Source organism: Dasypus novemcinctus, chromosome 16 (assembly GCF_030445035.2).
Source record: "Dasypus novemcinctus isolate mDasNov1 chromosome 16, mDasNov1.1.hap2, whole genome shotgun sequence".
NCBI lineage: Eukaryota > Metazoa > Chordata > Mammalia > Cingulata > Dasypodidae > Dasypus > Dasypus novemcinctus.
Window position 1 is genome coordinate 6,575,255 of NC_080688.1, and position 72,089 is coordinate 6,647,343.

Genomic DNA, 72,089 nt, shown 5'->3' on the forward strand with positions numbered 1-72,089 from the left:
CAAGCCCCTTTTTCTTTCTTTCTTTCTTCTCTTTGTTTTTTTTTTCTCTCTTGTCCCTCATTTTCTTCCTATTTTATTTTATCTTAATTATACAATAGGTGCTACAGGGAACGCCTCACATTTGCTGGGTTTTCTCATCCTCGGTTGCCTCATTTCTGTATGAATTGATTTTGGCTTCCAACACTATCCCCTTTCCCCTACATCTTGATATCCTCTATCATCTACTGTCTCTCCTATATTCCACCTCCCTTTCTTTGATCCCCAAAGTGTCTAACTCTTAATTTCTAATACCTTTGTTTTGTTTTCTATCTTTTATCCACTGTTGAAACTATTGCCTTTCTTTTCTCTTTCCCTCTCTCACGAAAACACTAGCTTTTTAATTCATACAATATTCCTCCCATATTCAGTCAACTACCTCATTATAGGTACTCTACCTACTGCTATAACTCTACACAACTTACATGAATCTAATAACCATCCTCCAAGATCTCATATTGCTGCTCTGTTAACATTTATTACCAATACTACTTTACACATTTTCCTTGCTTACACAATTGCCTTTCCCTGGCCCTAATACTTTCCTTCAAAGTGAACTCAGCCAGCAATAAGAAATTAGAATAAGAAGAACAAAGTGACAAAGAGAAGATATAACACTTATGCAAAAACAACAGTTAATTAATCCCCAAGACTAGACAAAGAAGCCAAGAAACTGATTAAACCCATCAAGATAAAATGATGACCAGACAGCAACAACAATCTATAAACCAAACCAGTAATCAGGAAAGCATGGCTGAATGCAATGAACAAACTAAAAACCAGGAAGGGGAGCAGAACTTCACACAAGTAATTAAAGATCTCAGAACACATATCACAGACAAATTTAATGAAGTAAAGGAAGAGGTTAAAAATATGAAGACAACATTTGGAGGGGAAATTGCAGACACATGCAAAAAGATAACAGATATGATGGGAATGAACATCACAGTTCAAGAAATCAAAAATACACTCGCAGCAAATAACAGCAGATTAGAAGAGGCAGAGCAGAGAATTAGTGATGTGGAAGACAGTACATAGGAAATCAAACAGATAGTAGAATTGATCGATAAAAAGATAGAAAAGTCTAGCTAGGACTTAGGGACCTGAATGACAATGCAAAATGCACAAACATAGGTATTATAGGCATCCCAGAAGGAGAAGAGAAGGAAAGGGTTCAGAAGGAGTGTTGCAGGAAATAATGGCTGAAAACTTCCCAAATCTACTGAAAGAGACAGATGTACATATCCAAGAAGCACAGTGCACCCCAATCTTCATAAACCCCAACAGGCCCACCCCAAGACATATAATTGTCAAATTATCCAATGCTCAAGACAAAGAGAAAATTCTAAAAGCAGCAAGAGAAACAAAAACCATCACATACAAGGGAAGCTCCGTAAGATTAAGTGCTGATTTCTCATCTGAAACCATGGAGGCAAGAAGGCAATGGTACGATATAGTCAAGGTACTAAAAGGAAAAAAATTTCCAACCAAGAATACTCTATCCAGCTGAACTAGCATTCAAAAATGATGGAGAGTTCAAAATATTCACAGATAAACAGAAATTGAAAGAGTATGCCAACAAGAACCCTGCCCTTCAAGAAATTCTAAAGGGAGTTCTGCAGGAAGAAAGGAAAAAAACAGTACAGGCAGAGTTGGAGGAGAGTGTAAGAGCAACAAAAAAGACAAAAAGAGAAAAACAAACAAACAAAATATGAATAACACAAGTCCAATCAAAATATGGCTAACATAAATAATTCCTTGAAAGTAATAACACTGAATGTCAATGGATTAAACTCACCTATCAAAAGATTCAGATTGGGAAATTGGATAAGGAAATATGACCCAACTATATGCTGTCTACAAGAGACACATCTTAGACCCAGAGACTCATGGAGGCCAAAAGTGAATGGTTGGAAAACAATCTTACAAGCAAACAATAATCAAAAAAAGGCAGGAGTAGCTACGTTAATATCACACAAAATAGACTTTAAATGCAAAACAATGGTGAGAGACAAAGAAGGATACTACATATTAGTGAAAGGGACAATCTGTCAAGAAGAATGAACAATCATAAATATTTATGCTCCTAACAAGGGCAACTCTAAATACATGAGGCAAACACTGGAAAAACTAAGTGAAAGAATAGGTGCATCTACAATTATAGTGGGTGATTTTAATACGCAACTATCAACTCTGGACAGAACAGCTCAAAAGAGAATCACTAAAGAAACAAAATATTTGAACAGTATATAAGAGGAGCTGGATCTAATAGATATATACGGATCATTACACCCAAACATAACAGGATATACATTTTTCTCAAGTGCACATGGATCATTCTCCAAGATAGACCATATGCTAGGCCACAGAGAAAGGCTTAATGAATTCAGAAAGATCAAAATCATACAAAATAATATGTCTGACCACAGTGGATGGAAGCTGGAAATCTCCAAGGGCCAGAGGCCCAGATTTCACACCAAGATACGGAAATTAAACAGCACACTCTTAGAAAAACAGTGGGTCAAAAAGGAAATCTCAAAAGAAATCAATGACTACCTTGAAACAAATGATAATGATAACAAAACATACCAAAATTTTGGGGATGCAGCAAAAGCCATACTGGGAGGGAAATTTATAGCCATAAATTCATAAATCAAAAAAGAAGAAAGAGCAAAAATGGAAGTACTAACTGCACATTTGGAGGAATTAGGAAAAAAAAAAAACAATGAAGTAATCCAACAGGAAGAAGAAGGAAGGAAATAACAAAGAGAAGAGCAGAACTAAATGAAATAGAAAATAAGAAAGCACTTGAAAAGATAAACACCAAGAGCTGGTTTTTCAAGAAGATCAATAAAAATGACAAACCTTTAGTGAGACTAACAAAGAAAAAAAGAGAGAAGATGCAAATACACAAAATAAGAAATGAGAAAGGAGATATCACCACTGACCCCACAGAAATAAAGACTATCATAAGAGGATACTTTGAAAAACTATAGTCCAACAAAAATGACAATTCAGAGGAAATGGACAAATTCCTAGAAACACATAAGCAGCCTATATTGACAAAAGAAGAAATTGATGATCTCAACAAACCAATCACAAGTAAAGAGATAGAATCAGTCATTAAAAACCTACCAACTAAGAAGAGCCCAGGACCAGATGGCTTCACAGGAGAATTCTACAAAACATTACGGAAAGAACTAACACCAATCCTGCTGAAACTCTTCCAAAAAATCGAAACAGAAGGAACATTGCCGAACTCCTTCTATGATGCCAACATTATCCTAGTACCAAAGCCAAACAAAGACACCACAAGAAAGGAAAATTACAGACCAATTTCTCTAATGACCCTAGACGCAAAAATACTTAACAAAATACTTGCTAAATCATATCCAACAACACATTAAATGAATTATACACCACAACCAAGTGGGATTTATTCCAGGTATGCAAGGATGGTTCAACATAAGAAAATCAATCAATGTAATACACCGTATAAACAGATTGAAGGAAAAAATCACATGATTATATCTATAGATGCAGAAAAAGCATTTGACAAAATACATCACACTTTCTTGATAAAAACACTCCAAAAGATCAGAATATAAGGAAATTTTTTGAGCATGATAAAGAGTATATATGACAAACCTACAGCCAACATTGTTTACAATGGAGAAATCCTAAAATCCTTCCCTCTAAATTCAGGAACAAGACAAGGATGACCACAGTCTCCTCTTCTATTTAACATTGTGTTAGAAGTACTTGCTTGAGCACTGAGGCAATAACCAGATATAAAAGGCATTCAAATTGGAAAGGAAGAAGTCAAAATTTCATTATTTGCAGATGACGTGATCCTATACATAGAAAACCCTGAGAGGTGTATAACAAAGCTTCTAGAACTCATAAATGAGTTTAGTAAAGTCACAGGTAATAAGATCAATGCACAAAAATCAGTAGCATTTCTGTACACAAATAATGAGCAAGATCAGGAGGAAATCAAGAAACAAATACCATTCACAATAGTAAATTAAAAAATCAAATATTTAGGAATAAGTTTAACTAAAGATGTAAAAAACTTATACACTGAGAACTATAAAAGACTGCTCAAGGAAATCAAAGAAGAACTAAATAAATGGAAGAATATTCCCTGTTCATTTATAGGAAGACTAAATATTATTAAGATGTCTATCCTACCAAATCTGATCTACACATTCAATGCAATCCCAATAAAAATCAACACAGCCTTCTTTAAGGAACTAGAAAAACTAACTATGACATTTATTTGGAAAGGAAAGAGGCCCCGAATAGCCAAAGACATACTGAAAAAGAAAAACGGAATTGGAGGAATCACACTACCTGACTTTAAAACATACTACAAAGCTACAGTACTGAAAACAGCATGGTATTGGCATAAGGAGAGACACACAGACCAATGGAATCGAATGGAAAGTTCTGATATAGAACCTTATATATAGAGCCATATAATATTCGATAAAGCCACCAAACCCTCTCAACTGGGAGAGAATGGCCTATTCAACAAATGGTGCCTGGAGAACTGGATAGCCATATGTAGAAGAATGAAAGAGGATTACCATCTCCCACCTTATACAAAGATCAACTCAAGATGGATCAAAGACCTAAATATAAGAGCCAAGACCATAAAGACCTTGGAAAGCAGTGTAGGGAAACATCTACAAGACCTTGTAATAGGAAATGGCTTCATGAATATCACACCAAAAGCACGAGCAGCAAAAGAACTGATAGATAAATGGGACTTCCTCAAAATTAAAGCCTTCTGCACCTCAAAGCAGTTTGTCAAGAAAGTAAAAAGGGAACCTACACAATGGGAGAAAACATTTGGCAACCATATATCCGATAAGAGACTTATAACTTACGTATATAAAGAACTCCTATATCTTGAAAATGAAAAGATAGACAACCCATTTAAAAAATGGGAAAAAGATTTAAACAGAACACTTCTCCAAAGATGAAATACAAATGGCTAAAAAGCACATGAAAAAATGCTCCAAATCTCTAGCTATCAGGGAAATGCAAATCAAAACTACAATGAGATACCATCTTACTCCCATAAGATTGGCAGCTATGAAAAAAACAGAAGAATACAAATGCTGGAGAGGATGTGAAGAAATGGGAACACTCATCCACTGCTGGTGGGAATGCAGAAGGATCCAACCATTCTGGAGGACAGTTTGGTGGTTTCTCAAAAAACTAACCATAGATTTTCCATATGACCCAGCAATACCACAGCTGGGTATATACCCAGCAGAACTGAAAACAAGGACACAAACTGATATATGTACACCAGTGTTCATAGCAGCATTGTTCACTATCGCCAAAAGTTGGAATCAACCCAAATGCCCATCAATAGATGAGTGGATCAATAAAATGTGGTATATATATACAATGGAATACTACTCGGCTTTAAGAACAAATACACTACAAACACATGTGATAACATGGATGAATCTTGAGAACCTTATGTTGAGTGAAGCAACCCAGGCATTGAAGGACAAATACTGCATGACCTCAATGATATGAAATAAGCAAGCTGCCTCAGAGAGCTAGAGACTGGAAGATAGGCTTACAGGAAATCAGGGGGTGAAGAAGTATGTAAACTGACATCTACATGGGTGAAATCTATGATAAGCTGGCAGTAAGTATGTGCACAAGGAAGAGATAAAATGCGGGCATAGGGTTACCTTTGGGTGGGGCTTTGCGGGTTTGAGGGGGGCTAGGGATGGGCAGATGGGTAATATTGCCCAAGAAATTGAGGAGAGGAGGGGCAACATATGAACATAGGAGATTGTCAGGTGTTGGTTGAAAGTAAAATGCTGAGAAAACCTTTTCAAAATATAATTAGGAAAGTTACCTGTTTAAGATATTCAAAGGGGATAATCTGGTGCAGGACAGACTCCTAGGGAATATCTGAATGCTCATTTTGCCAGAGTGGGTTATACCATTGGGTAGAGACCCATATAATGAGAGTGAAGGTAGACCCACATCCTGGGGAGGACTAATGCCATCAAATAGAGGGAACTGTATCTCTCAAGAGAAAGGGTTTCCCAGGGCATTAGGGCAGTTGTGCAAGTCAAGCCCTCAACACTGTTGCAAGTATCTCTGAACATGCCTCCACAAGTAATGAAGATTGACTCTCACTGTGGGGCCAAAGGGAAGGGGGAAATAGATATTGAATAGATGGAACCAAAGTAAATGTGAGGGCCAAAGGAGTGTTTCACAAGAGTACACAAAGATGGCTATAAAACATGTAATATTACACCAAAAACATATAGGGGATGACAGACAAATAATGTAAACCATAATGTAAAACATAGGATAACTAAAAAATTTAGAAAACTGTATAGCCTAAAGTATAAACCACAATGTAAACACAAATGTCACCTTGTTTGAAAGCTATTGTCTCAATATCTGTACATTAGTTTCAGTAAATATGATATGAATAAGTTAAAAGATTATCGCTTTGGAAGGGAAAAGGTTTTATAATGGATATGTGGGAGTACTGTATATTGTATATATGAATTATGTGATCTAAGGCTATTGTGAAGAGAAGCTCAATAATTAGGAAAAAAGAAAAGAAAAAGATAGGATGTAGAATTTTTCCAAATCAATATGTATTCTATACCTAACCTTTAAACTCATCGCTATATTCCATTTTACTAGTAAGGGACCCTGACATTACATTGAGCTTCACTTTTCAGGAAGTTTTGGATCACAGAGCGGTTCAACAATGGCAGCAGAGGAATACTGGTATGGAATGTTATGGACAGGTGATATATGGATGACAGGGAGTTTTACAGGGCATGTGTCCAGGGTGCATGGAAATGTTTGAATATACTCATAGTGGAAACAATTAAAAACAACAGCTGGGGGGGTACTGGATTCCTGACCAGGGTGGGCTCTGTTGTGGTCCCTAGGGGAGCAGTGGCAGTCCCCCAGGTGCAACGGTAAGGACCAGGAAGGAATGAGGGTCCAAAAGTGAGCCCCTGATACTAATGACTATGCTTGTGAGCCTATACACCTGAAATAAGAACAAGGCCTAGAGCAGCACTGTGCCTAAGAGTTCCCTCCTGACAGCCTCTGTGTTACTCAAATGTGGCCAGTCTCAAAGCCAAGCTCAGCATGTAAATGCAATGCCTTCCCCCCAGCGTGGGACATGACACCCAGAGATGAGCTTCCCTGGCACCGAGGGATCACTACCAAGTACCAGCTGATGACATAACTAGAAAACGACCTTGAATTAAAGTTTCAATGTGGACCAGCAGAATATCCCTGTCTACATATAATAACAGGAGTTAAAAATGCTGTTTGACCTAAAGTAAGGGGGAAATGGAAAGGACAAATGAGTTCACATGGCTATGAGTCTCTAAAAAAGAGTCTGGAGGTTGTCAGAAGGATTGCTCTTATGCACACCTGAGCAGAGTCTCAGAGACAGATAAAGCAGATACAACCCCAGATATTGGTCCTTTTGAGGGCTAAAGAGACCCACGCGTTCTATGGTCATGGCAGATGGAGTTCACTGCCATGTCAGTTGGCCCATCTTTGGAGCTGGTGTTTCTGTGTGATGGAACTGGACTCAGATGGGATCTCTTTTCACAAGACTTTCATGCTACTTTACTGGAATTGTAGTTGGTGCTGGGGTTTAAGATATATCTAGGGGATCTGAATCTCTGGACTGACATTATGATAGCCTCATTGAGGTCTTGAGCCTCAACAGACTTCAGCTCCTACATTCTGATTTATTGGACTTACCCCACTCAGCTAACATGGAGTTGAAGAATGTCAGCCATCACACCATGGAGCCTAGAGTGCCTACAACTGAAAGCAGGAGGATTGCATCCAGTATCCATGTGGAATCTAAGCTCCCTCTTGACATAGATGTGGAATGGACACAACCAAGCCAAGGTCCACAGGAAGGAGGAATACAGTAAGGATTAGAGTGGACTTAACGATATCCTATTCATGAACTATTGTGGTTAATAATCGAGAAAATGTGGCATTGGTGTGGAAAAAGTGGCCATGGTGGCTGCTGGGTGTGGGGAATGGGAAGAAGAGATGAGATGTGGAGGCATTTTCGGGACTTGGAGTTGTCCTGGGTGGTGCTACAGGGACAATTGCTGGACATTGTATGTCCTCCCGTGGCCCACTGGTTGGTACGTGGGAGAGTGTGGGCTATGGTGTGGACCACAGGCCATGGGGTGCAGCGATGCCCAGAGATGTACTCACCAGATGCAGTGGATGTGTCATGATGATGCAGGAGAGTGTTACTGTGGGGGGAGTGGTGGGGTGGGGGCGGTGGGGGTGAATGGGGACCTCATATTTTTTGAATGTAATATTTTTTAAAAACTGAATAAATTGAGTAGAATTTGGAAAAAAAAAGTTGATTAGCAATAGATACATGAAGGACACATGAACCCATGTAATACGGTTTGGGTAATGGATGCTGGTGGTGGTAGCACAGTCTTGTTAATGTAATTAAACCATTGTATTGCAAATTTGAAAGTGGTTACAACAGAAAATTCTGAGTTGTTTTTATGTTATTACAATAAAACTTTAAAAATTCCATCCTGGGCTCTTACAAAAAATGGTTGACAATATTGGGATTATTTAGGAACCATGCTACCTGACTGTTGAAGCTTCCAAGAAAATATTAGTCAATCTAGATGGGCACATCTGCTAATGCTGAGATACCGACTTCAGCTATAGTTCTTAAATGATGTTGATGACAGAATTATTTTTTCTGCAAATATTTCAGGATTATCAAAAGGACAAAAAGCATTTTTCCAAAGCAAGAATATATTTTCTTTAAAGACTACATGTGTGGTGGTTTGGAGTTGGAGGTATCAAAAAAAAAAACATGTTCTTAAGCTTAATCCATTCCTGTGGTTGTGAGTCCATTTTAAGTAGGACATTTTGAAGAGGTTACTTTAGTTAAGAATTCCTATGACTGCAGTCCTTTATAAGATGAATAAAATTCAGGTGAAGAGAGAAAGCCACAGAGGGAGCAGTCAGATGCTGAACATCAAAGGGACATGGAAAAGAAAGGAGAGACCAGAAGACTGCCACTTGTCATTACATATGACAAGTTAAGGAACAAAAATAGCTGCCAAGCAGTCACTGAATCCAGTCTTTGGGGAGAAAGCATTGTACTGATGGTGACTTGATTTGGATTTTCATTTAGCCATAAAACAGTGAGAAAATACATTCCCATTACTTAAGCTTACCCATTGCATGGTATTTGCTTGAGTAGGCAAAGAAATTAAAACAGGGTATTCCTGGAGACAGCAACAAGTTTGTTTGTACCCAGGGCCTGGAATCCCTAGTATTTCCTAGTCACATCCATGGCTCTGATTTTCTGAGAGGAGGAACATTTCCCCATGACCTTCCTCAAAGCTGCCATCACTTCTTTATTCCTCAAGCTGTAGACGAAGCGGGTTGAGCAAGGGGGTGATGATGGTGTAGAGGGCAGATACGACCTTGTCTTTCTCTGTTGTGTAATATGGAGGGGGTAGAATATTGATGTAGAAGGATGTCCCATAGAAAATGCTCACCACGATAATATGGGAGGAACAGGTAGTAAAAGCTTTGTGCGGGCCCTCAGCAGAGTTCATTTGATGAACAGTGATCAGGATCCATGGGTAGGAGACAGATAAGGGGATGAGCAGCATCAGCACACAGCAGGCGTATATTAGGGTCCCGTAGAGGGAGGTGTCAATACATGATAGCTTCAGCACAGCTGGGATCTCACAGAAAGAAGTGATTGATTTCTTGGGACCTACAGAAAGGGAAACTCAGTGGTGGTGATCAGCATAAATGCATCCAAAAAGCAATTAACCCAGGAGCCCACAACCATAGACAAGCAAATCCTGCCATTCATGAGGAGAGGGTTGCACACAGCTACAAATCAGTCATAAGCCATGAAGCCCAGCAAGAAGCATTCCCCTCCAAAGAGGGCCACATAAAAGAATATCTGAACGGCACAGCCTCGGAAGGAGATGGTTTTTTCCTCAGACAGAAACTCTTGCAATATCTTGGGGATCGTGATGCAGATATACACTGTATCCATGATGGAGAGCTGGCTGAGTAAGAAGTACATGGGGAGAGACATGAATCCATGTGTATGAGCAGGATCATGACCATATTGGCTGTTACAGCCACCACAAAGATGGAAAAGACCACCGTAAAGATAAGCTCAGGGAACACAGGCTGGAAGATGAGTCCAAAGAGGATGAAGTCAGTTGAGTTCTTAAAAATTGCCTGCATGTCCATGGCACATGATAGCTCCTACAATTTTGAAGGCAGAAGGTTATTTATTTAACAATCCAGTATTTAAGAATGGTCCATCATGAATACTGTGCCAGAGCAGTGTGGACTAAAAGAAAGAACAGGTATTTTGGATCATAGTCTTTTGAATCTTATTTCCAATATTAATTGTATGATTCATATTAGAGAGAACAATCTCAAAACATATCATCATCTGTGAAAAGTTCATATAAAATCTATATTGCTATGGGCTGAAAGAGAAAAAAAGAAAGGAAAAAAAAAGAAAAACATAAAGTACCAGGTTCAAAGTCTGTTTTATTTTTATTGTGAATCCTATTCTGTATGTATTTGCTAATCTTACTGTTGAAAACTTTCTGAGATTTGTAGCTGTGCTATATCCCCCACATTTCCTTGCAATCTGCATCTATATGGAAATTTAATTTAAATTGTTCTTCATCATTAAAAGTTTCACACAATTAGGATCATTCAAAGTCATCAAATTGTGCTTAAATAAATTGAAAAAAATAAATGGGAAGTCAATAAATATAGGTAATGTTAACTTGTTGGTCTATTCTTGTTTTTAAGAGTTGGACTGAGCCTAGAGTGATTACAACTGAAAATGGGAGGATTGCATCCAGCATCCATGTGGAATTTGAGCCTCCTCTTGACATAGAGGTGCAATGGACACAACCAATCCAATGTCCACATAGAAGAGGCGGTATTGGATTGAGAAAAGTGGACATGGTGGACGATGGGTATGGGGAAAGGCAGGAAGAGATGAGAGGTGGAGGTGTCTTTGGGACATGGAGCTGCCCTGGATGGTGCTTCAGAGGCAATCACTGGACATTGTAAATCCTCACAGGGCCCACTGGATGGAATGGGGGAGAGTATGGGCCATGATGTGGACCATTGACTATGAGGTGCAGAGGTGCCCAAAGATGTACTTACCAAATCCAATGGATGTGTCATGATGATGGGAACGAGTGTTGTTGGGGGGGGAGAGGGGGGGTGGGGGAGCGGGGTTGAATGGGACCTCACATACATATTTTTGATGTAATATTATTACAAAGTCAATAAAAAAAAAAAGAGTTGGACTGGTTAAAATATCAGGATTTACAAGGTGTGACTTCTTTTATTTCAAGATCACAGGCTGCTGTGGTTCATTTCTGTGATTCAAATGAAGCTTATGTTTTAAACATGGATTACATTGTTAAATTGATTGTCTTAAAAGAATAAGTTGGATGTCATAAATCTTGAATGACAAAGGCAAGGAACATTGTTAAAAGAGCAGGGCTTAGAATTCATCATTGTGCAATATGTTTTAATTAATACTCTGGAGCCTGTCAAAATTGTATGATTTAGTACTGCATTATATAATTCAACAATTGTTTAAATTTCTTAGTATTGTTCCATCAAAGGTTAGGGCAATTTCTCTAATGGAGTGACATCCTGAGCATATCACTATATATTACCCTATGAGTCCATTCTAGGTGATATTACTTTTCCTCACATTTCTTTTCCTACCATGCTGCTTATTCTTCATTTTTATAAGTAAGGGTGACTCTAGATGAAAATAAATTCTTGACTATAGAGGAAAAAAGACATAATATTATTAAAGAATCCTGAGAAAATTGAAATGAATTTTCATTCATTTTATCTTTTAGGACTACAGATGCCCATCTCTTTGATATGTTTGGGAATACTGAGAGATAAATTGTCGATTATTGTTTCCTTTTTATAATTACTTAACATAGTGTGGCTCTCACAATTTCATCAAGAGGATTAATGAAGAATCCTATTTCTGTAAAATATATTAGCCACAAAAAATGTAAATATTCCTGGATCCTTTGGTTGCACAGGAGACAAATATATGGTCTCTGAAGCCACCAGAAAGAATTCTCCTTCATGTTGAAACCATAATTATAAGTAATAAAAGGACTTCTTTTTCCCTTCTGAGTGTTCTTCAAAACTGAATTTGAACAATAGAATCTCCTCAAAGTATAAAAAAAAAACAACAAAATACAAAATACATCACCCCCCAAAAGCATCAGTTTTCTCCTGGTTTATGCTGAAATACAAATGTTTTATATCTTTTCAGTTTAGAAATAAAAGAAACAAATGCCTAGATATTTCATAAACCATACCTAAATGTTAAGGATTAACATCTGATAAACTTGATTAAATTCAGCAACTTTTGATTTCTTTAATATATAAACGATTTCATCCTAACAGCCACAGCTCTGAATCATAGGCCAAGAGACTGTCCTTAAAGTTAAAACTATGCTTAAATGGGTTTCTGCAATAATTGCTTATAAAGTAAAATATTTCTGCCAGCAAGCAATGTTTTATTTTGATTAAAGATATTTACTTTTTTTTCACTTAAATACACAATTGGAATTAAAATACAAACTGATAGTGTCAAATCAGCTCCTAATGATCTCTTTGAAAGTACACTTCAAAGAACAGTAATGGACAATAAATTGAAAATTCAATCAAGCTAAAATCACTTAAGAAAAGATAATATTTTGTGTCAAAATGGGCCAGAGAATTTTGATTCATAAAACCATTCATATTGGCACACACAGAGCATTCAAAAGAGGAAGCGATGTCTCATTACTTCATGTTTTTAGTTTGAGGGATGCAAACTTTTCCACTTCTTAAGTTCTATTTTAGAGTAATTTAAGTCAACTAATTCATATTTTTAATGACTCAGAGATGCAGAGAGTAAAAAAAAAAACAAAACAGCAAATTGTTTTCAGGTCATAGTGTGTGTGCTCACGTATGCTCATGTAAGTGTGTGAAGGGAAAAGACCATGGTAGAGGAGGAGCAGCATATGAAAGAGAGTTGAACAAAGAGGCATGATTTAATTTCTCAGTGACTCAAATATATACAATCTAACATGACACATACTTGAGGAGTGTAATGTTTTAACATGTGATAGTTTATATTACAAGTAAACAGTTCTATTAATGTCTACATTATGGACAAAATTATATGTTATAAGCTACTCCTTTTTTGTGCAGGCTCCCAGCCAGAAATATTAGCAACCATGTTGGCATTATTACTTCACATATGTATAGTTTTTTTTTTCCCACAAATACAACAGTCTTATTTTCCTTTTCCTATTGGTAACTTTTATTTCATCATGACCATTCTCCACTGATCAAAGCTGTTACTAGAGTACTCCTAGAAAAAAGAAAAAGAAAAAAAATCCTTTAGCTGTATAGTGTGAACCCAAAGGTTTTCTGCTGTTCAAAGCAGAGGATACCCTGACCCCCAGGACTGGATATATCATCACACAGTAATGCCACACAGTCACATGGCTAAGTTATGTGGAGTGGAGGAAAAAATCCATCCAAGATGTGACAGGCACTATGATTATAAGCTTAGGGTCTCTGGTGTCTTTACATCTGTATTTGGTTATTGGAAGGGATGGTGAAATTGGGGAGACACAATGATCTTGCCTATAGGCATTGACATGGAAAAGTAAGGAAACCTAGGGGGATATGTGTGTAGCAATGGTAGCTCATAGAAGCTTTGTTTTCAGGACCTGAGAACTTTCTGAGAGAATCCACAGAAATCTAGGCACAGTGTGTAACCCACATAGCAACTTGTAAGAAGAGTCCTTCTATTGAGGTCAGTTTACATTCTACCAGAAGAAAATGATCTGCCCAAGATCAAGATCATTCTGATCAGTGCTTTGTGATACTCTTTTCCAAGGCATCCGGCATTACTAGATTATGAGAACAAAGCTGCAAGTGTACTTGAGGTACCCTGTAGCAATAATGCTGTTAATCAGAAATGATTTCTTCCATCTGACACTTCCTTTGAATGATTACAATGCCTTCAAAAGGAAATTTTTTTCCATTAAATTTTTAGAGATAAAATGCTTCCATTGTAAACACAACCTATGTTCAAGGCACTGTTCCAAGTATTAACACCTCCCACTATCATTAAAGAGTATACAAAGGGATTGAGAAATACAAAACATACATAAAATAATGGTCATTAAAGAAGGTTATCTTAAGTCTAAAATGCAGATTTTTGGGAGGACAAAAATACCTAACATTGGGGAGATTTGAAGTCTTTTAGCAGAACATGTACAGTAATAACACATTCAACTATCCTTTGTGGAACCTCCTCATTAGACCAGGAGATGACATGCACAGAGGTGTTAAGCAGTCTTTTTCAAAGGCCCTACAGAAGTTCTTTATCTTTTATTGGCTGAATTACTTCTCCAGACATCTGTTTATTGAAGGTATAAGAAAAGAGACTGTACCATTAATAAAAAATACCATACAGCTCAAAGATTAATAGATTATTTTTTGCTGCATGAGGAAAATATGGTCAAGGGATGCATATTGTGGAATATCTGCTTTGTGAAAGTTTGTAATGAGAAGAAAATTATAGATGTGGAAGACTGGGACCTGAGCCTCAGCAGAGTTGCAACACACACTCTCTGGTTGGTTGGACTTACACAGATCACCTAACAGGGAGGTGATGATGGTCAGCCATCACACCAGGGAATTGAGTGCCTACAACTGCAATCAGGAGAATTGCATCAAATAGCCATGTAGGATCTAAGCCCCATCTTGATTTAGAGGTGGACTGGACATCATCACCCCACGTCCTCAAGATGGAGGAATAAAATATGCGTTAGAGTGGATCTACTGGTATTCTACTATAGAACTATTGTGACTCTAGCAATGGAAGAAATTATATCACTGGCCATGGGAGTTGCTGAAGGCAGAGAGAGCAAAGAAGAAGTGTGATGTGGGGGCATTTTGGTGACTTGGAGTTGTCCTAAATTATATTGCAGGGACAGATGCTGGGCATTATACATCCTGCCATAACACACTGAATGAACTGGGGGAGAGTATAAACTACAATGTAAACTCTTATCCATGTGGTTCAGCAGTGCTCCAAAATGTGTTCAACAAATTCTATGAACATGCCACAATGATGAAAGAGGTTGTTGATATGGGAGGAGTGCAGGGGTGGGTTGTGGGGTATATGGGAACCTCTTATATTTTTTAATGTAACCTTTTTAGTGACCTATGTATCTTAGACAAATAATAATAATAAATATATATTTTTTTAAAAGAGAGGTAAGAGAAAGAAGAGGCTGTAGTGTCCCAAAAACCAAACCGAGCAAATAAACATTGCCTTGCACCAGGTAGATTTTAAATAGAGTAAACAATCATTTCCAAGGAAACTCTGTGCTTTGGACTGATTAATTTATATCAGAGTCTTTATCTCAAATATCACACATTATGGCTAGAGACTGAAATATACTGAAAGCATATAACATTTAAAGAACTCTTAAATGTTAACTACTTGCGTTATATGACTGATACAGGAAGAAACAAGAAAAGACGGTGTCAGTTTGTTTAGCACAAAGAGCATGAGAGTAGAGATGAAAATTGGTCTGATTTTAAAATTTGAAATAAAAATGAGGACAGGATTAAGGATGGTTTTAACTAATATCAGGGAAACCTCTCAGGTAGAAATAGCAGGGCAAATAGGTGAAAACAGCGAGGGAAGTTCTAGTCCAACTGAAACTGAAAGGTCCCTTGGAGAAATTATGTGTGCAGTGTAGAGTGGACTGGATCTCCGAGTCTGAAAAGTGAAGACTAAGATATTTTTGACTCGAAATATCTGGAAACATTATGTAATAGTGAAATGATTGGGTAGGAAACTTATATGATGAAGTCATTATTGAAGAAAAAATAGGTAAAAATATAGTCAGCAGTTTAATCACAGTAGTTTTACAAATAAAATGACTACCACTATTAATAATTTGTATTTATGTGATAATAAACTGTAACAACATAACTCCTGTTCTTTCTTTTCTTTGTATATATCCACCAAACCTGCAATCTTTTGTCTATGATAAATTAGGAAAATATTTGGACTTTTTTTTTCCTTCCCCCCATGGCAAATTGGAATTCTGCTTATCTCTTTTATTTCACACTGTCGCAAATCTTCATTGTCATATATTTCCTTAGTCATCCCTTTAACATATTCTATCCAGCCATAAGATTCCTTATTTCATTAGTAAAATGGGAATGCAACTCCTTCCTCACAACCATCCCTGTCAATTTGGGATTATTTAAAGTGGAAAATTAACATACACCAACACAGAAGAAATTTTCCTTACTTCACAAAATAAAATTAGTGTTATAATGATGTAAATATATGGAAAACCATCTACATCATGAAATAGCAATGTTGGAAACACAAAGATTCAAATTCTGATAATGAATTTTTTTTTTTTAATCACAGAAACTTTTATTGGAAACAAACGAGCTGCAGCAAAGTGACACTCGGCGCACGCGGCCGGGAGGGCGAGGTGGGGGAGTCTAGGTGGGCGTCGGGGCCCCGCCAGGGCCCAGCAGATGCCCCACCCCGAGTGGGCCGCAGGCAGAAACCCTTGGGCTGGAGTGTGAAGGCCCCGGCCTTGCCAGGACAAAATACAAAAATAAACTCTGCGGTCCAGCTGCCCCTGCCTCCGGCAGTTCCTCTGGGCAGGCTCTCTCACCAGGCCCCTGCGGTCCAGGCCAGCCGCAGTGTGGGCAGCAGGGGCCTGGGGCGGTGAGGTGGACAGGCACAGGCTGGAGCCAAAGGGCTCGCGGACGAGGCCTCAGGTGTCACAGCTGTGGGAGCAACTGGGTCTGGCCAGCAGGGGGGGCCCAGGCCCCTCAGGCGGGCAGGTCCAGGCACCGGGTGGAGCCGCGTAAAGCTGGGGCCTCTTCTCTGGCTTGTCACATACGGATGACCTGGACCCTGTCCTCCTCGATGGCACTGGTCTCCTCGGCTCTGCCCTCACGGCCTGCGCCTCCCCTCTCGTCCTCTTCCTCCTCCTCCTCTCCCAGCTCCATGTCCAGCCTGTTACCGCCTCCGAGCGCGTGTATGTGGAGCCACTGATGGAGCGGCAGCTGAAGAAGACGATCCGCTGGAGCCGCTTGTTGTAGAAGTAGTTGAAGGACCAGAGGCTGCCGTCCTCCCAAAAGGGGTCCGCGTCCAAGTCTGGGTTGTAGCTGTAGATGTCGCATTCGGCCAGGCAGATCTCCTCATCCACCGTGTTCCACAGCTGTGGCTTCAGGGCGGGGAAGTCGTCCCGCTCGGCCGAGAGGAGACTGCAGTTGACGCTTTCACCACCAGCTGAGGCTGCGCTCCGGCTGCGGGCCGTGCTGCTGGCGGAGTCGGGCGTAAGAACTCATTGAGGGGTGCGATCGGGTAGGAGAGGGTCTTGCGGCTGCACTTGTCGCTGAGCGGGCTCTCGTCATCGCCGCCCTGGCTCTGGCTCCGTCTGCTGGGGCTGAGGCCTGAGGTCTGGGGTGGAGAGAGTGCTTCCAGCACACGTGCCTGGCCCTCCTGGCAGCGCCGCTCGAACATGTGCTTGTCGTCTCCCGCCGAGTGGCTCTCAGTCCTGCCAATGATGTGGGCATCTCCCTTCTCCACTGTCAGCTGCGAGTCGATGGCCTCCAAGCTAGGATTCCCCAACAGCTTCCCGGTCCTTGGGGTATCCAGGCACCACAGGCACTAGCGTTGCGTGCTCGGGTTGGGCGCGGTAGGGTGGCGCCGGCGCCGGTGAGAAGGCGGTGCGTGCTGCGGCTGCGCAGTGCGGGGTTCCCAGGACCGCAGGGCGGCGCCGCGGCCTCCCCTCGGGCCCCCTGTATCGGGGGAAGAAGCTCCGCGACGACGTCCCGTTACTCCCTGCCGGCCCATCCGGTCTGCCACCGCGACACAGCCTCGCCCCTTGCACAGCGCGCGACTATCGCGACGACCAGCCCGCCGACCGCCACGGATCGCCCCGGCCGCCGAGCGAGCGAGCGACCTCCGCCTCCCTCGGCCGGACCACGGCAAGCGTCCACAAGGCGCGGCCCCACTCCCTGGTAATCAATGTATCTCAAAAATACTGACAACATTATCAGCATTGATTTAACAGAGCTCAGGTGGGCTCTTACATTATTAGGTAAAGTTGCTAAATTCCAAGATCCCAGCTGCCAGAAAGATAACTACTATTTTGACCCAGAGACTCTTTCTGAGCAGTCCTATCAAATACATTGTCTTGTGACAAATATTAATCAAAGAATTGAGTCGACACCACTAGTGTTATAGAAGAGCAAATGAAGACCAAAGAAAAGGAGCAACTACACTAGACCCACTTTACTAGAGTGTTGTTGAGGAGACAAGACCTGCTACTCTAAATAGTACATTCATTATGTCACCATATACTCTACATATATGACATAAAAGTAAACAAATTTTCTTTCAGTCACTCAGCCCAGAAAGCTTTCATGCTTTCATGTACAATTGCTAGGAATATTTTCAGGGGATTTCTTTAAGGAATAGTATCTGTCTTTATAAAAAAAAAAGGTTTGGATTTTAGGCTCTGATAGTGAATGGTCTGTGGGTAAGAAAAGTAGAAAGTACTTAAAAATCAGAAATATAAATGAAAATATTCAATAATATTCATGAGCTTCAAAGCATGCAGAAAACCTTTACCTAAACATGGACACATAAAAAGACATCAACACTTGCCTTAAAAATATTCGGAGGAAAATCCATGTTTCTCTTTCAGTATTCATACACATATTCTGTATGCATTATTGTGTTACAATTATTCAATATGTAAACTGTGTATTTTTCCAAATAATAGCACTTACATTTCCTTTTCTTGTTCTATACATCCATTTATACCCTGCTAATCTTTTGCAAGATTGCCCTTAAGTTTTCTCTGTTTCTACCTAAATTATACCGTTTTCAATAGTCAGTTTGCCAGAAAGTGAATGTGTTTGTTTATCCATCCTAATCTTGAAAATACCAATTCCTCAGTCGTTAGCAGATAAAATTATAAGCATTTTGAATTTTAAATAGTGTGATGTCTAAAGAAAAATTCCTTTTTTGCGGAGAAGGTCAATCTGGTTTACACAAACTAATATCCTACCTCAGAGCAGCAGAGTCCAAGCGTTATTCAGTGAAATTATAGACTTCTTTAATACTTGGTTATGGAGGTGTGGCTTGGTCAAAAGATTGGTATTTCCACCTCTCAGGAGGAAAACCCTGCCCGAAACCGGCGGGGGCAAGTCCAGGGGCCTGTGGGAAGAAGCAGGGGTAGAGGCAGGAGTCGAGAGAAGAATGGAGGCAAGACAGGGTTCTGATCAAGCCTCATTTATTGAGGGTCGGTCAGGGGTATTTATAACTAGGAAGGAAGAAGGTAGTACGTACTGGACAGCGCATGTGTTGGTAAATGATTAAGTAGCTAGATTTTCGGTTTTCACGCCACACGCATGTGCAGATGGTTGTTTGGCAATGTCCACGGAAAAAACTTTCGCGGGCTTTAGGGAGTGCCCAATCGGAGCCCGGGGGAGTGGTGTAAAGAGAAATAGAAACTTAACTTACTTCAGTGAGGATGGGGGAATAGAAACCTAACTGGGTTAGTATCTAAGATGGCATTGGTAGCAAGATGGCCGATACAATACTAGTGCCAGAGGCAGCTTCCCACAAAACCCCAGTTAGCAATTAATCCAAGTTTTCTTGGTTTACTTTATACCTTTGAGTAAGATCAACCAAAATGCTTCCCCTCTTGTCAGAAGGAACATATTTTTCCCAAGTGAAAGGCTGTAATTATTTCTTGATATTTCATCATATAACTATATTTCTACTTCTGATAGCACTGAAGAGTAATAAAAAATGTGATTTGGGAGTGAGGGATAGACACTGAAAAATATCAAAAATTTCTAAGGGAGACTATGGCAATGAATTAGGAGTCTGTCCTAAACTGATGAAAATTTCTCTTCCATATTGTTGGCCTATAAAGTTTGGAGAAAAATGTATTAAAGGATGTGTTTGACTCTCAAAGAGGTTAAGTATTTTTTATAATTATTCATCAAGTGGTATGAGAGAAGAAATTCAAATTCAGTATGGATAAAAAGAGATATGAGAATGAAAGAAGAGAAAAAAGAAATAAAGCAAAAAGAAGGGAATGAAGTAAGGAGAGAGGAGAAAAAGAAGGGATAAAAGATAAAAAAAAAAACACATGACGGCATAAAACAGGAAAAAGTCATTTTCTGAAAAATTTTTTGCATAGGTGTATTAGCCAGGGTTTTCAAGGGAAACAGAAATTACCAAAGATATCTGTAAATAGTATAAAAATTTTATAAAATTGTCTCATACAACCATTGGGATGTGTAAGTCCAAATTATGTAGCTTTGATGAAGCTCTTTGAAGAGTTCCCCATGAGATCCTGGGGAATGAGAATCTTCTCTGAAAGATGAAATCCCTTCCCCCTTTAAGGACTTTAACTGATGGGATGAAACATCACTCATGGTTGATGACAAGCTCCTCAGTTGATTGTAGTTATAACCATCCATCTATGTAATCAGCTCACTGATGATTAAAGTCCATGAAATGCCCCTGTATTAAAATTGTCCAGTGCTTTCTTGACCAAACAACTAGACACAATTACCTGGCTGAATTTACACATTAGCCTAACAACCACAATAGGTAGTTTAAAATATTTAAATATGAGGGAAATTAAAATGTCCTACTCTTTATTTTATATCTCTAAGGAGGTAAATAAAGAAAGTGACAGTTATGAATAGGGAGGTGAGCAAGTTATGTAACAACAAACTCAACAACAATGGTATCATCACCAAGTGTTTCTTCTCCATAGTCATTTTAATGTGTACATTATTGAAGAAATTTTTAAACATATAAAACTATCAGATATAGGCCATATGCCTAGTATATTACAGATGAAGGGAGACCACATTTCTAAACATTAAGAATACTATTGTACAATCAATTCTTCCTATATAATGTTTATAGGAGGCTTCAATAAATACAATAATTCTTCAAGCAGATACTGAATCAATCTAAATAGATGTTTCCATTCAGGTTAAATTGGCTTTCTACAGAGTCACACTGGGGTTATAACCATATGTTGATCCTTTCAGTCCTGAACTGAACTGGTAGAGCCTGCAATGGATAGTTGGTGTCAGCAGCCACTTCTGTTTAACCCAATGTTCCATAGGACTAACATTGTCTTTCATTTATTTCCATGGCATGAGATTACTTGCAATGTGCCCCTGTAGCAAAAAGGTCAGCCTTCTATACTTATTATCATCAAGATTATTAAGGAAAATAGTTCAAGAGTAAAGATTGTATGACTCGGACTGTTCCTGACATATATATTACTGTTTTTGCTTAGAATGTTGAACGTAGCCATCTTGCCCAAAATGGAAGAGTCCAAATTATTTATAACACATATTGTATGATTCCTTAGTCTGTGTTCCCGTGGATCTCATTCATCTTCTCTCTCATGCTCCTTCCTTATCCTACAGGTCTTCCATCCCTTTTCCAATTGTATTTAACATATTGAGGTAAAAACAAACATGATCCCTACAATCTAAAATGGTGATTCCCAAAGATTGGGAGGTAAGAATACCAGTCTTTGTATTGATTTTAAATAATTTGCTTTGACTTTAAATATTTCTGTCTGTGAAGTGCAATTCCATGAGCTTTCTTGAATTCTGAGTAAATAAATCTTTATTGAAAAAGTCTGTTATTTTTAATATTAAGGCATAAGCTGATTTTTTTAAAAGTACTTTCAAAAATTTCCAAAACAAATATCTCTTTTCTCATGCTCCTGGGGGAAAGAGATACATATCAATGAATTCCATCTGGATATGCAGACTTACTGTAATAATGCATAAGAAATGACAGAAAGCTTGATGAAAGCAATATCACAGCTGGAAGAATATTCAGTCTAGAAGATTCTTTTGAAGTCATATGAACAAATCTTCTACTTTTGGGAATTACTAACAAGGCAGAAACATTTTAGGAAAGTGCAAAGAGATTTATTCAACTTGGGATAATTATATTTGGGTTGCAGAAATATTGGGGTCATTTCTTGAGTGCCTTTGGGCATTAAAAGCATGTTTTTCTATGTGTTAAATAATGTTTCACCCAGTCATCTCTGAGGTTTACTCACTTTCCAATGTTTTATAGTGCTGAGTTTAAATGATGTTTCTTTTATTTTTAAAATTCTTGTTTTATAATGATTATTTAATATGTAGGCAGGCATCTTATTACTCTTACTAATGTGGACTTAATATATTTATTCTTTTAAAAAATTAAGTGAAGGGACTCATGTTTAAACATTTCTCTTGAGAATATAGAAGGTGCCTTGGGATACCACAAAGACTAGGAATCACTGGATTAGGAATCTATATTGTAAGGCTAATGGTGTTGATATAAACCGTGAAGTAACGGTCATAGAAACAGGAAATTTAACCACCAGAGCACATGTCAAGTGCTCAAACTTCAGACAGAGAACGTTGTCATGAGTTGGAAACAGGTGTGTGCCCTAATTTGAAAATAAATTTTTCCCCACTGTTCTTTCTTTTTATGGAGTATTTGAAGTGTCAGAGTTGGGGGAAGTCTTTGTTATTTCAGATTAAAAATGATTTATGTCAGTATATTAGAAACAAGCTGTCTTGTTGAACATAATAATAAGGAAGTGGATACATATTCCTTTACATTTTTCATTATGCCAAACCTTCACTGGGCCAGAAACTGGATAGATATGTAGCTCTGATGAAGGCAAGCAAATATGCAATGAATAAGTTTCTATTTCAACTCTGTAATTTAGCTCCATCTACTTTAGCTATCATACCATTGCCAATGTATTTTAGAAGCCCATTTAAAGGATACTAAAATTTATCTGATCCTGGATACTCTGTTAACATAAAATAATGAACATTACTATTTATCTCAGGGAAGAATAAAATCAGTGCAGATCCATGAGTGGGTCCTGGAGAATAATCAAAATAAGAGAAAAGGATGGAGTGGACAAAATATAAGAACAGAGGTGAGAAAGAGAAAAGAGAACAGAATATTTAGAAGTAGAAGGTAGGTGTAATTAAACAGTGAAGAAAGAAGAATAGAAATAAGGGAAATATAAAGAAGAAGAAAAGAAGTAGAGAAAATATAGGGCTAATTTGGGGAGTCATAGAGCTCACTAATACATACTTGCCATGTATTTGCTAACACTACTCTAGAAGATAGAGAATATACTGATGTTAAAGAAAATAGTATTTCAGAATTTTATTTTTATTTTATTCTATTTTATGAGGATAAATCTGTGTTAGAAACTTAACTTATAAACAAATATGGATGAAACAATGCGTCTGGGGGCATGTGATTACATATGATTCCCCACTGATGTGGGGAGAAAAGTCAAATTATACTGAGTTGGTTGAGGAGTTTCCTTCCAAGATAAAGAATTCCTCATGTTAGGGTGTTTTGGACTATTTTATTTAATTTCTGAAGTTAGGGTTAAATCAGTTTCAAGTGATCTCATGATATTGCAGTCCCTATTTAAATATTTGAATGGTCATGATTACAATTATCCATATGAACAAATTATTCAAGTATGTCATTCAACACATGAACATACATATAGAATAAATATATGGTAAACACTATGAATTTACAAAACACTCAGGCATATCACCATACAGGGCTCATGTACATCACCCCAACACCAAAACCTTTCATTGTTGTGAAACACTTTTTACAAACTGTGAAAGAGCATCTTCTTTATTTTACAACTAACTATAGCCCAAATTTTACAGTTGGTGTATTTCCTTCCAACCAACCCAATTATTAACACCCTGTATTAATATTATGTATTTTATGGTACAGGAGAGAACATTCTCATATTTTTTTTCTTTTAAGAAGAGTCCATCTTCCACCATATGTTTCTCTCTGTTATATGGGCCCATGTTTTGTACACTCCAAAGTGTACACTCAGTGGCTCTCATTTTCATTTCAGAGTTGTGCTGTCATCATCTCATTCAACTATTGAACATTTGTCCTTATCTCCATATACCCTATTGTTGCCTGTTAGAATTGTTATGTCTTCTTTGTCATGGTTGCAAAATATTACAGTATTACTGTTGAATCAATATCCATAAGTTATAATAGTTTTAATTATCCCATGTATCACCATATTTTTAACACATTGTAAAAGAACATTCTTATATTTATACTGTTAAACACAATTGCCATCCATCTCCAAAATCATTGTTATAGTCCCTAGATTATCCTTTAACTTTCTTTCAACTGACATTTAAATTCACAGAGTACCCCTTTAAGCCACAATCACAGTTATAAATCAGAAGTGTTAGTTATAATCACCAAAACATGTTACCACCAATTCTATTCATTTACACACATTTACAATAAACCTAATTAAAAACAACATACATTACATATCCTCTCCCATTCTCAAACCAAAGTCTTTATCTGAGTGACCTGTACTTCAGAGTTTACACCTGTGAGTTACCTCATTGTGTTTTGGTCATATTAGTGCAATCATACAATATTTTCATTTTGTGTCAAGCTAATTTCACTCAACATAATGCCCCCAGGGTTCATCCATGTTATAATATGTGTCTCAATTTCATTTTTTTCTTACAGCAGAATAGTACTGCACTGTATGTATATATCACATATTGTTTATCCACTCATCTGTTGGAGGGCATTTGGGTTGTTTCCATTTTTTAGCAATTTGTGAAAAATGCTGCTATGAACATTGGTGTGAAAATGTCAGTTCACATCCCTGCTTTCAGTTTTTCTGAATATATTCCTAGTAACAGGATTGCTGAATCATGCAGCAGCACTATATTCAGCTTTTTCAAATACCACCAAACTGTCTTCTGTAGAGGCTACATGCATCTACATGCCCACCACCATGAAGGTACTGTCCTATTTCTCCACATCTTCTCAAGCAGTTGTAGTTTTCTGTATATTAATAAAACCCATTTTTTAAGGTGAAATGTTATCTCATTATAGTTTTGATCTGCATTTCCCCAATAGCTAGCACCATAGAACATTTTTTTCATGTGTTTTTTTAGGCATTTGTATTTCCTCTTTGAAAAAATGTATATTCAAGTTTTGGCCCACTTTTAATTGGGTTGAATTATATGATTTTTATGTAACATTGATATCAAACCATTATAGGGTAGTTGGCCTACAAATATTTTCCTCCCATTGAGTAGGCTGCCTTTTTAACTGTCTTAAAGTATTTTAAAGGAAACAAAGTGTTGAAATTTGTGTAGATTCCACTTTTCTATATTTTTTTATCAGTAATGCTTTGTTGTAAATTTAAGAAAATACTGCCTCCCACAATATCTTGGAGATTTTCCTTACATTTTCTTGTAGGTGTTTCATCATTGTAGTTCTATATTTAGATCCTTTATGTTAATATTTGTATAAGTTGTGATGTATGGGTCCTCTTCTTTTGATTATGAATATCCAGTTCTCCCAACATCATTTGTTGAATAGACTGTTCTGCCTCAGCTGGGTGGGCTTGATAGCCTTGTTAAAAATCACCTAAGTGTAGATGTGACGGCCAATTTCGGACATCTCAATTTGATTCCATGTTCAAAATGTCTATCTTTATTCTGGAATCATTCTGTTTTTACCAGGGTGTCTTTGACACTAGCCGTTTCATCTTTTTAATATAAATATTGAGGGCCATAAAATTCCCTCTCACCAATGCCTTTGGTATATCCCATATATTTTGATATGTTGTTGCAGCAGCTTGAAATTATTTTATGAATAACAATAAGAAAAATATTATGTTTCAAACTATTCCATTCTTGTGATTGTGAGACCCATTTGACTGGTTTTTGTGAGGGAGGTGTTAATGAAGGGAAGTCTGTGCACCCTTGCTGGTTCTGATGGACACTCAGGAAGACAGGAAAAGAAAGTCAGCATATTTGATTCTGCAACTGAGAGAAAGGGCTGCAGGAAAACAGAAGCCCACAAAAGGCTCAGAGAGAGAGAGAGAGAGAGTAGAGAGAAAGAGAAAGAGAGAAATGAGCCATCTGCCTGATAGATTACAGTGGAAAACTGGAAGAAAGCAGAGCAGCCAAGTCCTCTGAATGGTTGCCATCAGCTGAGATATGGGACACAGCACAGCCCAGAGGAGAAGAAAAAGACAAAGCAGATATTTTCTGCCACCTAACTTCAACTCATGGCAGCTGACTTGAGTGAGAAAGCACTTCTTATGATACCTTGAGTTGGACTTAACATTGCTTTGGAAATGTAAGCTTTTACCCCAAACAAATGCTCTTTATAAAAGCCAGCACATTTCTAGTACTTTGTTTTGGCAGTCCTTTGTGAAATAAAGCAGTTGTGTTCTCATATTCATTCAAAATGAGATATTTACTGATTTCTCTTGCAATTTCTTCTTCGAACAACTGATTATTTATATTTTTAAATCCCATACATTTATTGATTTTCCATTTATCTTTCTGTATTATTCATACAAAGGGATGCTGATGCAAAATACCAGAAATCTGTTGACTTTTGTAAAGGGTATTTATTTAGAGTAGATGCTTTCAGTTACAAGGCCTGTTTTGTTTGTTTGGGGTTTTTTTTGCTTGCTTCTAGGAGGCACCAGGAACCAAACCTCTGTTTGGTTCTCATGTGGGAAGAATTCTCTCAATCACCTGCACCACCTCTGCTGTCCTCTAATAATTTTTTTAAAAAGATTTATTTATTTATTTAATCCCTACCCCCCACCCCCCCGTTGTCTGTTCTGTGTCTATTTGCTGCATCTTGTTTCTTTGTCCGCTTCTGTTGTGTCATCGGCAGGAGAAGTGTGGGCGGCGCCATTCCTGGGCAGGCTGCACTTTCTTTCATGCTGGGCGGCTCTCCTTATGGGGCGCACTCCTTGCGCGTGGGGCTCCCCTACGCGGGGGACACCCCTGCGTGGGGCGGCACTCCTTGCGCGCATCAGCACTGCACATGAGCCAGCTCCACAGGGGTCAAGGAGGCCCGGGGTTTGAACCTCGGACCTCCCATGTGGTAGACGGATGCCCTAACCACTGGGCCAAGTCCGTTTCCCTATAATAAATTTTTTGATCTTCTCCAGTTCTCTCTTTTCATTCCCATAAGCACCGTTACTTTTCTTTTTAGGCTTTCATATTGTTTTTATACTCAGCCAGTTTCTTTTTAGTAACTTTTTTATCTTGAATTATATTTTCCTTTCATTCCTTGAATTGATTTAGGAGATTTGTGTGATTTTCTTTGATTAGCTTCTTAAATCCTATATCTCATTAGTATTTTTAGTTTCTTACTTTTTCTGGTGCATAACTTCCTGTTTGTTATATGACTTTTTTCAGAGCTCTTCTTTGATTTTGGTTCAATTTATTTTAAGTCTTTAAAATTTCCCAGGTTAAGCTATCAAAATAGGGACAGGAAATCAGTAATGGGGCACAGACCTTGTTGAGTGGATTTGGGTGAGAGATTACAAATAACATTGTTTTCTTCTTTGCATTTTCCAAGCCAGACAGGGGATGACAAGCTTCAATGAATAATTCAATGGAGGTGTCTCTTTGAGTCATTATTTTCCCATGATTCTGGTCTGGCCAGAATATAGATCCAAAGCAGGCTCTGCTGGTCAAATTCACAGAAGAGAAACCATCCTCTTTCTTCTTCTGTACTCTTCCTCTTCCCAAAGAGAAAGATTTATGTTCTCCTCTCAGCTGGCTGCAGAGAACAATGGGTTTTATTCAAGCTGTTTGTCTTGAGTGTGGGGATGGGTGTCATTCCTGGGATCAGGGACCAGTAATTTACAGTTTTCATTTTGGTTTCTTTGTCACTCTGTCCATCACCCTCCCACTGATGATTAGCACTTTCTTGGTCTGCAGCTCCACAAAGAAATTCCCATAGACAGGTCTTTGTCCTTACTCCATTTTTTGATGGAGTTGAGCCCTGCCTATCTACTATAATGCCATCTTCTCAGAAGTCCTCTGGAATTGTTTCATGATCATTATTTTTACCACAAAGAAAGTATGTTAGCCAGACAAATACCAGTAATTGAAACATTCTCTATGATTTCTCATGGAGTGTTATGCTGTCATCCAAAACATTGATGTCCTTTGAAACCTCATCTTCACACACACAAAATATTTTGCTCTTACAGGTGTGTCAGCACACATCATCACCATTGAAATTCAGGTGTGTGAAGGAGGTAGAATTCATTTCCCTTTTCTATAGTGGTGAGTTAGCTAAAATAATACTTCATGATATATAGGACCTTCTGAAGCTGAAATTTCTTTTGAACCAGTAATTACATTTTCCTACAGAATAATGATGCTGATGTGAGAATTAGCTTAAAATATCCTAGTGTTATGTATTGAGAATCAGAAGTCAAAATTATTTTGTTCAACATGACACTATAAACTTATCTCTGGTGAGAGTTATCTATGATGAGAAAGCTTCTCTATAATGTCAACCTAATTTTCTTAATAGCACATTGTTTTCTTTTAAAGAATCCATTTACAAAGCATACTCACTCTTTCTAAATCAGGAAAGAGCCAATAATTCTATTCTCAATCTAATTCTTTCTTTTCATGACACAGATTAAATTATAAATTTTGAGGGGAGAGTGTCTTGGCTGAGGAATCCTGGGAGGTCAGGGCAGGGTGGAGGCTTAAGTTGACTGCTCAACTTCTTATTCCAAACTCAATATTGTTGAGGGAAAAAGAACAGGATGCCTATATTTAAGGATGAGAAGCAGTGCTGTTTTTAACCTTAAGTGCTCTTTGAATTACAGGATCAAGAGATAATTTGCCTTTCAATGGCACTGAATGGAGAAAGAGCCCCTTTTCTTTTCTAATGTTTAGAATTATTGGATTTCCAGAAATATATGTTAATTCATAGTTAACTTGTCTACCCATATTTAAACCACCCAAATATTTATATATTAAAAAGTCTTCTTGTGGCTAAGTTCATTTTGTTCTTTATAATGTAAAATATTTCCTTGTTGGGTAATGAAATATATAATAATTATGACCCATGATATTAAATTAGGGGAATGCAAATGTGCATACTTGAAAGTGAGTTTTAGTATAGAGAAAAGGAGGGAAAAGAGAAGAAATGAAAGTAATTTTATCCAATCATTGTAATAGTACTAATTAATATACAACAAATTATTGACATTATTAAATATAATCAAAAGTAAAATATAATAGAAAATAGAAAAATGTGAGGACTGTAAATTAATATCCAAAAGAATAGATCAAACTTTCTCTTCAAAAGATCTTCATTTCTTTCCATAAATAGATTCCAAAACAAAATATACTAAGCCTCAGCCACTTTAAATTTAAAAAAAAATATGTCATTTGAAGCTGTCATGTTGCTCATAATATTTGACATCATTAAGGGATCAGGAGTAATGAGAAATAGAAAAAGTAGGAATTATTTTTGTTAGCAATGCCTAACAGTGACATTTTTTAAAATATTAAATTCATTGTTTGGGGATGGTTTTGTAAAATGCTGTAAAATGTAGAGATAGAATTTTTATTAAAGTTTTCTCCTTAATTTAAACTGTTCTACTCTGTCTAAAAGCTATGTCAAATGAGTTAATTTGGGAAAATTAATTGAATATAGTCAGATGAATTTTCTTTCAGCAGTAATGTTGCCATTACTATTTGATTGAGTTGAATGAGTCTATCTAGGGGAGATCAGAAAGTCACAGTAGAAAAATCAGGTAGACATTGAAATAAAATTTGAAGTAAAATAAAAATAATATTTGACAAATAGATTTCAATAAATTGGTCAGATTGCAGCATATTAAATGAAAGAGTGGTAAGAAGTTACAGAATACCTGACCATGTCCTTCTCTTACCCTGACTAAATGTAGCTCAAAACAGAGGGCCAGAGGCCACTGCATAGTTTCTAGTGGAGTGCTTTCTTTGCCAAAAGATAAGTTGGCTACAGAAACCCCAATTTTGTTCCCACTCCACCCAAATTTGTCCATTTCTCAGAACACTAGTGCATTTCAAAAAATAACAAATTATTCAAATTTCAATAGCTACATTTCCTAATCCAATAAATGAACCACAGTTCCTAGCATGTGGGTGACTTGTTAAATTTCTAGGAAGAAATATTTGAATTCAGAGTTGATGATTAGCTTATTTCCTTAATTTCCTGCCTCTTTTAGCAGAGGTAGGTTCTATAAAAAGCATTTACCTTCTTCTAAAAAAATATGAACCCAGAACCTTCTATAGGACACCTGTGCCATGCTTATTCCTGGGGAAGTACATTAATAGGAGGAAAAACTCATCTCCTGACAAAGTTAAGAGGAAGAGCAGCTTGCAAGGGAAATGGCTGGTTGGCCCACTAACTAGTCAACCAGCATTTTGGGTACAATGACAGAAATGTAAAGAATGCCCTTGAGAGAGATTTGACTATGCAAGAAGTACATGGGGTTGTGGATGTGGATATGTCTACTTGGATTGGAATGATCATGATGGTGTGGCTATGATGAAAACCAGAATGATGAGTAGGATAAGGGCAAAAAGGATCCAGGAGAAGCATGTGTTACTGAACAAGATGAGGAGGACAAATTAAGCATACCACTTCATAGCTCTGTACATAAAAGAAATGGTATAATGGTTGGATCTGTGTACCTCAGCAAAACATGTTAATAAATTTATTCCATTCCTAAGTGTGAACCTACTATAATAGGATTTTCAATGAGGTTACTTCAGTTAAGAAGGTGTACTCACTTCAGTCAGGATTGATCTTAATCCTATTATTGGAGACCTTTATAGGTAGAGTGAAATTCAGTGGAAAAAAACCCCCACAGAAAACAAAAAGCTGGACATCAATGGAACACAAAAGAGAAGGAAGAGACCAGAAGACACTGCCATGTGCTTGCCATGTAACTCAGGAGCCAAGGATTTTCAGAGCCTTTCCCAAAATGCTATTTTTTACTTTTATTTTTATTTTTAAAACAATTTATTGTAGTATAATAGTAATATGTGAAATTACATAAGCAATAATTGTATAATAAAAGTTGTTAAATTATGATACAAGCATTATTATCATCATACAGTTCTCCTATACATTATCCCCCGGTAAATACCTTTCATTGTTGTGAAACATGTTGTAACACATTATGAAAGTGTATCATCAAAGTATTACTGCTAACTATAGTCCGTATTTTACGTTTTTCCCAAAACCACCCTAGTATATTTATTTGTTTATAAACCATACATTTAGACATTGTTTAAAGTGTACAATCAACTGCATTTGGGCTAATCCTGAGTTCTGCATTCATCACTTCAATCAATATAATATCATTTTCGTTACTCAAAAAACAAACACAAAATAAATATTTTCATGCCCAGAGGTTGACACTACAAATTACCAATCCTGTGATGTGCTTTCACTATTTCTATCCATTTCAAATATTTACAAACAATTTTTTACCAACTTTTTACAGATTAAATCTTATGTTTCCTTTCTTTAGCAATATTCTTTTCTCTGGTGACATATTTTAGCTATTAAATCCTAAGGACAAAGTAATTTAATATTTCTCCTTTTTGCCTGGTTTGCTTCCCTCAAAATAATGTTTTCCAGGCTAATTCATATTGTCATATGCTTCATGACTTCATTTCCACTTATAGCTGAATAATATTACATGGTGTGTATTTACCATAGTTTGTTTATCCATTCATCAGTTGATGGAAACTTGTGTTGTTTCCTTCCTTTGGCAATAGTGGATAATATCACTATGAACATTGGTGTGCAGCTGTCTGTTCATGTCTTTGCTATCAGTCTTCTGGATTTATACCTAGTAGCAGTATTGCAGGAACACATGTTAGATCTATATCTAACTTCCATAGGAACTGCCAGACTCAAGAGTGGCTGTACCTTTCACCAGCAATGGATAAGCATTCCTGTCTCTTTTTATCCTAACATTTGCAGTTTTCTGTTTTAATAGTGGCCATTCTGGTAGAAATGAATGGATATCTCATAGCAGTTTGATTTGCATTTCCTTAATAGCCAGTGATGCTGAGCAATTTTTATGTGTTTCTATTACCATTTGTATTGTATTTCTTCTTTAGAAAAATGTATATTCAGATCTTCGGCCCATTTTTAATGTGTTCATTTGTCTTTTAATTGTTGAGTTCTAGTATCTCTTTATGAATCATGCATTTTAGAATCTTGTCAGATGTGTGATTTTCAAATATTTTTTCACATTGTGTAGGCTTCCTATTTACCCTCTTTGCCAAGTCCTTTATGCTGTAGAAGTGTTTATATCTTTTTTCCCAGTAAAAGGACTTATTGGGAAATAGGGGAAAAGAACAGAGCTTGTTGCAAAATGGGAGGGAAGGACAGACATATGCACCAAAATTTTGTGCAGGCTCCTTTAGGTAGAGAGAGGAAGCTCTGAATTGTTTGGTCACCTTCTAAACTATTAATGCTAAAGGGAGGGTCCTCAGCTGTTATTGGTTACCCCAGCAATGGTGGGAGCTGATGATGAGGCCTGTTTGGAATATCCAGGGCTTCCCCTCTGCCCCAGAAAGAGATTCACTTTGGACCTCAGGGTTGAGGTCAAGGTCTTGGCAGGGTATTGCAAGCCATATTGTCTGTTGGTCATGTCTGCTGTGCCATGTTGTATGCTGGGCCAGCTGCATTCCCCTTTTGACTCTACTTACTTGCTTCAACTCCACACTCAAAAACTTTATGACCTAATTCTTAAGGAGATGTTGAGGGGTGCTGGCCATTCTACTGTAGTTAGGGTGGTAAACCTCTCTGATTATACTTTTGAGGTTGAGGGAAGACAGGTTTGTCACCCTGTTTGTAATTGGATGGAATCTCCACATGACTTATAAGGCATTGATTCTTTAAGAAATAAACTTAACTGTGTTTAGAAAATATATGGTCCCACTAAAAGGATAAACAGGATGGTGGTGAGCAGGCCTCAAGAGGAGGACAACCATGATGTACTGAACCATGAGAGTGAGAAAGGCCAGGAGTATTCAGATACTGCATCCCAGCAAAGTTGAAGGAAACAGCATACTTCCTTAAGTTATGTTATACCTTGGTTAATTCTAGGGAGAGATTGTGGTAGACCTCCTAGGATTGGATATAAACTGCCAACCCCAGTTCCCACAGCAGTGGTTAGGTTTAGGACAGCTAGGAGAAGTATGAAGAGAGGCATTGCCCTAGACATAAAATTAAAAAGACAGTATAGGCAATACCAAGACAGACATATGGCAAGCAAAATAAAGACAGTACTTAAGAGACCCATTTGTTTGTCTTTTATAGGCATATTCATTAACTACTTAGAAAATGAATTAAGTTTACCAGAACTTTAACATATTCAATATCCCTCTACACATTACGTAGAATAGAGATGATATCATAATCATCAGGCATATATGTATGGTAATTAATACTAATCAATGCATAGATTCTCCTTTGAGTTGCCAATAATAGATCTAAGCTCCAGGATTACAAAACCATACATGCTATCAGTCTGTGGGAGCAGACTATTAAGCCATTTGTGTTTAAGTTCTAATTACATAATTCTAGTAATTGTAGCTCCACTTGTTATATATACCCTTCAAACAGACAAAATGCTACTGCACCATTGATTCTAGAGAGAAGCTAGGAAGGTAAGGCTCCAGTATTTCACTAGGATGCTGCATAATGCCCTCCAGCATTATGAAAGAGAGCCAGTCTGGGGGCAATTTACTTTGCACGTTTGGCCATATTGAGCCATTGAAAGCTGCTACACAGTTCTGATAATGCAACATACTCTCTAACCATTTCAGGGGCACAACCAGAGATGTAGTAGATATCTTTATTGTTTTAGAATCAAACAGGTTCTTTTTGTTTTTGTTTTAGGAGGTGCTGGGGATTGAACCCAGTACCTCATACATGGGAGCAGGCACTCAAATTACTGATCTACACCAGCTCCCCAAGTAACCAAGCTAGCCACTAACTAAAATGGAATGGCACCATGCATGGTATGTGGACCTTGTTTGAATGCACAAGAATGCTTAACAATCCTGAGGTCTATCTCTTTATATTTTTATACACTGAACACTTCCAATGAAATGTGTAGCTTATCAAATGACTTAGCTTTCTAGTACTTTGCTTTTTACTTCTACAGCTTTACCATGATGATGTTAATGAACAGGTATTTTGATGAGGTCCCATATATCAATTTCTTATTTTCTACTTATATTTTGGGTGGAAGTTTTAAGACAACTCCACTTGCTATAAGACCTTGTAGATGTTTCCCTACATTATCTTTTGGGAGTTTTATGGTCCTGGCAATTATGTTTAGGTCTTAAATACATTTTGAGTGATTCTTGTGTAAGGAATGAGATAGGGGGCCACTTTCATTCTTTGGGATATGGATATCCAGTTCTTCTATCACCACTTGTTGAAGAGATTGTTGTGTCCCAGAAAAGTGGGCTTCATAGCCTTATTAAAAGCCACTTGGCAATAAAGGTGAGAGTATGCTTTTGAAAAATTAATGCAATTTTGTCAATGTGTCTATCTTTATAACAATACCATGCTATATTGACCACTCTTGCCTTATAATACACTTCCAGATCAGAAACCCTGAGTTCTTTGACATCACTCTCTTTTAATAGGCTATTTTTGGATATTCAGGACCACTATACCTTGCAAATGAATTTGGTAATCGGCTTTTATATTTCTACAAAACAGGCTGTTGGAATTTTAAAAAATGTTTTTTAGATGTATTTTCTTTTTTTAATGTGCCCCAAGATGGCTCTTACATCTGTTTTCACCTTGCTTTTGCTCATTATATTCTCATTGTTTTCCCTCTTTTTCGGCTCATTGTTTTTTCCTCATTATCTGCTCATTGTCTGTTTTTTCTTTAGGAGGAACTGGAAAATGAACCCAGGACCTCCTTTGTGGGAGGCTGGTACTCAACCTTTTAAAAAAATCTTGCAGTCTTTTTTTTTTTTGTCTTTATTTATGTTTTTAATGTTACATTAAAAAAAAATAAGGTCCCCATATAACCCCCACACCCCTCACACCACTCCTCCCATAACAACAACCTCCCCCATCATCATGGGACATTCATTACACTTGGTGAATACATCTCTCAGCACTGCTGCACCATATGGTCAATGGTTCACATTATAGTTTACACTCTCCCCCAGTCCACCCAGTGGGCGATGGGAGGACATAAAATGTCCCTGCAGTACCACCCAGGACAATTCCAAGTCCCAAAAATGCCCCCACATCACATCTCTTTTTCCCACTCCCTACCCTAGCAGCTACCATGGCCACTTTCTCCACATCAATGCTACATTTTCTTTGATTACTAATCATAACAGTTCATGAATAGAATATCAGTAAGTCCACTCTAGTCCATACTCTATTCCTCCATCCTGTGGACCCTGGAATGGTTGTGTCCACTCCACATCTATATTAAGAAGGGGCTTAGATTCCACATAGATGCTGGATGCAATTCTCCTGCTTTCAGTTGTAGGCACTCTTGGATCCCTAGTATGGTGGTTGACCATCTTCACCTCCAAGTTAGCTGAGTGGGGTAAGTCCAGTAAAGCAGAATGCAGGAGTTGCAAGTCTGTTGAGGCTCAGGGCCTGGCTATCACATGGTCAGTCCAGAGATTCAGGTCCCCTGGGTATACACTAAACCCCAGCACCAACTACAGATCCAGTAAAAGTAACAGAAGAGGCTTGTGGACAAAGGTCACATCTGAGTCCAGCTCCATTACACAGAAACACTAACTCCAAAGTAGGGACAACTGACATGGCACTGAACTCCATTTGCCATGACTGTAGAACCTGTGGGTCTCTGTAGCCCTCAGAAGAACCAATACCAGGGGTTGTATCTACTTTATCTGTCTCTGGGACTCTGCTGAGTTGTGCATAAGGGCAACCCCTCTGATAACCTCCCAGCTCTTTTTTGGAGACTCATAGCCATATAAACTCATTTGTCCTCACCATTTCCCCCTTTTATTCAGGTCAAAAAGCATGTTTAACTCCTGATATTATATGTAGGCTGACATATTCTGCTGGTCTGAGTTGACCCGTTTGTTCAAGGTCATTTTCTACTTACATCTTCAGCTGGTACTTGGTAGTAATCCTTCAGAGCCAGGGAGGCTCATCCCTGGGAGTCATATCCCATGCTGGGGGGGAAGGCAATGCATTTACATGCTGAGTTTGGCTTAGAGACTGGCCACATTTGAGCAACACAGAGGCTCTCAGGAGGTAACTCTTAGGCACCCTACAGCTCTGGGCCTTGTTCTTATTTCAGGCACACAGGCTCACTATGTGATTAGTATCAAAGGCTTATTGTTTGACCATCCTTTTTTGGTCTTTGCCATTGTACTTGGGGGATTGTTGCTGTTCTATTAGGGAATGTGATAGAGCTCCCCTGGCTAGGAACTCAGCACTCCCTCAGTTGTCATTTTTAATTGTAATGACTGTGAAAATATCCAAACATTTTTACGTATCCTGGATGTATGCCCTGGAGAACTCCCTGCCAACCATGTGTCCCCTGTCAATAGCATTCCATGCCAGAATTCCTCCCATGCCATTGTTGGACCTCTCTGTGATACAAAACTTCTTCAAAAATGAAGCCCAGTATATTGCCAGGTTCCATTAATAGTAAAATGGAATATAGTGATGGGTTTAAAGGTTAGATATAGAATACATATTAATTTAGAAAAATTAAGGTAAAAATAAATTGGGGTATCAAAAAATTTAAAAATGCAAAATCTTTGTTTTTGATGTTTTGCCTTCCATTACTGCAATGTGTTGCCCTGTATGCAAATTGGCAAGGCAACTTCTTCCATCTTTTCCTCAGTGTCTACATCCTTTCTTTTTCTTTTTTTTCCCTAATTTTTAAGCTTGTCTTCACAAAAGTTTTAGATCACAGTAATTCATATATACAATATACAGTACTCCCACATATCCAACATAAAACACTTTTCCCTTCCACAGCAATAATCTTTTTGCATGTTCATACTATACTTACTGAAACTGATGTACAGATATTGAGACAATGCTTTCAAACAAGGTAACACTTGAGTTTACATTGTGGTTTATATTTTAGAGTATACAATTTTCTAAAATTTTAGTTATTTTATGTTTTACATTATGATTTACATTTTAGCCTATAGGCCCCTATACATTTTTTGTGTAATTTAACATGTCCTATATCCATCCATGCATAATCTTTTGGAACACTTCCATTGTCCCACAGTTACAGTGATTCCATCTATTCAATACCTCTTTCCCCCTCTGCTCAGGGCCCACAGTGACAATCAATCTTAATTGCTTGAAGGGCCATGTTCAAAGATACTTGCAACAATGTTGAGGACTTGACATGCTCAATTGCCCTAACACATTGGGAGCCACCATTTCTCTTGAGAGATAAAATTCCCTGTATTTGAGAACATCAGTCCTCCCCAGGATGTGGGTATACCTTCACTTTCATTATATGGGTCTCCATCCAATGATATAACCCACATGATAAAATGAGCACTCACACACTCCCTGGAGGCCTATCCTGCATCAGACTCTCCCCTTTAAGCATCTTAAACAGGTAATCTTCCTTATTATATTTCTGAAAAAGTTTTCTCAACATTATATTCTCAATCAAATACCTGAAATATCCTATGTTCATATGTCCCCCCTCCCCCCAATTTCTTTGGCAATAATATCCATCTTCCCATCCCTAGCCCCCCTCAATCCTGCAAAACCCCACCCAAAGGCATCCCTATTCCCCCATTTTATCCCTTCCTTGTACAAATACTTACCTCCAGCTCTTCATAGATTTCACCCATCTAGGTGTCAGCTTGCATCCTTCCTCTATTCCCCCAAATTCCTTTAAGCCTATCATCCAGTCTCTAGCTCTCTGAGGCAGCTTGGTTTACTTATTTCATATCATTGAGGTCATGTAGTATTTGTCCTTCAATGCCTGGGTTGCTTCACTCAACATAAGGTCCTCAAGATTCATCCATGTTATCACGTGTGTTTGTAGTGTATTTGTCCTTAAAGCAGAGTAGTACTCCATTGTATGTATATACCACATTTTATTTATCCATTCATCTGTTGATGGGCATTTGAGTTGATTCCAACTTTTGGCAATAGTGAACAATGCTGCTATGAACATTGGTGTGCATATATCGGTTTGTGTCCTTGTTTTCTGTTCTACTGGGTATATAACCAGCAGTGGAATTGCTGGGTCTTATGGCAAATCTATAACTAGTTTTTTGAGAAACTGCCAAACTGTCCTCCAGAATAGCTGGATCCTTCTGCATTCCCACCAGCAGTGGATGAGTGTTCCCATTCTTTCACATCCTCTCCAGCATTTGTAGTCTTTGTTTTTTTCATCACTGACAATCTTATGGGAGTAAGATAGTATCTCATTGTAGTTTTGATTTGCATTTCCCTAATAGCTAGAGATTTGGAGCATTTTTTCATGTGATTTTTAGCCATTTGTATTTCGTCTTTGGAGAAGTGTCTGTTTAAATCTTTTTCCCATTCTTTAAATGGGTTGTTTGTCTTTTTTTATTTTCAAGATATAGGAGTTCTCTATACATGCAGGATATAAGTCTCCTATCAGATATATGGTTACCAAATATTTTCTTCCATTGTGTAGGCTCTCTTTTCACTTTCTTGACAAACTCCTTTGAGGTGCAGAAAGCTTTCATTTTGAGGAAGTCCCATTTATCTGTTTGTTCTTTTGCTGCTCATGCTTTTGATGTGAAGTTCATGAAGCCATTTCCTATTACAAGGTCCTGTAGATGCTTCCCTACACAACTTTCCAAAGTCTTTATGGTCTTGGCTCTTATATTTAGGTCTTTGATCCATCTAGAGTTGATTTTTGTATAAGGTGTGGGTTGGTAACCCTCTTTCATTCTTTTACATGTGGATATCCAGTTCTCCAGGCACCATTTGTTGAAGAGGCCATTCTCTCCCAGTTGAGAGGGTTTGGTGGCTTTAATATTATGTGACTGTATATATTATGATCTGTATGAGAACTCTCAATTTGGTTCCATTGGTCTGTGTGTCTCTCCTTGTGCCAATACCATGCTGTTTTCACTACTGTAGCTTTGTAGTATGTTTTGAAGTCAGGTAGTGTGATTCCTCCAAGTTCATTTTTCTTTTTCAATATGTCTTTGGCTATTCGGGGCCTCTTTCCTTTCCAAATAAACTTCATAGCTAGTTTTTCTAGTTCATTAAAGAATGCTGTGTTGGTACTCAACCTTTTGAGCTATATTCACTGCTTGCTCATTTTTTGGTCTTGATAAGATAGTTGTTTTCGTTCATTGCCTGATTATTGTTTCTGTTCAATGTCTGCTCATTTTTGCTCATTTTTTGTCTTCATTAGGAGACATAGAAACCAAACCCAGGACCTCCCATGTCAGAGATGGGCTCTCAAAGGCTTGAGTCACACCCACTGACTGGTTGAATTCTAGTTAGTAAAGAATTAAATCATTAAATAAATATGGTGAGAATTGACATTGTCACGATGTTTAGTATAACAATTCATGAACATAGAATATCCTCCATTAGTTTGCCTTCTCTGATTTCTTTCAGCATTATTTTTTGGTTTTCTGAACACAGATCTTTTATATTCCTGTTTGAATAAATTCTTAGATATTTGAGTAATTTTGTTGTCATTTCAAAGGAATTTTTTTCTTAATTTCCTCCTTAGCTTGTTTATTACTAGTGTATAAATACTTCTCTAAATTTTCCTGTTCATCTTGTACCTGCCACATTGTTGAACTCATTTCTTAGACTTAAAAGTTTTGTTCTTGATATTTTGGAATTTTCTAAGAATAGTATCAGGTTGTCTGTGAAGAACAAGATTTTTACTTACTCTTTTCCAATGTGGATGCCATTTATTTCTTTTTCTGACATATTTGCTCTAAGTAGAATTTCTTGGACAATGTGAATAACATTGGTGAGTGTGAACGTCCCTGCCTTTTTCCTAATTTTAGATTTACAAACTCTCTCCATTGAGTACAATGTTGGCTGTGGGACATTGCTAAATGCCCTTTATTATGATGAAGAAATTTCCTTCTATTTCTGTCTTTTGAACATTATTATCAAGAAAGGATGCTGGGCTTTCTCAACTGCTTTTTCTGCATCAATCAAGGTGTTAATGTGTTTTTACCCTTCAGTTTGTTAATGTGGTGTATTACATTGACTGATTTTCTTCTGTTCAAACATCCATGTATACCTAGAATAAGAACTACTTCATTGTGATATATAATTCTTTTAATATGTTGTTTGCAAGAATTTTGCATCTATGGTCATTAGATTGGTCTGTTATTTTCTTTTCTTTTGGGATCTTTATCTGGCTTTGGTATTAGGATTATGTTGGCTTCATAAAAAGTGTTGTGTAATTTTTCTCCCTTTGAAATTCTTTTGGAGAGTTTAAATGGGATTGGTATTAATTCTCAAAATGTTTGGTAAAATTCACCTGTGAAGCCTCCTGGTCCTGGGCTTTTCTTTGTAGGAAAAGTCTTTTTTTTTTTTTTTTTTGGTCTTTATTTTTTTAATATTACGTTAAAAAAATATGAGGTCCCTATATACCTCCCACCCCCCTTACCCCACTCCTCCCCCCATAACAACAATCACCTCCATCATCATGAGACATTCATTGCATTTGGTGAATACATCTCTGAGCACCGCTGCACCTCATAGTCAGTTGTCCACATCATAGCCCTCACTCTTCCAGATTCCATCCAGTGGGCCATGGGGGACCTGAATCTCTGGACTGACCATGTGATAGCCAGGCCCTGAGCCTCAACAGACTTCAGCTACTACACTCTGGTTTATTGGACTTACCCCACTCAGCTAACTTGGAGGTGAAGAAGGTCAACCACCACACCAGGGAGCCAAGAGTGCCTACAACTGACAGCAGGAAGATTGCATCCAGCATCTATGTGGAATCTAAGCCCCCTCTTGATATAGATGTGGAGTGGACACAACCATTCTAAGGTCCACAGGATGGAGGAATAGAGTATGGATTAGAGTGGACTTACTGATATTCTATTCATGAACTATTGTGATTAGTAATCGAAGAAAATGTGGCATTGGTGTGGAGAAAGTGGCCATGGTGGCTGCTGGGGGAAGGGAATGGGAGGAAGAGATGAGATGTGGGGGCATTTTTGGGACTTGGAGTTGTCCTGGGTGGTGCTGCAGGGACAATTACTGGACATTGTAGGAAGAGTCTTGAGGATTAATTCAATCTCTTTGCTTTTGACTGCTTTTGTTCAGGTCCTGTATATTTTAGAGAGTCAATGTAAGTTGTTTGTGCATGTCTAGGAATTTGTACATTTCATTTAGGTTGTCTCATTTGCTCACTTAAAGATTCTCATAATATCCTCATATGATCCTTTCTGTTTCTGTGGGGTAAGTATTAATGCCCCCTCTTTCCTTCCTGATTTTATTTATTTGCAACTTTTCTCTTTTTCCTTTGGTAGTTTTTGCTGTTTGTTAATTTTGTAGATTTTCTCAAAGAACCAGCTTTTGGTTTTGTTGAATTTCTTTATTGTTTGTTTGTTTTTTTTTTTTTGCAATTTAATTTCTTTATCCACAAATCTTTGTTGTTTCTTTATGCTTGTTATTAGATTACATTCCTGTCTCCAATTAATCAATTACTCTTTGATTTTCATTCTTCTTTCTAATACAAGCATTTAGGGCTACAGATTTCTTTCTCAGCAGTGACTTCATGGAAATGTTTTATTTTTAAACAAATCAATTTTATTGGTACATATTAATAAAGCAAACAATGCATCCAAAGTGTACAATCAATTGGTATTTTGTGTAACCAAATATTTATATGTTCATCACTATGACCATTTGTAGAACATTTTCATTATTTCAATACCAAAAAAAGACAAACAAGAAATTGCCTCACTTCTCAATCTCTCTTTGCTTCCCCCACTGTACAAGCTGATGTTTCTTGCAATTCAATACAAAGTGTATAATCAATGGCGTTTGTAATCACAATATTTTACAGTCATTATCTCAAAAATTTTAGAACAGTTTCATTATTCCAAAAAGATTTCACATCTCTTAGCATTCTTTTCTCAGATTTACATAACCACTAATCTACTTTCATATTTATAAATTGATTTGTAATTACATTTCAAAAAATGGAAACATACAATTGGTAGTACTCTGTGTCTGATTTCCTTCACTTGGTATAATGCTTTGTTGTTTTTTCTTGTCTGATATTAACATTTTGTAGTATTAAATTACATTTGTTCCACTTCAAAGAACAAGTGTCTTATATATGCAATTCTATACATATTCATATTTCACAAAATATACTTATACTTCATATAATATATTTAGTTCATTGTAGGGCAACCATAAAGTACTTGTCCTTTTGTGTCTTCCTTGCTTCACTCAGCCTAATGTCCTCCAGGTTCATCCATGTTGTCATATATTTCTTCATGATTTCATTTTTTCTTACCACTGCATAATATTCCATAGTGTGTATATTCCATAATTTGTTTATTCATTAAATAGTTGGTGGACACCAGGGTTGTTTCCAACTTTTGGCTGTAATGAATAAGCTGCAATAAACATCAGTGTGCAGATTTCTGTTCATGTCACTGTTCTCAGTTCTTCTAGATACATACCTCACAAGGGTATAGTCATGACCCTTGGCAAGTCTATATTCAACTTCCTTAAGAAATGACAAACCATATTCCACAGTGGGTGTAGCACTACACATTCCCACCAAAAGTAAATAAGCATTCCTGTCTCTCCACACCTTCACCAACATTTACACTTTTTTGACTTTGTGATAGTGTCAGTCGAATAGGTGTGAAATGATATCCTATTGTAGTTTTGATTTGCATTTTCCTAATCACTAGTGATGTTGAACATTTTTCATGTGTTTCTTCACCGCTTGTATTTCTTCTTTACACAATTGTTTTAAAACTTTTTTCCCATTTCTTAACTGGATATTTTATCTTTTTATTGTTGAGTTCTACGATCCCTTACATATTATGGATATTAAACCCTTGTCATATATGTAATTGCCATATATTTTCTCACATTGAGTTGGTGGCATTTTCACCATTCTGAGAAAAGTTCTTTGAGCTAAAAAAAGCTTTATGTCTGAGAAGGGCTCATTTAATATATTTTTATTTTATTGCTATTACTTTAGGCTTAAGTTTTAAAAATACTATCACCTACCACAAGATGTTGATGTTTTTCTACAATTTTTTTCAGAGTTTTATGGTTGTTGTTTTTATATTTAAGTCCTTAAACACTCTGAGTTAATTTTTGTATAAGATGTGAGGTATAAGTCTTCTTTCTTTCTCTTTGGATATGGCTATCCTGTTCTCCCAGCACCATTCATTGAATAGACTTCTGACCCCCATTAACAACCTTGTTAAAAATCACTTGACTGTAGATGTAAGCATTAATTTTTGAGCTCCTGATTTAGTTCTATTATTTAATCTGTCTGTCCTTATGCTAGTACCATTTTGTTTTTTACCATTGTATCTAAATAATATTCTTTAAAGTCAGGAAGTGAGAGTGCTCCAATTTCTCTCTTCTTTTTTGAGACACTTTGGTTATTTGGCATCCTGTAACTTTCTCTAACAAATTTGATTATTGGCTTTTCAAATTTGCAAAAAAAGGCTGTTGGGATTTCTTTTGGGATTATATTGAATCTGTAAATCAGTTTCAGTAGTAATGACATCTTTATGATATTGAGTCTTCCAATTCATGAATATGGAATATTCTTCCATTTTTAAAAATTTTCTTCAGTTTCTTTTAGCAATGTATCATAGTTTTCTGAATACAGGTACTCTATGTCTGTTGGGACATTTATTCCTAAATAGGTGATTGTTGTTGTTATTATACATGGAATTTTTGTTCTGATTTCCTCCTCAAACTGTATATCAGTAATGTATAGAAATGGTATTGATTTTTCATATTAACCTTGTATCTTGCCGATTTTCTGAACCATTCTGTTAAATGTAGAAGATTTGTTGTAGATTTTTCAGGTATTTCTAGATATAGATTTTTGTCATCAGTAAATGGTGAAAATTTTAATTCTTTCCAATTTGGGTGTCTTTAATTTCTTTGTCTAACAGAATTGTTATGGCTGGAATTTGTATCACAGTAATGAGTAATAAAATGGTGACAGTGAGCATACCTGTCTTATTCCTGATCTCAATGAGAAAGCTTTTAGTATTTCACCGTTCAATACAATAAAACTGTAGGTGTTTCCCATATGTACTTTACCATATTGATAAAGATTCCTTCTATTCCTGTCTTTTGGAGTGTGTTTTTATTTTTTAAACCAAGAATGTGTGCTGCATTTTGTGGAATTCCTTTTCTGTATCAATTGAAAGGATCATGTGCATGTGATTTTTCTTTTTCAATTTATCAATGTGAATCATACACTAATTAATTTTCTTGCACACCTGGGATAAAAACCCCTTGATCATGCTGTATAATTATTTTATGTGTTTTTAAAATTCTATTTGCAAGTATTTTGTTGAGAATTTTTGCATCAATATTCACTAGTTTTATTGGTCTGCAATTTTCTTTTTTTAGTATCTATCTGTTTTTAGTATTAGGGTGATGGCTTCATAGAATGAGTTTGGTAGCATTTTTCTGGTCAATTCTTTCTAAAAGCTTGAGCAATTATGGTATTAGTTTATCTTTGAATGGTTTGTAGAGTTCACCTGTGAAGCCATCTCATCTTGAGCATTTCTTCTTTGGGAGTTTTTAATGATTGTTCCAATCTCTTCACTTATGACTGGTTTATTGTGGTCTTCTATTTCTTCTAAAGTCAGTAGAGGTGGTTCATGTGTTTCTAGGAATTTGTCCATCTTTCCTACATTTTCTAGTTTTGTTGCAAACAGTTGTTCATAGTATCCTCTTATGAGCTCTTTTTATTTATATGGGGTCATTTGTTATGTCCCCCTCTCATTTCTGATTTTATTTATTTGTGTCTTCTTTCTTCTTTTCTGTCAATCTAGGTAAGGGTTTGTCAATTTTGCTGACTTATCAAGGAGCCAACTTTTGTTTAGTTGATTGTGTCTATTTCTTTTTTTTGTTCTCAATTTCATTTATTTATCCTGTAATCTTTACTGTTTCATTTGCTTGGCTTTGTTTGATATTAATAAGCTGTTCTTTTTCTTGTTCTTCTAGGTGTACAGTTAGTTAATCAATTTTAGATCTTCTTTTTTTAATGTGATCATTGAGGCCTAAAAATTTCCCTCTTAACCTTGAATTTGTGGTGTACCGTAAGTTTATATATGTTGTTTTCTCATTTTCATTTGTATATCTACTAATACAAATGAATATATCTACTAATTTCTCTTGCAATTTTTTATTTGATGCACTGATTGTTTAAGAGCATTAGTTAACTCCATGCATTAACAGATTTTCCCTTTGATCAGAGCAGTCGTTTTGTACAATTTCAGTGTTCTTGAATTTATTGCCTCCTGTGTTGTGGTCTAACATGTGTTCTGTCCTAGAGAAAGATCCACAACATTTCCAGAAGAATATAAAAATTGCTGGTTTCAGGTGCAATGTTCTCTATATGTATGTCAGGTCTATACAAGTTCTCCATTCCCTTGGTGATTTTTCATTTGTTTCATCTGTTGAGTGAGTGATATGTTTACTTCTCCAACTATTTTTGTAAAGAAGTATTTTTCTCCTTTTGGTTTTGCTAATTTAGGTTAAGCACATTTAGTATGTGATTTAGGTTAAGCACATTTATTATGACTGTTACCCCTTCCTGCCAGATTGTCACTTTTATTAGTATATAATTGTTGTGTGTATCTCATCACTTTTTTGCATTTAAATCCTGTTTTTAATGTCTGTTCCATCTGACAACTGTATAGCTACTCCTGCTCTCTTCTGGTTATTTTTACATCACTAATCTTTTTCTCCAACCTTTTAAATTCAGTTTATTTGCATTATTGTGTCTGAGGTGTGTTTCCTGCTGGCAGCAAATGGATGGCACATGTTTTCTTATCCTTTATCTCAGCCTAAGGCTTTTGATTGTGGAATTTAATGCATTAGCATTCAACATTATTACTATAAAGGCATTACATATATCAGCCATGTAATTCTTTGGCTTTCATTTGTCATATCTTATTTTTGTCCATCTTTTAAAATTTTTGGTTAACTTTCATGATAGTTTTCATTTCCACACTCTACACCAAACATATTTCTCATCTCTTTGATCTTTTTTTCCTGGCTGCAGATCACCCATTTTTTATTTTGGATTGTTACCGTAGATATTTCAGTATTAATCTTCAAATTATTACTGTGTACAATAACTTAATATTTTCATAACTTGTTAAACCCATTTATTTATGCTTTTTTGCATTACTTAAGTTTTCTAGAGGTTTTCCTCCCTTGCTGAGGCTACAGCCTCTATTTGGGATGGTTTCCCTTCAGGCTTGAACAAGTCATATCATATAAATATCACTGCATTTTCCTGTAAATTTTGTTGTAAATTTTCAAAAAGGCAGAAAGTTTGACATTTCATTATAAATATCTAAAATGCTTCTACCTTTTACAATTAATATTTCCATCTAGGTGTTACCATTTTCTTCATTCTCTTTTGTCTGGTTCTCATTTCTTCCTTTCTATTCATCCACTCTCAAGAACACATTTTTTCTTTGGTAATTAAATTCTATTTTGGACATAATTTAGCAATTTGTTTTAATTTCTGTTACTTTATATTTAAACTCCAGAATTTTCTTTTGATTCTTTTATCTCATTTTGCAATAATAGTTTATTGAAATGTAGTAAATACACATAATATTATGTAACAACTTAAATGTGTACAGTATTGTGACATTTGATATATTCACAGTAATGTGCACTGTCACCTCACTATACCTTCAAAATTGCCACTACATAAAATGAAACCATTAAGGATTATATACCTAGACTACCATTTTCAGCCACATGCCTTTTAGAAACTAGCTGTTACTATGTTTTACCATCCACTTTACACATTTTCATACTTTTACAGTAAAGCTAATTAAAACTTCTACATACATTAAATATCAGTAGTTCATCTCAGTCCTCCTCTTATCTCTTTCAAGAATGTACCACCTACCACCATGTCTTGAAACTATTTTCCTACAATTTCTTCTAGAAGGTTTATGGTTCTTGCTTTTATTTGAAGTTTTTTGATCCATTGTGAGTAAATTTTTGGATAAGGTGTTTGAGATAAGGGTCCCGTTTCATTCTTTTGGCTATGGATATCCAGTTTTTCAGCACCATTTGTTGAATGGACTCTACACTGAGCTGTGTGGGTTTGACAAGCTAGTCAAAAATCAGTTGAGTGTCTGTTTCTGAATCATAAGTATGCTTTCATTGCTCTATGTGTCTATCTTTATGCCAGGGCCATGCTGTTTTTACCACTATAACTAGGTAATATAATTTAAAGTCTTGAGATGAGAGTTTGCTTTTCCTTTTTAAGATATTTCTGGCTATTTAGAACCCCTTACACTACCAAATAAATTTGATAGTTGCGTTTTCAATTTAAAAAAATGCCAGTGGAATTTTTATTGGGATTGCATTAAATCTATGTATCAATTGGAATAGAATTGACATCTTAATGATATTCAGTCTTCCAGTCTGTGAGCATGGAATGATCTTCCAGTTATTTAGGCTTTTTTACAATTTCTTTGAACACTGAATTGCAGTTTTCTGAATATAATTATTAACGTCATTGGTTAAATTTACTCCTATTAGAATTTTATCTGTAATATTTTATTTTCTCCACCCTTTTGAAGCATTTAGTTATTTTGATTGATATAATCTTCATTTCTAGACTTTCTTCTAGGTCTCTCTCCCCTGTCTTTTCTTCTCAGGCTTCAGCACACCCTTTAGAATTTCCTGAAAATCTGGTGTGTCTGGGTTAGAAATTATCTCGGTTTCTGTTTATCTGTGAATATTCTAAACTCACCCTCATTTTTGAAAGACAATTTTGCTGGATATAAGATTCTTGGCTGGAAGTTTTTCTGTTGTAGTATGTTAAATATATCATACCACTGTCTTCTTGCTTTCATGGTTTCTGGTGAGAAATCAGTACTTAATCTTATTGGGTATCACTTACATGTTATGCATTGCTTTTCTCTTGGTGTTCTCAGAATTCCCTGTCTTTAGCATTTGACATTCTTATCAGTGTGTGTCTCAGAATTTATCTACTTGGATTTTTTTGGATGGGAGTATATTTTGCTTCTTGGATATGGATATCTATGTCCTTCAATATGGTTGGGAAATTTTCTACCATTATTTCTTCAAATATTCCTTTTGACCCTTTTCCCTTCTCTTCTCTCTCTGGAACACCAATGACATATATGTTTACACATATTTTACTGTAATTTATTGCCTTACAACCTTGTTCAGTTTTTTCCACTTTTTTCTTCACTATTCTTTTATGTGTTCATTTTCAGAGGCCATTTATTCAAGCTCACCAATCCTTTTTTCTGCCTTCTCAAATCTGCTATCAGATTTTCACTGTGATTTTCAGTCCAACTTGCTTCCCCTCATGCACAGTCACAGATTTAAGATGGTGACAACTGACTTCTTTCTGACTTGGGCAGGCTCAATCTTTAGCTCTTCTTAGGATTATACTTTAGCCCACTGAATAATTCACCAGTAGCTGAAGTTGGTGCTCAACCATCTCTTCCTCCCCGTTTTCTGGGAAGTGGAGGTTTCAATTCCAGCCATGGAACAGCTCCTGAAGAGGATGGACACTGGCCTCTGGAGCACGGAGCACTCTACTTATGAGTCTTTCCTGCAGATGAGCAGTCTCCTCTGTGCATTCCTTCAAGGATGTTTCAGGATACTCTTCTGGTCTCCTAGAGGCCCCAAACTGGTGCTTCAGGTAGCTCCAGAAAGCCCTGGGCATTTACTAACTGCCCTGTATCAGGAGCTGACTTTATGCATTATTTATTCTACCACCATCTTGCTGGTTGTCCCAACCCATGACATTTTAATATTGTTAATCACTTTTTTCCAGATTTAGTTCTACAAGTTTGGCTTCTATTTTTTGCTAATCTTCATGTATCTTTTCACTAACTCACTTCATAACTTTCTCAGTGTCATTTCATTTTTATGTTTCTGTTATATTTGAATTTAAAAGGGGAAAACAATCATATAGTTATCATTTCAAACAAGAGATTAGTAATGTTTAATTATGTTAAGTAGATGAACAGATAGCTAAAGTTAATAATTTTATATTACCCTTAAATCTCATTTTTAATACTTTCTAGTATATCTAACTACCAACAGAAAACTCAACTTAAAATTTTTATATTAGGTTTGGTTATTGAATCAAAATAAAGTGATTCATAATGCAAGTATTTACTGACAGCTTAAAATTGCCTATGTACACAATTTATGGCTTATAATTAAATATAAATCCTAAATTCTAGTTTATAAAATCCTCATAAACTGTAATGCACAAGAAAAAAATTAAAAATAATAACTTTTTTGTTTTATTTTCATAAACAATGGCTTGGGCATTTTGTTGACCTTGTACCTAAAACATAGAAAATATGTTGTAAATAGATGGATTGATTTCCATAGAAAACCGTTACCTTAGTGGAAATTAGTTACTGTTATTCAAGGAAAATTCATCAAATAAACTAATAATATTAAATATTTGCACAGATTCCAATATCATGTTGTAAACTAATAATTGACTTCTATACTTTCATCTGATGTGTCTATATGACTAAATTATAGTTTGTCAAATTTAGTTATATACTATGTTAATTTTTAATTACAAATAAAATCAAAAGCTACTATCGAAGACCAGTTTTGTTCATCCATGTCAATTTAGAAAATTATATTGCTTATTAACTGCAGCCAGTCCATGTTTGTCATGATTTGATATGGTTTATGATGTTAGAACTGAGTATATTCATTGAAAATAAAATGAATGATTAAATCACATATTTGAAACCTGACCCCACCATCATGGGTCTTTTAAAATCCTTTAATATTTTTATAAGAGTATTTATGTAAATATACATGAATCAATATATCATATATTATGTGTATACAATGTGAGTCTTTGTATGATTTTTAACATATATAAAACTATGAACCTGCAACTACTGGAAACACATTTAGAATTTCAATGTGTCCTTAGGTTTACTTCAATGTTATTCAAAGGTTTTATAAATAATACCATTTAACATGGAGAAGTATGACATAAAAGTAATTAGAATATATAACCCCTCAGCTCAATTATTTTTTTGATTCTTGAAGATACTATGTACATTTCTATTTTAAGAAAATCAAACACAATACATAATATGTGACCTTCTTACCTTCACCAATGATTCACTAGGAAAGAACAACAATTTGAACAGTCCCTTTGGGCATTTCTGAAATTATGGAATATTCTAAATATTTTTTACAGCCAATTCTACCATGATGAGTGAGTTTCCTTTGGAGGATTTTCTGACAAGTCTGAACTAAAACTTCTGATTCTATTTTATTCCTACTGGTATAATTAGCCACATTTTTAGGGATCATTCTCATTGTCCTTTCTACTACATCCACTGGAACTTTCACAGAACCGTCTACTTTTGCCTAATGAATCTGTGCATCACAGGTATGTACTTCATTTCAATCACTGTCCCCAATACCTATGTTAATGCTCTCATCTACATCAGGGCCATTTTATTGGCAGGGTGTGCAACTCAGACCTTCCTGGTCATTTATTGTGGATATTTGGAATTGTATTCCTTACCATCTTAGCCTGGGACCACTATATGTCTATTTGTGAGAACCTCCATTACCATGTAACAATGAACCTTTGGGTATGTGTCCATAGGATATTGTCTTCAATACTCAATGGTCCGGCCTACTCTGGAATCCACACTGTTAACACATTCAGGCTGCCAATCTGTGAATCCAATGTGGTTCATTATTTCTTTTGTGATATTCCCTGTCTTCTAAAGCTCTCATGCTCTGACACCTTCTTCAGTAAGATTGTAAATCTTGTCACTTCCAATGTGACCGATTTTGGCTCTTTTCTCTTACTTGCATTGTCTTATATTCATGTCTTTTCAAATTGCACTTAAGTTTTCCTCCAGCAGAGTTCAAAAGGAAAGGGCTGTGTTCCTCACATCCTCCTTGTGCCTGACTTCCTCAGCTTTGACATGAATGTGCATCCAAAGCCTTCAGGAACAGTTAAAATTTTTGTTTCTGTATTTTATGCCATTCCTGAATCTTACCATCTACACTCTTTAAAAGAAACAGGCAAATTAAATGGTGTGGGACACTAATTTCAAGATGTTTTAGTCAAGAATATTGTACTTTTCAGTTTCAACCCATATTAATGACTGAATTTCAAACTTGTAAAATATATACTCACTGTCTTTGTGTTTTTGAGGCCCAAGAAGATTAATATTATATGACACCTTGACATGTAGTTAAAATGAGAATGCCTCAAAAGGTATAACTACAAGTTACCTTCCCATCTCTGCTCTAGCAGATAAGGTCCTTAGAACAACATTCCTTATATCAAGGTCAAGACATAGTTCTTACTGTTCTCTGAGTAGCAGGGATCAATTCTACACTGGCCTACAGAATTATTCAACCATGGAAATCATCCTTCCATGGAAATAAGACTTTTCCCATTCTCTTGTGTTTATAAACCTACCTCCCATACATTAACCCATGACAAAAATAAAATAATTGTTACAAACTATGAAGGAGAATCATCATAACATTACTACGATTACTAATCCTAATCCCCAATCTATCCAGTTAATGACACGCTGAATTAATTGTTCTTATATTTGTTCTGTTAAACACAGTCCATCTTTTACCACAGGATTTACTGTATTATACAGTCCCACGCTTTGTACAGTCATTGAAAGTGTACACTCAGTGGCTGGCATATTCACCACAGAGTTGTACTGCCATCTCATCTCAGTCAATTTTGCAAAACTTCTTTACTCCAGAAGGAAAAATCCCATACCCACTTATGCTTCCTTTTGCTTTTCCTTAGAATTCTTATAACATCTTACTTGCCATTGCTGCAAAACTATTACCAGATTACTGCTAACTCTGATTCATAAGTTACATTAGGTATAATGTTCCCATATATCACCATATAATTAACAATTCATAAAGGAATAGCATTCTTATACTGTTAAGCACAATCTTCATTCACCAGCAAAATCACTATGTTGTATAGTCCCTGTTATTATCTAACTTCCTTTCAATTGAAATATTACACCCACAGACTACCTCTTTAAGCCACAATCACATTTACAAATCAGCAGCATGTTATACTCTATAAGGTGTTATCATCAACTCTATTTGTTTCCATATATTTACATTAATCCCTATTAAAAATTCTATGGACATTAAGCATTATCTCCTATTTTCAACCCACATTCAATTTCCAAGTATTCTGTGGTCTAGAGTTTACCTCTGTGAGTTTACTCATCATTTTAACTCATATTAGTGAGACCACACAATATTTATCCTTTTGATCTGACTTATTTTTCTCAACATAATATCCTCAAATTTCATCCACATTTTATATGAAACCTGATTTCATTTCTTCTTACTGTTGAGTAGTATTCTGTTGTATGTATATACCACAATTTTTAATCCACTGTTCATTTATGGACACTTGAACTGTTCCTATATATCAGAAATTGTGAATAATGATTCTATGAATGTCAGCCTGCAACCTTGCTTTCAATTCTTCTGAATATTCCCAAAAGCAGGATTGCTGTGTCATATGGCAGTTCTATATTTAGTTTCTTGAGGAACCACTAAACTGTCTTCTATAAAACCTGCACCATTCTACACTCCCACTAACAGTGAAGGAGTATTCCTATTTCTCCATACATCTCCAGCACTTACATTTTTCTGTTTCTTTAATAATGACCAATCTGTAAGGTATGAAATATTTCAGTGCTGTATAGGTCTGCATTTCCCTAATATCTAATGTCTTTGAACATTTTTTTCATGTGCTTTTTGGCCATTTGTATTTCCTCTTTGGAGAACTCTCTTTTTAATCTTTGGCCCATTATTTAAATTAGGCTGCTTGTATGTTTGTGGTTGGGTTCTATGATCTCTTCATATAACTTGGATATCAAACCCATATGGGGTATGCAGAGTCCAAATATTTTCTCCCATTGAGTAGACTGACTATTCAATTTCATTTTTTAAAATTTATTTATTTATTCACCTCATTATCTGCTCTCTATTTCCATTTGCTATGCATTCTTCTTTGGCAGCTTGTCTTTTCTTTTCTTTAGGTAGTCTCTTTAGGGACCTTCTGGGATGGGTGAGAAGTGCTCAATTTCTTGGATGACCTCAGCTCTCCAGTCTGCTGCATCTCTTAGTACCTCTCCTCTGTCTCTCTTTTTGTTGCAGTATCTTGCTGTTCCAGCTTTGTGCTTGGGCTAATTTGCTATGTGGGCTGCACCTCTGCATGGGCCAGCACTCCATTTGGTCCAACTTGCCACATGGGACAGCTTTCTGCATGGGACAGTTCTCTCTCTGGGCAAGATCTCCGTGTTGGCTAGGTTGTCTTCACTAGGAGACCCTGGGAATTGAACCCTGGGCCTCCCATATAGTAGACTGGAGCCAAATTGGTTCAGCCACATCTGTTTCCCTCAATTTCTTGACAAATTCCTTTGAAGCCAAAAAAAAATGTTTTAAGTTTGAAGAGGTCCCATTATTTATTAATTTCATTATTTGTGCCTTAGGTATAGGGTTTAAGAAACCACCAGCTACCACAAAAACTTAAAGATATTTCCCTACATTTTATTCTAAAATTTTATGGAGTTTTTATGTTTAGGTCTTTGATATATTATGAGTTAATTTTTTATAAGCTATGATATAGGAGTTCTTCTTTTTTTTGGATTTGAATATCCAATTCTCCCAGTATGATTTGTTAAATACATTGTTCTGGCCCAGCTGGTTGGGCTTGACAGCCTTGTCAAAAATCACTCTTTTTCCATAAATTTGAGGATATAGTCATGAACATTTAATTGGTCAATGTATCTATCATTATGACAGTACAATGCTGTTTTTGCCACTGTAGTTAAGTAATATGCTCTAAAGTCAGTGTGTGAAAGTTTACTAACTTCATTCTTCCTTTTCAGATATTTTTCGCTAACAGGACCAGTTGCCCTTCCTTATAAAACCCTAACTCTAAGCCAATGAATTAGACAATGTAACGGAAATAGACAAATGTCTTGAAACACTCTTACTTTGATCCTAAAAGAAATAGAAGATCTCAACAAACCTATCACAAGGAAGGAAATTGAAAAGGTCATGAAAATCCTTCCAATGATGAAAAGCAAAGGACCAGATGGCATCCCAGGTGAATTCTACCCATCAAGCAAAGAAGAATCAAGATTAATTTTGTTCAGACTCTTCCAAAACATAGAACAGGATAGAACATTATCAAACTCATTCTATGAATACACAATCACACTAAAAACCCTGATAACAAAGGTACATAAAGATAGCATGAAAAAAGAACATTATAGACCAATTGCTGTAATGAATATTGATAAAAAATACATCAACAAATACTTGCTAGTCAAATATAATGGCATATTCAAAGAATTGTACATCATGACCAAGTGGGTTTTATCCCAGGTATGCAAGGTTGGTTCAACACAAGAAAATCAATGAATGTAATATATCACAGTAGTAAATTGAAGGAGAAAAATCACATGATAATCTTGATTAATGCAGAAAAGTTACTTGACAAAATCTAACATCTTTTCTTGACAGTGGGAATAGAAGGAAATTCCCTCAACATAATAAAGTGCATACAGGAAAAACCCACATTTAACAGTGTACTCAATGGACAAAAACTGAGTGCTTTCCTGCTGAAAATGGGAAGAAGACAACAATGGCCAATATCATCACTGTTATTCTGTGTTGTGGTAGAAGTTCTAGCTAGAATAATGAGGAAAATAAAGAGAAATTAGAGGCATCAGAATGGAAAAGAAATAAATATAACTTTCACTATTTGTTGAAGACATGATCTATATCTATAAAATTCCCCAAAATCCACAACAAAGCTCCTAGAACTAATAGATGAGTCCAGCAAAATGGAGGGATACAAAATTAATAAACATTGAGCAATATGAGGAGGTATTCTGGAAAGTAATTATATTTACATGAACTAAAATAACAAAATATATAGGAATAAACTTAACCAAAGACATAAAGGAATTATATTTGGAAAGCTACTAAACATTGCTAAAGGAAAGCAAAGAAGACTTAAACAAATGGAAGGACATCTCATGTATATAGATTGGAAGACTTAACTGTTGTGAAGATATTCTACGCATATTATCTACAGATTCCATGCAATCCCAATAAAGTTTACAACAGCCTTTTTACAGAATTACCAAGACCAATTTTCCCTAAAATTTTATTTTGCAAAGTGGCATATATTTGCCTCATTGTATTAATTTTCTTGGTCTGTCATAATAAATTACCACAAACTGGTGGCTTAAAAATTAAAAATGTATCTTCTTACATTACATATGATGTATTTTTCTTCTCTTGCTGCTTTCAAGATTCTGTCTTTGCCTTGAGCTTTTAACAGTCTTATATATGTGTCTCATGTTAGGTCTACTAGGATTTTTTGTGCTTGGAGTATGCTGTGCTACCTGGACATGTTTGTGCCTCATGAGATTTTTTTGTTGCAGATCTCACGAGGATTAGAAAGGAGTTTCATTTCCTTGGTCTCTCTGGGCAACTGCAGGCACTCTCATCCCACAGGAACTGGTTTGATAAGCACTTTAATTCCATCTCTACCACTCCACTCACATAGGATAAGAGGGGATTGATGTTTCGTCGGCCACTATAGGAAACTGGGGGCTTTTCCATCCCACACAGACTGGATACTTTGACATCTGTAGCTCCAATCTAGTTCCCCAGGTGGATAGGAGAGGAATTGTGTTTCCTTGGCCTCTCTAGGCAACTACAGACATATTCAACATACACAAACTGGATTTTTAGTGCATTTGATTCCATCTACACCTCTACTATTCCACAGGTACTGAGGGCTGGTGTTCCCTCAGGTCTCAGGTTACTTCCAGGTGCATTTGGCCTGCACATACTAGACTGTTCGGTGTCTGTGGCTCCATCCCCAACTGCTATATGACAAAAATGGACTGTCTCCTTCCAGTATCTCAGGGTAACTGCAGGAAATTTCAGCTCACACAAACTGAAGGGTCAGAAACCTATAGCTCCATTCCTCCCCGTAAGTAGGATAGGAGGGGAGAAGTGTCCTCAGCCTTTCTGAGCAATAGCAGGACTGTTCAGCCTGCACAGTCTGGACTGGTGGATACTTGTGGATCCACCCCCAACCTGCAATAGGAAAGGCAGGGACTGGTGTTTCCACAGTCTTTCTGAGCAACAGCTGGCATTTTTGGTCATCTCGGAATGAACTTTTGGGTGCCTGTGGACCCAACCCCAACCTCCCAAAATGATAAGGATTGCTGATGTGTACCAGCTTTTCCAGGCAACAGTAGACATGTTTGGCCTGCGTGGATGGACTTTTAGTGTGTATGGATTCACACTCATTCCTTAATATGATAGGAGGGACTTGTGTTTCCTCAGCCATTCTGGAGAACAGCAAGTATGTTGAGCCTACAGAAACTGAGCAGATGGTTCCTGTGGACCAACTCCAACCTTCTAATCAAGAGTGGACTATTTTCCTCACCTTCTCACCTCTCTGAGCATGGGCAGGTACTCTCAGCTACAGAGATTCAACTATTGAATGCCTGTGGCTTCACCTCCAATATCCAATATGATAGAAAGGGGCTGGTGTTTCCTCAGCCTCAACAGGCAACAGCAGTGACTTTCGGCCTACAGACTCAACTGTTTTGGATCAGTGATTCCATTTCTATCCCCTAAAAGGCAGAAAGTACACAACATCCTCAGCCTGTCAGGACAAATGCAGGTACATTAGGTCCACACATTAGATTGTTAGATACTCCAGGGTGCCCAACCCCACTCCTGGCAGGGAGGAGGCATGGTGTTACATTAGCTCGCTTGGGCACCTGTGATCATTTTGGACCCACATGGCCTAGATTGCTGCCTATATCTGAAATTCAATCCCCAAATGAGGCAGGGGAAAAAGGGGGTTGAAGATCTACCAGTCTCTTGGGGCAACTACAGATGGTCTTGGCCTGCATAACTTGGATTATTACAAATGGCTTTGGCTCTGTTCCTACCCTTGCAGAGGAGAAAGTTGGAAGAAGCTTCGTCAGTTCCTGGAGCAAAGTAGGAAGCACCAGCTTCCACAGCTTACAGCACCAACTACATCCTTAACTCCTACTACATAACCAGCAAGGAAGAAAGGGCAAGAAAGCCCTAAACTAAAGGGAGAAACTGCACCCAGAATAAATAAATCTATCTCATAAGGCAAATACCAAGACACTAACAAAAAATCATACTCCTCACCACAAAACAGGAAGATATGGCCCAGCTAAAGAAACAAGATGAGCCTCCAGATACATAGAGGAGTTGAAAAAACTAGCTATAGATGTTCAAACCAATCTCCTTAAAAAAATTAAATGAGGTGGCTAAAGATATTAAGGATATTAAGAATTAACACTGGATGAACACAAAGAAGAATTTGAAAGAATACATAGAAAAATAGCATGTTATGGGAATGAAATGCACAATAAATGAAATTTAAAATACACTGGAATTGAGCTTTATGAGTCTGCTCAATTTGATTAATTTATATCAGCATTGTCATTTAATATTTGTCCCTCAAGGCCTGTCTTTCTTCACTCAACGTCTTCAAGATGCATCCATGTTATCTTGACTGATAAGACTGCATTCCTTCTTACAGCTGAGTAATATTTCATTGTATGTATATTCCACAATTTATCCATTAATCTATTGATGATCATTTGGTTTATTCCCAACTTTTAGCATTTTTAATGTTAGTATAAACATTGGTTTGCTTATAGTTCTTCATGTTCTCACTTTCAATTCTTCATTGCAATGACAGATACAAGCCATTGTATATCTTGAATAACTTACAAAAATGTGCAAGAGAGCATGTAAATTACAATGTAACTATAATCCACACTTAGTGTCAGTGCTCCGAGATGAGTTCATCAATTGTGGCAAATGCACCACACTAATGAAGGATATTGTTGATGTGGGAAAATGTAGCAGGGATAGGGAGTGGGGCATATGAGAATACCCTATATTTTTATGTAACATTTATGTAATCTAAGATTCTTTTTAAAAAATGTGTATTAAAAGTAGAAAAATAAAAATGTTAAAAAATACACTGGAGGCATATAACAGCAGATTTAAGGAAGGAAAAGAAAGGATCAGGGAGCTTGATGACATTGCCTCGCAAGTGAAGATATAAAAGAACAGATTAATAATAGAATAGAAAATTGCAACAGGGTCTCAGCAACTAAATGACAGCAAGGGACATGCAAACATACATATAAGGGCAGTGCTAGAAGAAGAGAAGGGGAAAAAAGGAAGAAGGAATATTTAAAGACATAATGATAGAAAATGTTCCAACACTCTGGCAAAACTAAAGGGAGAAATAGATAATTCTACAATAATAGCTAGAATCTTCAGTAAACCTCTCTCAGGATTGAGTAGCTATTGGGGAAATGCAAATCAAAATGGCAATGCGATATAACCAACAACACACAGAATGACCATTATTAAAAAAATAAATAAATAATAAGTGCTGGAGAGGATGTGAAGGAATGGGAATACTCCTATGCTGTTTGTGGGATTGACAAATGGTGCAGCCTCTGTGGAAGACAGTTTCTAAGGTTCTAATAAAGCTAATTTTAGAACTGCCGTATGAGTGAGAAATTCCTCTGCTAGAAATATATCCAGAAGTACTGGAAACTTTGACATCAATAGACAACTAGTGTTTATAAAAGCATACTTTATACTTGCCAAAAGATGAAAAAAAATGCAAATGTCCATCAACCAAAGCATGGATAAACAAAACATATATATACATATACATATATACATATATATACATATATATCATATATATGATGGAATACAATGCTGCATTTTGAAGAAATAATGGGGCACACAGGATAACATGGATGGATCTTGAAGACATTATGCTAAGTGAATAAAGTCAGACATAAAAGGACAAATATTGCATGGTCTCATTAATAGGAACTTAGTATGAAGAATAAATATATATAATTAAAACCAAGAGTATATGTTTTTAGTAAATAGGAGGGCTGAGAAAGATTACTGATACTTAATGAATGAAAAAGTAATTAATTGGTTGTACAAATATGGAAATGATCAGAGTTGATGGTAATACATTATAATGAGAAGCAACTGGTTAATAAATGGGATTGTGGTTGAAAGGTTAGTCTATGTCATGAAAATGTCAATTAAAAGAAAACTAAAGAATAATCTAGGAACTTAATAACACAGTGAACCCAGAGGTGGACGACAAGTAGGGTTGATGGTATAGAGGCAAGAGTGTACTTCTGTAAGCTTGAAAAGATGTATGTCACTATTTCAGAGTGGTGGGAATATGGAGAAGCATAGGACAATACAATTGGTATGACCTGTGAAGAGTGGTTAACAGCAATACAGTAATGTTCTTGAATCAATGCCAAAAATGTATTGTGTTGATAATGGGTATTTGGAAAAAGTATGCCAAATATATACTATGGACCATGGTTGACAGTAATAATCTGATGATATTATCTTACAATCTGTAACAAATATCCCAACACAGCGTGGTTTGTTGGTGAAGTTGTGTTGTATGAGAATTCTACATGTGTGCATGATTGTTTTGTAAGCTCAAAAGTTCTGTAATAATAATATATTAAAATAAAAATGATTGAGTGTACTTGGGTAAAATACACCAAATGTAAGATGTAGACTATAGTCTATAGCAGTCTATAACTGCTACAAAGAGTAGTTATAAAATTTCAGATATATAAATATAAATGTAAAAAAGGGAATATACTCAGTATCATTTATTTTAAGTACTATGAAATATAAATGTCTGAGTGGATAATTTTCAAGTTATTAAAATGAATCAATGAACTACCATATTCTTGTCCTATCAAGTAACACACTTAAAAGAAGCAAAAAAGTGTAAAATGTTATAATTGATGACAATCCCTTCCTTGAGTTACTGATCAAGAAACATTATACACAAAATAGGTAAAATAATTACTCTATTTTTGTTTTCTAGTCTTGGAGAATTGAATACTTGCCACCAAAGATCTTAATTCCAAGTATTTGAACATACAGTGATTTGCATTTTGCAAATAGTACTGGCATGCTTTGAGTAAAATATGGCAATTAAAATTTGGTCTTCATCATTAGGACAAAAAGGAAAACGTGTCATTGATCTTCAATAACAAAAACAACTTCCTCAGATTCTCCATGGTTTACCAAAACAAATCAACTTAAACATTATTTTATAACCAGGGTACAGATATTATTATTTGCTTTTTTAGGTGGAGTTTAAATATATGTCTGAATGAATGATTCTATCTTATAATTGCACCAAAAGATCAGAGAGAGAAAAAAAATTTCATTTATTCCATGTTACAACAGATTCAGAGGAGAATACATGGAAATGGAACTGATTAGCAATAGCTATTAGTCACATCCAGCCATGGAGATCATCTGATTGTCAAGCAGGAATATGTCACATGCCTTGGGTACTATGAAAGAAATATTGGACATGTCCCCAACACACAGATTCCTAAAGAAGAAGAACATGGAAGAATGAAGACTATGGTTGAGGGTCATTACTGTGACTATGAGAAGGTTTCCATGACTGTGGCCATGTTCATCAGTAGGAATAGCATGTCATGCAAGACTCTGTGCTCCCACACATCATAAAACCTCCGAAGCAGGAGCTCAGACACTCTAGTGTAGCTCAACATCTTGTGGGCATTTGCTTTGGACCTGGAGAAGCAAAGGCAAATAATCTCTAAAGAACTTGGAGAATCACCAAGAAGAATAAAATAAGCATAAACTCATTTTTCAACTCTCCATTATACATTTTTATTCTCTTTATTGAAAATGAGTAGTTGAAAGTAACATAAACTTGCCTCATTCTCCTTTAGTCTCCCTACTGACTTAACTGATTTCCACAGAAAGCAAAGTAATAAAATGAAATTTCTTATAACCTTCTGACCATGTTTGCATATTTTTCTCCCATTTACTAGTTGTAAAATTAGTATATTTGAGGTCATAGCTTTGCCTGTAAGGTTGAGTAAATATACATAAAATCTATGCATCCTGATTCATTAGAAATATTCTTCAAATGTTAGTAGTCTTCATTATTTTAGGGCCAAACAAAATCTTCATAAATTTAAGAGGTTACTCTTTCTGTGAGACCACAGAAAACTGTTATTAATCTGTTACTTGACTAACAGATATCTAGTTTGAATTTCCTTTGGCAATTTAGCAGAGTCAAAATTTGTGGCCTATAGGATAAAAATGTTTTGCATTCTGAATCATATACTTGCTTTGTAGCTTTGGGAAATCTTTAAAACATCTTGAAGTGCAAATTCCTTAACTCTAAAATTTGTAATACTAGCTACCTCATGAATTTAACATTTATAAAACATTTCAAATAGTGGAAATATCAAACATTTTAGCTATATTGAGGATAAATGAATATCAAAATTGATTTTATAAATCTTTAATAAAAAGTTTAAGCAGATGATCCCTTCAATTTTGCCTTTAGGAGTCAGCTCAAATCCACAGGATATTTCTGAAATTGTCCAAAGTGTCAGCATAAATTGATTAAAGAAATTTTATAAACCTGTGACCAAAGTCTAATCCAGTAGTCTTTGAGGTCTGTGATCAACTCACATGGATTCCTCCCTGCTAATTGAGGTGCTTCATCTGTAATATGTTAACAATCTGTACACATATGTCCTCAGGAATAAGAAACAATGGGACACATTATCCATTTGAACTTATACATGCCACCTGTTGCATATTAGGAAGTCCCAAGATAACTGCTCTGTAATTATTACAACAGATTGAGTGAAATCACTCAGATTCTATCAAAAATCGGAAATTCTCCATGATTCTTAGGAGTTTCACTTACCTTTTCATCACTGATTTTTAATTTAACACAACTGTGTTCTGAAAACATGTTTTTTGATGCCAAACTGTTCAACATGTACTGGAACAAAATGAGTTTCATGCAACTTTGGCAGTGATTACATGTATTTGTTATTTAGTACAAGTTAGTCAAATGTATTGTCAGAGAATTTTACACAAATATATATTTTATCCTTTTTTATATTAAGTAAATTGTATCTACAACTATGATTTTGGATTTAAAAAATATATTTTGCAGTATAACATTATAAATTATGTACTTTTAAACTATATTCTTAGGTACACACAAATTTAAATTTGTTGTGTCCTATTGAAACTCACCTTATCATAATGAAAAATCACTTTTAATATTGAGCCATACATCATGTCTCAGGTCCAGAATTCATGAGAAGAATTAACCAAGCATCCGTAATGACTGTCTTTTTATATTATATGTCTTTTTACCTATCTTCTTTTAAACTTTATTTTTGAATATATTTTCTGTTATTTTTATATATTACTTCTCAACAGCTTTGTATTTTTAAGCTATGTGACAATATTTGAATTTGAATTTGATTCTTAAGTTTATTTCCATTTCATATAAACACTGCTATACTTTGGTATTCTCTATGCTATCAGGATTTTTGTCTGATATTTGCCCCATCTACAGTTTGTCCTTATTTATTCTACTTTATTGACAAAATATAACTTCATTTTCACTTTTTCTCTTCCAGTAACTTTATACTCATGCAATCATGTCTTCAAGAATTTTATTTATTACCCTTGATATTTCAGTATCCATCTTCAACTTATTATAGTCTACCCTAAACTAATATTTCCATAACTTCCTGAACCCACATATTTCACCTTCTGTATTTTCTTCATCCTTGATGAGTCCAGAGCTTCCGTTTAGGCTGGTTTCCTGTCAGTCTGAATAAATCCTGTTAACATTTCTTGTCTTATACTTTTGGGTCAATAGCACTGGATATTTTCTGCTATTGTTTATCTCAATATGTCTATTTCTATCCATTTAAAATACTCCTAGAAGTTTCTGTTACTGTAATTTCTATCATTGATTTGTATGAATACTTTTGAACTGTTTAAAAATATAATCATTCTGTATGCTTTCTTTTGAGAATAAATAATTTTGTTCACAATGATTTTCACTGGTATAACTATATGTTATATCATTATATCAGGGGTTATGTTGTGTTGTGTTGTTTGTTTTCATTGCTGAGAATAATCAATTACATGAACTGGCCAGCTATTTATTTAGCCATTCTCACTCTAATGGAAATATTGGTTACCAGATTTTGGCACTTACAAAAAATAAATACCTTACTAAGATTGTTGTGCTTATAATTTTGTGAACATAAACACTAATTTCTTTTGAGTATATGGAAGAAATATTGCTGGATCATAATATTTAAGCATGTTTTACCGTAACCAATAGTGCCAAGTTATTTTCCTAAGTGGTTGTACAATTTTATATAAACACCAGCAATGTATGGAAATTCTATCTTATCCACCAGTATGTCAAAACTTGAACTCAGGTTCTAGAAAGCTTTAGCAAATAAAGGGTCTAAACTATATCACAAGGCTTTTAATATTCATTTACAAGATAAGTACCATGTTGAGTATCCTTTTTTATGCTTATTGAGTTAGGCATTCTCTGTTGTGAAGTTCCTCTTCAAAACAGTTGTCCATCTTATTAAAGGAAGGGTTCTAGGAGTTCTTCATATATTGCATTTTATTCATGTTGCAATATATTTATATGAATGTGTTCTAAACCAGGTTTTGTTTGCATTTTTATCACTATTAATAATTTTATTCAATGAATTCAAGATTTTAATGAAGACCAGTTTCATTTGTTTTTGTTTTATGTTTAGTGCCTTTAGAATTATAAGTCATGCTTATTTCAATATAGGAAGATACACTTCTGTATAGATTTGTAATATACATATTCCTTATTTGTGCATGGAAAATAGGTAAAATATTTATGAAAGGTATCTTTTTTCCTTAACATTTATTGAAAAGACCATTCTTTTGTCTGTAGCATTAAACTTGTTCTAGGTTTTATTTGCTGAAATTTGCTGGGATAATCAGACAAGGGTTGGCTTTTAAAGTGGGGATTTATCAGGTTCAAATCTTACAGTTCTGAGACCACACAAGTGTCCAAATTAAGGCATCCTCAGAAGATCCTCTCTCCCCAAATATCAGCAGTGGTGATCAGAAACATGACAGCATCTGCTTCTCTCTCTGATATCCACCCAAGGCTCAGTCCTTTCAGTTTCTGGCTAAAGTGCCTTCCTCTCAGCTTCTGGGTTTTTTTCTTTATCATTTTGTTTTATTTTTATTTTTTGGTAGCTGCATCTCTTTATATCTCCATCTATAAAGGACCCCAATAAGAGAAGTAAAATCCACTTTGGTTCACACAATCTAAACAAAGGATCTTAACTGAAGTAATTTAATCAAATTCCCACCTACGACAGATTTACATGCTCAGAAATGAAATACCCTTAAGAACTGGATTACTTGGGGGTACAAAAATGCTTCAAACTGTCTCATTATTCCCTCTGGACCCCCAAAATGCCTATTCTTTGCACACACAAATATATTCATTCAATCACAATATTTCAAAAATGTTAAATAATTTCAGTTGCAATACTAAGTACAAGATCTCATAAAAATCATGTATAGGCAAGTACTCTGTCCTGGCACAAATATTCCTCTCAGGCTATGGACCTGCCAACTTGAAAAACAAATTATCTTCTTCCAGTATATAATGAGTAACAGTTATAAAATAAATATTCCCATTGCCATAAGAACATTTGAAAGCAAAAAGGAGTCAAGGGTCCCAAATATTTCCCAAAACTTGCAGGAGATATTCTCATTGGATTTCAAACTCTGAGAATTATCTATAGAACTATGATTCCTTGTTTGAGGGCCCAAAATAGTGGCACTGCCCCCTTTCCAAGAGCTTGTGCAATGGCCATGTTCTCAGCTACAACTTCATCAAGAATCTGGGTGGCATCTCAACTCTAGGCCTAACCTTCTGAGAACACTGGGGTAATGGCCAAATTCTCCCCATTCTCTAGGGCACAGGCTCAACACAGCACAGTGGTGGCAAAACTTTTCCAAGTCCCCAGGGAGTTTTTGTCCCACATTCTCTGAAGCCTGGGATGTTAACACTCTCCTTGAATAATGTGGTGGAAGACCTTCCCTCTTCAAGTGCCTGAGCAAACTTAACCTTTCCACACACATAGCTTGAGAAGATATTTTTAGCCCATACCTGAGCTACCATGAATCTGCATTTGAATCATTTTTCCTTAATATCTGTGTTTTCTGTCCATTTTATTCCATGCTGGCAGTGATTCCATTCATACAGATCACACAAAAACATATAGGTTTTCATGCATGAAACAGGGGTCCTAGCCATCAGACAATAAGACATTCCATAGATCCTTCCTGGATAACTGCATTTCCAATCCAGACATACACTGAAATGATCCCATGTTCAGTTAAGTCCTCACATGGGAGACATTATCTGGGGACTTGTCTGGGAGTTCATAATTTCCCAAGTAATCAATTCTTGGTTTCTTTGTGCCCAAGAGTTCAGTTCTCAACTTCTCCCATTTGTCTCCCATTTTACAATTGCAAGGAGAAACCTGGTCCCAAATTCCATATTTAGTTTTGAAATCACCTCAGCTAAATATACAAGCTCATCGCTTTCAAATTCTACCTTCTATCTGATATCAGGGGTAAATTTTGCCAACTTATCTGCCACTTTAAAACAAGGACCAGATCACCTACCTTCTAGTTTACAATGACAGACTCATCATTTCTAAGACATCACTGGTTGTATTGTTGTAGAATTTGAGAGAGGTTCAATTATTTGCGTATAGAGAGGCTAGGACTCAGGAATGATTTTGAGAAGGAAAAATGGTTTATTTATGGCCAGCCGCACTTGCGAGCTTTCTGTTTGAATCCTGAGCCTGGAACAAGATTTTCAAATGTCTTTTATACAGAAAGGAAAGGCCAAATGGTCCCTTTGTTTCAGTTCTCAATAGGCTTGAATTAGCATATCTGTCTTCCACATCTTAGGTAAGCTTTTAGCATGGACTCCAGACATTCTAGATAAGCTTTTAACATATTTTGTTTGCATTTCCCCTAAATACTTAAAGTTTATAGACCTTGCATTGTTAAACTGTTCCGTGGGACTGGAGTCGTTGCCATTGTCACTAAGGGCAGGTCTGCAGCCTTTTACTGTTCTACACCCACAAGTCAAACAGCTTAGGTTATCTCTGAAGAGACAAAGACCCTCCCACCCATAGCCCACATCAGTATCTTTCATGTACATATATTACCAAGAGTTTCTTCACATTGATCTGTGCATTTTCTATCAAGAATCTCAATTTTATTCCCCAAATCTTCCCTTACCAACCTTAAAATAAATTTTAACATTTTTGGAATTTGCATAGCAACATGCACCCCTCACTTCCAGTACCATTTTCTGTTTTAATTTGCTGAAGTTACCCCAAGAAACATACTACTAATGTTATATTTTATAACAGCGATTTATGAGATAAAAAGCTTATAGTTTTGAGCCCAGATCATGCCCAAATAAAAGCATCATCAGGAGATCCTTTTTCCCTGAGCAGCAACTGTAGAGAGTCAGAAACATGGTGGCATTCTCTCATCTCCCTACTGTCTTCTGAATCTTGATTTCAGCTTCTGGCTAAAGTGGCTTACTCTCAGCTTAAATGTTCCCCTCTGCCTGTGCTGCTTTTACTATATCTGCAGCTTTTTTTCCTCCATTTATAAAGGACTCTACTAAGAGGATTAATATACACCCTGGATTACACAATCTAATTAAAAGACCCTTGGGAAGAGGATGTGGCTCAGGCTATTGAATTCCTACTTACAACATTGAAGGTCCAGGTTCAGCTCTCAATGCCTACTAAAGTAATTGAGCCAGTCAGTGAGCTAACATGATGGGCTGACATGGTAAGCTGATACAGTGAGCTGATGAAACCAAAAGGAAGTGAGGAAACAATGAGTGAAACAAGAAAGCAGGGGACAGGGAAACGGACTTGGCCCAGTCGTTAGGGCGTCCATCTACCACATGGGAAGTCCGCGGTTCAAACCCTGGGCCTTCTTGACCCGTGTGGAGCTGGTCATGTGCAGTGCTGACGCGTGCAAGGACTGCCCTGCCACGCAGGGGTGTCCCCCACGTAGGGAAGCCCCACGCTCAAGGAGTGCACCCGTAAGGAGAGCCGCCCAGCGTGAAAGAAAATGCAGCCTGCCTAGAAATGGCACCAACCACGCTTCCCGTGCTGCTGACTACAACAGAAGCGGACAAAGAAATAAGATGCAGCAAATAGACACAGAGAACAGACAACCGGGGGAGGGGGGAGGGGGGAGGGGGGAGGGGGAATTAAATAAATAAATAAATCTATAAAAAAAAAAAGCAGGGGACAGAGGTTTCTCAGGTGATTAGGTACTTCCCTCCTGCATGGGTGGCCCCAGGTTTGTTTCCCAGTGCCGCCTAAAAAAAGAAGACCAACACAAGAAACAGACTCAATGAATGCAAACAACAGGGTAGTGGGGAGAAAAAAATAAAAATAAATATTAATAAAAGACTCTTAATTGAAGAAATTTAATCAAAAGGACCAAATAGGTTTACATGCATGGGAATGGATTAGTTAAAAGAACATGATTTTGTGGTGTTCTCGATAGTTTCAAACTCCTATGTTACCCTTTTGTAAATTTGGGGTATGTTTCTACACTTTTTCATTTTTATTTAATTGGTCTGTTTATCAGTTTTTCCACCAATACCCACATGTTGTTATATACTGTAGCTTTATCTTAGTCTTGAATTCTAGTGTGGTAAATTCTATCACTTTATCTTTCTTCAAAATTGTATTGGTTATTTTATATTCTTGAATTTTATATAAGATTTAGAAATAGCTAAATTTTTCAAATTATACACACATACAGTAACAAACCAAGATACAAAAATAGAAAAGCTATTAATTTCTTTAATATCAGATTGCAATGAATTAAGTTGGTAAGAATTGGCACTTTTTAACAATATGTTTTTGCAATGTTTGAATTAAATCTCTCTTATGTGTATTATTTAATTTTCCTGCAATATTTTCCAATTCTCATGAAGAAGTTTGGTACAGTTCTTTTTAGATTTATTACTACATATTGGATAGATTTTTATGCTATTGTTAATATTATATTTATCAGTTTCCAATTGTTTCTTATTGTATAGTAAGCCAAAGGGGTGCTGATGCAAAGTACCAGAAATCTGTTGGCTTTTATAAAGGGTATTTATTTTGGGTAGAAGATTATGGTTACAAGGTCATAAAATGTAAGGTATTTCCCTCACCACAGTCTGTGCCATTTGTTGGAGCAGAATGGCTGTTGGTCTCTGAAAGGTTTCAGCTTTCCTCTTCCTCCCAAGGCTGCTTGGTCCCAGCTCCTTCTCACCTCAGCTGTAGGCTAGTATAAGGTTTAGTCTCTCTTCAGGGATTATTTCCTTCTGGGCTTTCTTAGCTGTTTAGGGCTCTGTCCTCTTCAGCTGCAAACAATCAGGCAAGCAACTAGGCTCTATCACCAGGGCTCCAATGTCCAAAACTAAACTCTTTTCTCCTTCTCCACATTTTTACCTCCATGTCAGTGTTTATTTTATCTCCACCAAGGAAGTGGGGACTCAATCCAGCATGCCCAATGGCATGGTCAAATAAAAGTTGTAATCTTGATTTATTAATGTAAGATGAAGCCTCTGAATCTAATACCATATAATAAGCCCAGAGGAACAGGCCAGTTTACAATCAAATTCAATATCTCTTTTAGGAATTTTAAACAATATCAAACTGGTTTACTCCATACTCTGAATTCCAAAAAACCATTACAATATTAAAAAAAAAAAATGTAAATAAGTAACAATGCTGTGTACAAAATATATTCGATTTTGTTTAAAGAAATACAGCCTGTCTTGGGGCAAAGTCCTGTCTGGTTGCAGGCCTCTGAAAGTTAAAATTTCATTTATCTGCTTCCAATAACATAGGGACAGACAAAAGAGAAACATTTGTATTATGGTAAGGAGAATTTGGGAGGGAAACATGATTCTTGGTTCCCCTACAGCTCCATAAACCTGCAGGGAATATTTAATTAGATTTTAAAGTCTGAGAGTCATTCTTTTTTATTTATTTATTTGACAGTCTTAAGATGATGGGTTCATCTCCCTGGGGCTTCGTGGGATCCCACACTTTGCACAGGATGGCCAAGGCCTTTTCTTTTTTTTTTTTAAAGATTTATTTTTTATTTATTTTCCTCCCCTTCCCTGCCCTCCCCCTCCCAGTTGTCTGCTCTCTGTGTCCATTCACTGTGTGTTCTTCTTTTTTTTTTTTTTTTTTAATTGACTTTGTAATAATATTCTTTAGTGTCACCATCATCAAGACTCTGGGCAAATGTTGCCACAGGTTAGAGCAGGATGGCTGCCAGTCTCTGTGAGGGTTCAGCCTTCCTCTTCCTCCCAAGGCTCCTCGATCCCAGATCCTTTTGCTCTCAGCTGTAGGTTGACATATAGTTCATCTCCCTCCTTCAGACTTGTTTCTTTCTGGGCTTACTTAGTTGTTCAGAACTCTGGACTCTTCAGCTACAACCAATCAGACAAATGGCTCAGCTCTCTATTTAGGCCTCCAGTGTCCAAAATTAAATGCTCTTGTGTTCTCCTTGTCCATATATTTACTCTCATAAGAGAGTTGGTTTTATCCTCACCAAGGGGGTGGGGTCTCAACCTTCCATGCCCAAATGACATGCTCAAATAAAAGCCCTAATCTTGATTTAATAAAGTAAAATGTAACATCTGAATCTAATACTATCGAATATGCCTAGAGGAATAGATAATTTTACAAACACAATCCAATATCTAATTTTGGAATTCAAAAACAATATCAAACTGCTACACTTATAATATATACAAATTAGTGTGTTTTTACCTTTATTCTTGCAACCTTAGAAAACCCACTTATTTATCTTAATGTGAATTTTTCCATGCAAACTGACATTATTTGAGTGCTAACTGAGAAATAATAATCTCAGCTGCAAGTCAACAATGGTGTTTATTGGGGTATTAGAATTAAATTCAGAGAATACAGATTCAGTTAACAACCCAATTTTTCTTTCCCAAAGAAAAAAAGAATAGATTACATGTGATGTTTGTTATTGGTGGATATTTGGTGAGGTTACAAATGTCCTTAAATTTGGAGAGCTTACTATGATCCTTGTCTTGTGCTTTGTTGCTGTTGTCCAAAAATCCTCAGTGGTTTGAGGAATTTTGTGGTTTAAGGCTTGTATACATTGACAGTTTGTGATATCTTGCTGAGATTTGCATAAGATTAACATCCAAATTGACCTTCTAACTCAATTTTTTAAATTTTATCCTTAGTAACCCTGTCTGTTTTTTTTTTCTTTTTTATATTTCTCTGTTTTGTTCAAGAGCTTTATTTGAAACAGCACTGAGCAATATTTGTTGCTAATCCCTTCATGGTTTGAGACTAATCAAATCTCATGTAGGGCAAAAGTAGCGAGTTGATTTGCAAAACTGAGGTAGAATGGGGCCAACTTTGAGCAACAAAGAAGTTTTCAGGGCATGACACTTCGATGTTTGTTATAATGAGACTTAGTCTGTCATTATTATATGAATAAATTTCATAAATGCAGACTTCAAAATCAAATGTTTGGTACATTATCATAACTAAGGAAATATTTGAATTCTTATTCTGAAGATGAGATAACTTATAAAATACATTGTAGAGACTCTCACAAAAAGGATTAGCATAATTTGAGATTTGCCAAAAATCTAGCTTCCCCAAGATCTAGGGTTTTACCAATGAAATAAATCTCAAGCTTCAGGGTAACAATTTATGTAATATTTGAATTTTCTTTTTGATGTCTTTAATATTTATCTAGGTTTTAATGCCTATGGGTATAGCCAATAACTAGGACAATACCATGCAATCTAAACAAGTATAGACCTTTCAGGTCAATGGAATACCTAGGTCACAAACTTTGTGTTTGGTTGGAAATTTGGATGATGAATGACAAGGGACCAGGAAGAGAGTGTATGGGAAAGAATTAGGAATCTTAAAATGTGTAGGATACCTTATGAGAGGGACAGAAATGGGCTGCAATAAAAAGTAAGGGGGGAAAACAGACTTTGGCCCAGTGGTTAGGGCGTCCGTCTACCATATGGGAGGTCCGCGGTTCAAACCCCGGACCTCCTTGACCCATGTGGAGCTGGCCATGCGCAGTGCTGATGTGCGCAAGGAGTGCTGTGCCACGCAAGGGTGTCCCCCGCGTGGGGGAGCCCCACGCGCAAGGAGTGCGCCTGTGAGGAGAGCCGCCCAGCGTGAAAAGAAAGAGCAGCCTGCCCAGGAATGGCGTCGCCCACACTTCCCGTGCCGCTGACGACAACAGAAGCGGACAAAGAAACAAGACGCAGCAAATAGACACCAAGAACAGACAACGGGGGGGGGGGGGGAATTAAATAAATAAATAAATCTTAAAAAAAAAAAAAGTAAGGGGTGAATATAGAATATTAAAATGTGAATAAAGGAGCTAATAGGATAATAATGAAGTTTATAATAAGCATTATTGAGTTCAGTCTGATGAAAATTAGACATGGACTTGGTTCTTGAACCAGATGTCAATTGCTTTTGTGTTATTTAAGCCTAAGATCACCAGTAAGTAT

The 72,089-nt window shown here is 36.4% G+C and overlaps 2 pseudogenes; both read right to left on the reverse strand.

The window, feature by feature from the left end:
- Nucleotides 1-9,391: 9,391 nt before the first annotated feature.
- LOC105747011 (olfactory receptor 2T2-like) lies at nt 9,392-10,341 on the reverse strand (annotated as a pseudogene).
- Nucleotides 10,342-17,038: 6,697 nt separating this feature from the next.
- Nucleotides 17,039-45,054, reverse strand: LOC101426776 (repressor of RNA polymerase III transcription MAF1 homolog pseudogene; annotated as a pseudogene).
- Between the last annotated feature and the right edge of the window lie 27,035 nt (nt 45,055-72,089).